Here is a 72,089-nt window from a genome sequence, read left to right on the forward strand (position 1 = left end):
TTCATTCCCATTTCTTGCATGGGACCTAAGCATGCAACCAAGGACACATATTTGATTTTTCAACCCGTTTATATGCACTGGAGCATGTGCATGTAGTTCAAATTTGAATTATGCGCATAAAATGCCTGGGAAACCCAGTTAATGTATAAAAATGACCAAACGAACCCCAAAAAATATCCAAAATTGAACACAACACTCCTGTTGTTCTATGTTGACACTCGAAATTTTTTGAAAGCAATAAGAGGCAACGGATATCGTTTCGTCCCCAAAGGTGGCACGTTCCTTACCGAAACCATCACGCTTGTTGTGAGAAGTTCTGATTTGTGAGAATCTTATACCCAAACCTACCCCAAATGGGACAAAAAATTTACCATGGCATGTTGATGCTGCTCCATGATAGCATGCCAAGATTCATGAATTTCAGACAAGTTTTGGATTTACTAGAAATAAAAGCCATATATCTCAATGTTTGCGGCCGAGTGACGGTGGCAGGGTGTTTGAAGTTCATTCCCATTTCTTGCATGGGACCTAAGCATCCAACCAAGGACACATATTTGATTTTTCAACCAGTTTATATGCACTGGAGAATGTGCATGTAGTTCAAATTTGAATTATGCGCATAAAATGCCTGGAAAACCTAGTTAATGTATAAAAATGTCCAAACGAACCCGAAAAATTCCAAAATTGAACACAACACTCCTGTTGTTCTATGTTGACACTCGAAATTTTTTGAAAACAATAAGAGGCAACGGATATCGTTTCGTCCCCAAAGGTGGCACGTTCCCTACCGAAACCATCATGCTTGTTGTGAGAAGCTCTGGTTTGTGAGAAGCTTATACCCAAACCTGCCCCAAATGGGACAATTTTTTTACCACGACATGTTGATGCCACTCCATGATAGCATGCCAAGTTTCATGAATTTCAAACGAGTTTTGTATTTACTAGACTTTAAAAACTAGGTATCTCAATGTTTGCGGCAGAGTGACGGTGGCATGGTGTGTGACATTCATTCCCATTTCTTGCATGGGACCTAAGCATGCAACCAAGGACACATATTTGATTTTTCAACCCGTTTATATGCACTGGAGCATGTGCATGTAGTTCAAATTAGAATTATGCACCTGAAATGCCTACAAAACTAAGTTAATGTATAAAAACGTCCAAACGAACCCTGAATAATTCCAATTTTTTTGACGACACACCTATAGTTGATGTTCACTGCAGATAAAAGTTCTAACAATTCAAACACCATCCTTTGTAGTTGTGACCCCATTACGTAATTCAAATCAAGATGATAAATCAAGTAGATCGCACACAGTTTATTATCACCAACCATGTGAGATGCAGGACAAAATATCTTGGAGCACCGTCGGTGTACAGTACGCCTATGGTTTACGCGAGAAGGTGCGTCGGCTACAGTCCACAGCCGGCATGTTAAGCACACTAGCTCACTCCCCAAATATCATTTCATTGCTCATTCGTCACCGGTGAAAATGGGGACGTGGACCCACGTCGTGAGGGCAACTTCGGTGGCCCACTCCAGCGAGAGCGCGGCCGCAGCCGCCTGACACGTGCTAACAAGCTTTGTGAGGGCGATCACAGTCTGCGTCCGGGCGGCCAAGGCAGCCCAAACGGCCGTTGTTGCTTCTTAGGTGGTGGCAGCAGCATCTGCCTCGGGGATAGAAACTAGCGAGAGCGGCACAACAGTTGTCCGTTCCGCAGCGGTGGCCTTAGCCCTGATGGAGGCTGCCCACTACCATGTCGAGGCCGTCGACGCCCAGCTCGTGGCGGTCACCGCACAAATCGAATGAAGCTTCTCCGACAACGGTCGGCAACCCACGGCCGAAGAGCTGGCAATTGCCGAGAGAGTTCGAGCAGCCGTCTGTTCTTGCGTGGCATACCTTGCCACGATGGAGCCCGCCAGAGCCCAGATCGCGGCAGCCCACGCCCAGCTCATGGCGGCCTATGCCAAAGATATGGCGGACGCGGATGGCGAGATGCTTGTCGAGTATGCTGCAATTGATGCCATGGAGCCCCTTCCCCTGGAGACCGTCGGGCGCGAGCTGGACATGGAGGTGGCGGCGGAGATCGATGAGCACCAGCCGTAGTAGTACTCTTTGTTTTGTTTAATTAAGAGCGCCGATCGTTAATTGTTAGAGTAATGTTTAGGTCGGCTAGCTTTGTTTAATTGCTGAACTTGCTCGATTAAGAAGTTAGTCTCCTTTGTGTACCCAAATTATGCAATGACGTGGATGACCACTGTAACCAGGGAAATTAGAACCAAAATTTTTGACGTTCAAACTCAACACACACAGGTTAAGCTATCTGAATCATTTATGATGTTCACATATCGTACACAGTTCTGAATAAGGGACCGTGTCTAATGACACTTTGCGCGCTAGTTTTTTTGCTGAAGCGATTCCAAATTTTCGGCTTCCGCAGAAATATCTACCTCCCCGCCCCCTCCCCCTTACCGAAAACCACATTTCCCCTATTTCTGCCTTCCTTTCCAAGATGAAACCTTCACTCCTTACTTGCAGCGCCACCTCCTCACCGGCGACCCTCCTTCACGTTGCTCGGCCTCGCCTATCCAGGCAGGTAATCCACACCCGACCCCCATCCTCCTCCTCCTTCCACATCCCACATGCCCTGACCGCCTGCACGAGCGCGACACCTTCCACCCAAATCACCAACCCCTCCACCAAATAAGCACCGCCCTAAGCCATGGTGCACGCAGTATAGCCAGGATCTCAAGGAGCATTTGGCAGCGGAGAAGCAAATCGCGGCCGCACGCACGGATGAGGTCGCGATGGCTGCCATTCGTGACGACCCCAGATCTTGGAGGAGCACCTCGCCGTCAAGGCCACCGTTGACGCCTCGCGCACCGACGCCGCGATGCGGTTGACTGCTTTAAATGACAATTCGTGGCATTTTCTCGAGGCCATCGTTTGCTAGCTACTGCCTTTCCATAACAAATTCTAGTGAATTGTGCTATCTACTTTTACCATGCAATCTTCTGCTATAGTGTATATGTTCTATATGTCGTGCAATGCAGTGTTCAGTTAACTGCTTGGTTCAATTCTGCAAAATGTGATGTTCAATTCTTCAGGGTGCAATATTTCCAAGTTGTTAAGCATGCTTGGTTTCGTTAACTTTCTGATCTTATATTACGAGTATGTTATATTGTGCAACGTGGTGCTCTGTTAACATTTGGTTCATTTGTTGTGGTGTTTACTTAACCGCTTGGTTCAATTCTGCAATGCGATGTTAAATTGTTGTGGCTGCATTATGTTATTGTATACCATGTGAGGAATAAATCGAATTTGGTTGTACTAAAACTTGAGAAACAAATACAATTGCTATATTTTCCAAGTTGTTAAGCATACTTGGTTTGGTTAACTATCTGATCTTCTATTAGGAGTATGTTATATTGTGCAAAGTGGTGCTCAGTTAATGTTTGGTTCATTTGTTGTGGTGTTTAGCTAACTGCTTGGTTCAACTACACTGCGATGTCCAATTGTCGTGGATAGAATTTTGTATTGTTGTGCATGTGAGGAATAAATCGAATTTGGTTGCACTTAATACATGAGAAACATATACAAGTGCTATATTTCCTAGTTCTTAATCATGCTTGGTTTGGATAAATGGGTTTTCCATGTGGCTTGAATTAATCTGATGAATCGTCAATGTGCTTATTTTTCATCAACATGTTTTACTGATAGCATGCGAACCCTTACTTAACCTGATGACTAACTACCTTATATGTGTTGTAGGGAAACAATGGGAAGCACTAAGGTTTACAATCGAGGTTAGAACGTGCATGGTCCGTTGTCTAATAGCACATTATTGTGCAATTGCAGAAACCATTCTAATATTTAGGTTCTTAACAATTTGGTCTTGCACATGTAGGTCCTGCTGTGAGAGGTTTTGACCCACTGTTTGACCCTTTTTGCATATGGGGAAATGAGTTGTCCATGAATATCAGTCAAGTCAAGAAACTCAGAAACATTGTTAGGATAAAGAAATTAGCGACAAAAAACAACAAGATCTTTGTCTGCACAATGAAGAAGACATCAGTTCACTACAGGATGGTTGTCGGTGTCAAAACCGGCGGATCTTGGGTAGGGGGTCCCGAACTGTGCGTCTAGGGTTGATAGTAACAGGAGACAGGGGACACGATGTTTACCTAGGTTCAGGCCCTCTCTATGGAGGTAATACCCTACTTCCTACTTGATTGATCTTGATGAATATGAGTATTACAAGAGTTGATCTACCACGAGATCATAATGGCTAAAACCCTAGAAGTCTAGCCTATATGATTATGATTGTCTCCACGGACTAAACCCTCCGGTTTATATAGACACCGGAGGGGACTAGGTTTATAGAAAGTCGGTTACAGAGAAAGGAATCTTCATATCCGAACACCAAACTTGCCATCCATGCCAAGGAGAGTCCCATCCGGACACGGGTGAGAGTATTCGGTCTTGTGTCTTCATAGCCCATCAGTTCGGCCCATGTCCAACAGGCCGGATGCCCGAGGACCCCTTAGTCCAGGACTCCCTCAGTAGCCCCTGAACCAGGCTTCAACGACGAGGTGTTCGCCGCGCAGATTGTCTTCGGCATTGCAAGGCGGGTTCCTCCTCCGAATACTCCAACACAGTCTTCGAATGTGTCCGGATCTGCAAAACAAGTACCACATACCACCATAAAGAGTATAATATTTCACGAGTCCAATCTGCTGACAACTTTCTGTAACGTGATATCACGTCCCTGCCCGGTTATTATTTCGAACCGTTTTTTGGTCTGCCGCTCCATATTTTGAGATGCGGCTTTATTGGTACGTCTTGTCAAAGCAGAGATCGTGTCCCCTTATTGCGGAATTCTCATCAATACGGGTATGGGTAATCCAACCATGCTGCCTGCACGGCCGCTGGGGAATAGGTGAGTTTTATGGAGAGTGGGGAAGCGCTTGATATTCATTGCCTTTATAAGGAGATAAGGATTCACCTCTTTCACCCACGCCCTCTCTCTTTCCGCCTACCCACTCTCGAGCTCCAGCGCCCAAGTTCTCGTCTTTCCTGCCCCAAGAGAGCACTCCAACCATGTCCGAGCGCAGGGCAAGTGGATGGCCTCCACCGTCAAGGAGAAGGACATCACCCAGCTCCAGGAGGCCGGATATTTGGCCAAGGAGGTCGCCCATCGGCTTCCGACCAAGGGACAGATCGTCCATACCCCAGAGCCCCATGAGAGGGTAGTTTTCATCCCCCACTTCGTCCGCGGGCTGGGATTCCCACTCCACCCCTTCGTCTATGGGCTCATGTTCTACTATGGGCTGGATTTCCATGATCTGGCCACCAATTTCTTCCTCATCATCTTGGCATTCATCATCGTGTGTGAGGCTTTCCTCTGCATCCCCCCCACTTCGGACTGTGGCTGAAGACCTTCGATGTGAAGCCGGAGGTGGTGGGCGGCGAACACGCTGAGTGCGGAGGCGCCATGGTGAGAAAAATGTCCAACGTCCCGTAGCCCAAAGGCACCTTCGTGGATACCATCAAGGGGTGGCAGAAGTTGTGGTTCTACGTCACAGAGCCCCGCGACACTACCTGGGCCGCGGTTCACGAATTCAAGTCCGGGGCCCCGATGCGGCTTACCTCCTGGCAAGAGAAGGGCTTGGATTGGTCTTCGTCGGACGAGCTGACATTGCTCCAGACACGCATCAAGAGCATGATGGACAAGAATGTCAAGCTTGTTGATGTGATTCAGGTGATGCTAGTTCGCCGGATCCTTCCATGCCAGAGCCGGGCTTGCCACCTATGGGAGTTCGATCCGGCCGAGCACAAGACCCTGCAACGGTTCTTCGAAACTACACACGAAGATATCTGGAAGGTGCTCTTCAAGGCCAACGAGACGTGGCCGAAGACAACCGAGGACCGTGGGCATGACCTGGCCCATCCCGCCAGTTCGGTAAGTTTTTCGTTGTTTCAAGGTGTATTCCTTACTTGCTTATTCAAGGAGGGTGTCCGAACTTCCCCATCTGTTTTTCATGGTTGGACGAAGAAGGCGGAGCGGATTCAGTGTCCGGCTCCGCTGCCATAGGATCCAGCCATCCCGCGTCTGACGAAGATGCTGGTTTCGGCGCCCTACAAGGCACCGGAGAAGAAGGCCAAGGGGATCAAAGGTGGCCTCCGTCCCAAGGGTACTTTGGGCATGGTGTCCGAAGACGCCGAAACTCACTCCACCGCCGAAGATGACGAGGAGGAGGAAGAGGAAGAGGAAAGCAACTCCCCCCTCCCGGAGGGGGGAATGAAGAAGAGGGCGGCATCCACAAATCTGGAGGCGCAGGCATCCAAGAAGGGGAAGGTCTCCCTCGCGGATAGCTCCGCATGGGACGTCGACAACAGCCCAGAGCGGCGCCCCCGAGATAAGCCTCAGGCCAAATCGTGAGTATTCAAAGACCCATACGCATTCATATATCAGCCTCTTTACTTCATTATTTTTACATGTGGAATCATGCACTTGCAGTCCGGCTTGTTCCGCCCTCGAGCGATCCTCGTCATCGGGGAACTCGCTGGATCCGAAGGTGATGGACAGCGGGTCCCCTCCGACGGCCTCCTCTTCCAGGGCCATGGATGACACCGAGGTGTTGTCCCAAAGGATCCCAGACTAGGGAGAGACGCAGGAGGCCGTCAGGGCGGCGCCGGAGGGTGAGACCTCGGCCGCCGGACACATGGGGGAGCAGATCCCCATGGAGACAGGTGATGGGGCCATGTCCAGTTCGGCCCACAGCCGAATACGGTCCCGGAGACCTATACGGATCCGGAGTCCAGCAAGCAGCCTCCTTCGTCAGAAGGAGGTGTGCCTATTCCGCTGGTGACCTATATCCAACCAGAGGCATCGGATACTCTACTGGAAGCGCTGCGAAGTGCTTCCATTGTTGAGGAACACCGTACCCTTATAGGTGCGGTGATTGAGAAGATTCAGTCTGCGAAGAGCGGACTGACCGAAGCCTGCACAAGCCTTTTAACAGGCTTTGAGGTAAGCAATGCAATTTTGTGAAAAGAAAGTCACAGTATGGACAATATCCCGTGAGACTCTGTCCGGTGTTCAGAAAAAAGAGCCGAACAGAGGATCAAATATTTTTTCGCAGGAGACTAACCATGTATGTCTATGTGAATAAGCAGGTGTCGTTGCTAGCCGCGACTTCTCATGTTGCCGAAGTCTTCGGACTGAAGCAGAGGATGTAGCATACCGAGGAAGTGCTTGATCATGCAAAAAAGCAGCTGAAGGACAATCAAGGTATTCAATCATTTTATGCATGTCCGGAAAGTATGAATGTTTTTGCGCTGACCGCAGTGCCGTGATATTTTCATAGGGGCGGCGACCGAGGTGGAGGCCCTCAAGAAGGCGCTGGCCGAGGACAAGGAGAGAGCGGTAAAGGAAAAAGGCGCCTGAGAAAAGCATGAGGCCATGGTTGGTGAGGTCCAGCAGGAGCTTCAGGACGCCGTGAAGAAATGCAAGTCCTTGGAGCGCCAGAATGCGGACCAAGAGTCCGAACTCGCTAAGGCCCGCCAAAGCGTACAAGAGGCCCGGGCCGAAGCCCAAGGCGCCCTCCAGGAGATCCAAGAGGCCAAGAAGATCGCGGCGGGTAAGGCTTTTATTATGCAAAGGAAGTATGTGAGCAAGAGGTATCTCTTACTGACCCGGGTTTTAAGTTCTCCAGGGCCGTTTGCGGATTTGCCGCGCAGTGTTTCTGACGCTGTAGAATTCTTCCGGGCCGAAGAGGGGAGCTCAACGAAGAAGCTGTTCTGGTCGCAATACCTTGCGCCAGAACATCCGGTGCCCTTTAGCGACCAGCTAAAACAGTTGGTCGAGCTGCATAGGGTGGCCGAACTAACCATGAAGGATTTAATAATCCGGCTATGGCCTGCAGAAGCTATACCCGGCAGCTACTTCGGCCTCGTGAAGCGGCTGGTCAATGCCTGCCCTCGGCTTGACACCATCAAGCGGTCGGTCTGCATAGAAGGTGCGCGGATGGCCTTTGCCCATGTCAAGATACAATGGGCGAAGATGGACGCCGTCAAGCTCGTGACCGAAGGACCGCCCGCGGGCAAGGAGCACCGCACGCCCGAGCGGTATTTTGAAGATGTTCTCAAGGGATCCCGCATTGTGGCGGAGCAATGTGCTAAGGACATTATTTTTGAATGAATACATTCATGTAATCCTGTCTTGTATGATGAAAACAAGGCTGATATGTAATATAATGCTTTATTGTTTACTATTTAAAAGTTTTACCTCTTGTGTGGCCATTTTATCATATCTGAGAGTTGGTCAGTCGTCGGCTTCAGCCCCCACGTAGGTAGTACGGGGGTGCTCGGGATGAATCTAAACACTCTTTATCCAAGAATTTGGTCCTTGAAGGAAGTGTTTAGCACAACAAACCAGGCAATCAGACTATGTGGCTTTACCACCCTCACTTAGCCTTAGGAGTTTGACAATAAAAATATATGCGTAGCCCCTAGTATCCATACTAGTGTGCTGTAAACACCTGATCGGATAGGAACCGATTCATCGCACAATGCAGAAAAAATCGCTAAAGATTTGAAACCTCCGAAGAGTTGACCGGCTCTCGCCGCATCATGACAGTCAGTTTTCGGCTTTCTCTACTAAGGTGCTCATCCGGATAAATCAGGACACAATCGCAGTAGTTCTCCCTTTGCTACCCTAACCGATATAGTGGAACGTAAGGTAGTAAGCACAGGAGCCGGGCAACCCAACTATTGACCAAAGACACGATTCGGAGCCAATGCATATAATGCTAAATTCGGGGTGCCAGACTATACTGTAAAAAGTGTTCGGACTTTGTTGCGGTATTATGAGGCGCAATGAAGCTCCTGGCGGATTAAAGCGTACCAAAGTGTACGGGTGTGATTTGATAAGATTATCAAAAGGGCAAACTAGTGCCGCAAAAGTTGGGCTGCAAACGGTTTCCATTATAGTTTGATTAATACGTTGAAGCGTATTTGTACAAGTAGTGCAATAAGCAACAGGGCTATTTAATATGCCACAACCAAGGTAGATCTGCGTGCGGGTCCTGAAAGCAGGTAGAGTGATCGTTATAGAGACCACCTAGAAATTCCCTTATACGTCAGTACTTTGTGCCGTCTTGGTGTATCTATCATTTCAAAGGGCCTGTGATCAGGCTGTCGGAAAAGGCCTGTGGAAAAGAAACCCCCGTTTATGCACTATTATACCTTGCCTTTTTTATTCCTTTGCCCCATTTCCAATATAGAGAAGATATTTATGCCCATCCTTGTTTTCAGGCCTTTCCAAAGCAGTTCACTGATGATTACCTCTCAAACCACTTGTATGGTCAGTAGGCGAGGAAGGTATTCATACAACACCCACAGTTCAATATTGAAGTGTTCCTGAAGAGGAGGAAGGATGGACAGTCAATCATCCACAGACACTGGCATAAAGTTACAAAGACCTTCAACATCAATGAAGGCTCAATATTCGCCATCTGCTTCAGCAGTTTTACAGATGAGATACATCTGTCTGTGTCCCGTCTATGATGCTAATTTCGAAAGGTTATAGATGTTTATGTGAAACTTGGTCCTGGTGTAGTTGTGTAATGGGGTAGCTGAGTGCTGAAACTATATGATATTGTACTCTGATGTATTTCAATTATGAAAATGAAATATATTGTGTGCTTAATATGAAATGTCAATTAGCTTAATAAATGGATTATGAATAATCATATAATTAGCCTGCTAATTGGGTTTTTCTATTGCAAACGGTTATTGAGAAAACACCGTGTGTGATTCATTCAATAACGCACACAGTTTCTAGGAATAAACCATGTTAGATTAATGAACAATCACACACGACATCCTCTTGAAAACTGTTTGCGTTAGGCCACCTGGCGCACACGTTTACCACATAAAAACTTTGTGTGATGAAAAACCCTTGACACAAGTTTCTTCTAGGCACCGTGTGTGATGAATTCAATAACGCAAACGATAAAATTGTTAATACCGTGTGTAATGGAAACGTTATCACAAACGATTTAACCGGGAAAATTGTTTGTGATGTACTTGTGAACATAAACGTTTTTCTTGGAGCGACTGTGTGGGATGTATATACGAACGGAAACGTTTAGCGCTGGTTGACTGTGTGGGATGTACTTACGACCGGAAATGATTTCACCTATATAATTGTATTTTTTAGCACTACTGTATGTATTTTTGTATTTGAGTGCTCGCCGGTCACACACGACCTCATTTTACCGAGCGTGTGTGTTAGGAGGGCATATCCCCGACGGTTTCTGGGTCGTTTGGAAAGGACCCCCCTATCGCCCACACTCACTTGGCGACAGTTTCAAAGGTCGTCGCGGAAAGGGGTTAAAAACCGTTTGTTTAGCAGCTCGTTGTACTAGTGTTTGTACTCCTACAGAAGTTTGAGATGACACTTCTACCAGTATGAACCTTCCAATTTGTCTCCTAGGACTGATTTTGAGTAATAAATCTCCCATATCAGGTTTACCCATGGCAGAGGCTGCTTATTTAAGAATTTTTGGATGTTCTTCATGAGCATAGCTTTGTTATGTGTTGTCACATCCAAAATGCCTAGTCCACCTTGACTTTTTGTCTTACATACTTTGTCCAGCATGTCCTACAATTATTTGCCCAAACTTTCTCGACAAAAAAGCCCTCAGGTACTTGTTGATTTGAGAGGAGATTGAAGCAGGTAGTGGCAGTGTACTCATAAAAAAGATTGGCAAAGCAGAGAATATTGACTTGATAAGCAATAGTTTCCCATCAACGAAATCATGGTTGAGCAACCTGTCAGTCTCCTCTCAATTTGTTGGCAGATGGGTGTAAAATCCTCAGCCCTCAGCCTGTTTGCACTAAGAAGGAGCCCTAGGTAGGTGAAAGGAAAGCTTCCTTGCTTGCAGCCTAATGCATTCAGTAGTAGTTGAACCATGGAGGTCTCCACATTGATAGGGATCATGGTTGACTTGTGGAAGTTGATTTTTAGGCATGTGTGTGCTGAGAAATGTTTAAGAAGATTATCCACTTGTTGGAGTTGTCTTGGACTTGCCGGTAGAATCAGAGTTGTATCATCTGCATACTGAATTACTGGAAAATCTTGGTTGGAGTTTCAAGGCAGTGGGTGTTGAATGAGATTTTCTACCATTGCTTTATTCAATATAGTTTGTAGGAAGTCGGCAGCTAATACACACAAAAGAGGTGAATATGGATCCCCTTGTCTCACTCCCCTCTTGTAGTGGAATTGCTTCCCAGGCACCCCATTTAGTAGAACTGAGGAGTAACCTGAGCTGAATATCATCTTGCTCCACCTTATCCAATTTTGTCCAAATCCTCTAGCTTTTAAAATGTCCAGAATTGTCTCATGTTCAATCATGTCAAATGCCTTCTCAAAGTCTAGTTTCAAAAGTATCATTGGTTTCTTAGATTGCTGACATTGATGTATGAATTCAAATGCCCAAGCAAGAGAGTCTTGTATAGACCTATTTTTAATGAAACCATATTGGCTTGTATGAACTAGCTATAGGATGATTTCTTGAAGTCTGTTGGCCAGCAATTTTATAATGATTTTAATTGAGAAATTGAGCAAAGAAATTGGCCTGAAATCTGCTAGGTTCTGAGGATTGTCTTTTTTGGGTACCAGAGTGATATAAGACCCATTGATAGGTTGAAGGTCTTTGGATCCTAAATAGAAGTCATTGATTAGCTCATAGAAATCCTCAGCAATTATGTTCCAACATGATTTTATAAATGCTCCATTAAATCCATCATGTCCTGGTGCTTTATCAGCAGGGAATTCTTTGATCGCTTCACCAATTTCTTTTTTTGTGAAAGGAGCTTCCAGCTCTGCCAGATTTTGATTGTTTGTCAGCAATTCCTCTAAGTTAAAGAAATTGCTGATTGGATTGAAAGTCCCCATCCTGTTTTTGAAAGCTCTCCATAAAATAGCAGATTTGGCCTGATGTTTTGTGTGCTCTGTTTGATTTTCATCCAGGAGGGATTTGATGCTATTCTTCCTGTACTTAATGGTGGCCTTGGCTTGGAAAATGTTTGTGTTCTCATCTCCAAATTTGATCCAACGAATTGTTGCCCTTTGTTTCCAATAAATGTTCTGGTAGGACAAGAGATTTTTTAAGTGCTACTTGATAATATTCCTTCCATTTGTTTCTGCAGTGGATAGTGCTCTATATTCTTTCAAAATGTCAAGGAGCAGAATTAGCTGGTTGGAGTTTTTAATCAGCATGGCTAATTGGGATATGCTCTTTGACCAGATCTTTAATCCCTTCCCCGGTCTCTTGAATTTAGCTGTAATTTTCTTATTACTTGAACTAGCCTGAACTTCTTGCTCCCAAATATTCTTAACTGTATCTTGGAATCCTGGGATTTTTAACCAGAAATTTTCAAACCTGAAAATAGTTGCTTTGGGGATGCTTGTTCCTATTTGGACTAACACATGGGACATGATCAGAAATTGGTTTAGCCAAACAGGAAGCACTGGTATTTGGGTAGTTGAGTGTCCAAGATTCTGAGGAAAAGCACCGGTCCAATTTTTTCAAAAGTGGGGCTTGTTGCATGTTGCTCCAGGTAAAGCTTCTACCTTTTATTGGGATTTCCACCAGTCCCAGATTATTGATTACAGCATTGAAGTTCATCATATCCTGTATATCCCGACCTGGTCTGCTTCTGTTATTGGAATATCTAATGTAGTTAAAATCCCCAACTACAAGCCAGTCCCAGTCTGTGGGCATGTCAATATTTTGAAACCAATCAAGGAATTCTGCTCTTCTCTCAGTATGACATGGCCCATATATGTTGGTTAAAAGATCCATTTGTTTCCATTACAGTTTTTGGTCAATTCTATCGACAGAGCAAAAGTATTCCGAAACATCTTATGTCCTTCAAAGATCTTATCATTCCAGGCCACCAATAATCCACCTGATGCTCCCACAGAAGGTACATATTCAAATTTATTTAATCTTTTGGGCATTGCATTTCTGAGAAATGTAGACTCAACACACGATCTTCTTCATCCACACAATAATAGTCTATGGCGGCTGCCAATCGACCTTGCCCCGCCGAAGCTCCCATTTTGCAGTTGTCGTCCCGTCCAATTCGTCGAAGATCGCTTCCGGCTGACCTTCCAGCCCACATGGGAGTAGGTCATGGAGGCACCACCGGCGCTACCAATGCCACTTCTTGTTCGCTGCCGCCGACAGCTCTTCCGGCAAGTCACAACCTAGTTCATGGTAATGTCAAGCCCATATTATTAATTATGTACTGTATTGAATTTTCACAAGTACACCAAATTGTTTTGTACAACATTCTGCAATCCATCGTCTACGAATCATTTTTTCAAAAGTCTATCAATTCCTAGTCTCGCAGTATTTTCTAATGGAAACAATAGTCCATCATTTTTTTTGCGTATCATTTCCATCTAATTTGAGTGTTGCTGAATGGGCTAGTAGGTTATTTTACCCTATACTAGTCAGCCCGTAAGACCCTGTATAACTAGTCGATTTTATTGTTAGAGCTAGTTTCTTAGAAGTATCACTAACTGAAAAACCACTGCATATGAGTAAGTCTGTAGCAACCTTGTTTTTATGAAATCAAACTAAACTCTTTTTGTATATAATCAAATTGAGTTCAGTTCAGCTCTGACAAAGAAGATGCTATATCTTGTTTAAAAATTACATTTGTTAAGCGATAAAGAAGACTATATTTTTTGCAATGAGATAGACCCCATTTTAGAAATTGGCATAGGTCCAGTGATTTCAGCGGCCCGGTCCTGAGTGTGCGTGATTCATTCGGCTTTGTAAGAGGGTCACATTATCATGTATCTTTTGGCTGTGTGCTATATTTTTTTTAACAGTATATAGGCACATGTGCTCATATACACGCGCATACACTCATATCTATGAACATACACACGCATATCCTATCCTTATGAACACCTTCAAAAGATTGAGCCGGCATATTATCTTGAAATTTACGAAGTCACCATAGACACCTCGTCCAAAAATAAATGCGAGCACCAAGACTTAAACTCTGATGGATTGGAGATATTACAGTCTATCTAACCATTCAATCACACATTGATTAGAAGAAGAAATATGCCTTTCGACGTGTCGAGGTTACGCTCCGTTGGACGTCATATCACCTTGTAGGTAGGTAGGTACGGGTTGTGGCCAGAAATGAAGCGCATAGCATACTTTATCCTCACGTTCGCTCTGGAAACTGAAAAAATAATCCGTGATCAATTCGTCTTCCCACAGCCACGTCCTAAAATGAAAGAGGCAAACCAAGGAGCCTGCGACAGAGAGTCGCGGAGGACAGTCCTCATGTACCCTGCGCCTGGCGCAGGCCATTTGATCCCCACGGTGGAGTTTGGCAGGCTGCTTGTGTCGCATGGCCTCGCGGTCATCGTCGTTCAGCGTGGCCTTCCGGCCGGCAACGCCACAGCTCCCGCGTCCTCCCTGTACGGCAACGGCGACGCTTCAGCCAGCCCCTTTCTCTCTTTCCACTACATCCCGGAGCCGCCACTCCCGCACGGGGTGCCGGAGGGCGACCATGTGGCCAAGGTTTTCGAGCTTACACGCGCTTCCAACCCTGAGCTCCGTGATTTCCTCCGCGTCACCTCCCCGGCGGCCCTCCTCCTCGACTTCTTCTGCTACAGCGCCGCCGATGTCGCGGCAGAGATCGGCATCCCGGCGTATTTCTTCTTCCTGAGTTGCACGGCCAGCCTGGCTGTATTGCTCCACCTGCCCGTCATCCACGGGCAAAACGATGTGAGCATGCGTGACCTCGGCGGCGAGCTCGTGCACGTGCCTGGCGTCACTCCTATACCGGCGCACGACCTCCCCGCTGCTTTCCTCGATCGGAGCAGCCTGAGCTATAAGCATTTCCTCGCCTTGTCCGAACAGCTGTGCAAGTCGCACGGCGTTATTGTGAACAGCTGCCGATCCCTGGAGCCGCGCGCCACCGACGCCGTCGCCTCCGGCCTCTGCACGCCCCCGGGGCGCACGACACCGCCCTTATTTTGTGTCGGCCCACTGGTACAATCTGCGGAGGTAGCCGAGAAGCAAGGCGAAGAGTGCCTTGCGTGGCTAGACACGCAGCCGAAGGCCAGCGTGCTGTTCCTCTGCTTCGGCAGTATGGGCCGGTTCAGCGCCGAGCAGATCAAGGAGATGGCGGCGGGTCTGGAGATGAGTGGCCAACGGTTCCTCTGGGTCGTACGCAGCCCGCCGGGCGGCAACGAGCAGCCGGGCGAGCCGGAGCTGGACGTGCTGCTCCCGAATGGCTTCCTGGACAGGACTAGGGACAGAGGGCTGGTGGTCACGTCGTGGGCGCCGCAGCGGGAAGTGCTGGCCCACGAAACAGTGGGCGGGTTCGTGACCCATTGCGGGTGGAACTCGGTGCTGGAGGCGGTCATGGCGGGTGTGCCGATGCTGGGGTGGCCGCTGTACGCGGAGCAGCGGATGAACAAGGTATTTTTGGTGGAGGGGATGCAGCTAGGCGTGGCGATGGAACCAGGCCCAGATGGCTTCGTGACGGCAAAGGAGATCGAGGGGAAGGTCACTTGGCTGATGAGTTCTGATGGCGGGAGGGAGCTTCGGGAGCGTACTTTGGTGGCCATGAGAGAGGCAAGGGAGGCCCTCAGCGCCGGTGGGGATTCCACGGCGGCACTTCTGCAGCTCGTGCAAAGGTGGATCATATGACAGGCCTTTTTTTTCCAGTGGTTTGCAGAGATCATATGAGACTATCCACGATGGGAGTAACATAGGTAGTAACACCACACATATCTAGATAGAATAAATGATGTGGCAAATAATAAATAAGAAAAAGAAGAAAATAGTAACATAGTTAGTTACTAGTAGTATGAGTAACATCACACATATCAAGGCAAGATGTGTCTATAGCTTAATAAATGAAGTATTGTATGTTATCACACATATGTTACTCCTCACTATAGTAACATAGTTAGTTATCCAAGGCAAGATAACATGTTTATGTTACTACTCTATGTTACTACTCATTATGGCTAGTCTGATACGCTCTGTTTGCCTGCCCCTGCATGCCAGAGCAGCCACACCTTCACTAATTTGATGTGTCGGTCATGTTCTTTATCAATATTCTCGTCAATGTAATCACACACAATTCTCTTGTATCTTCCTGAGGCAAATGGCCGGTTAATTACATTTCACGCCATTAAATTCGTGCAACCAAATGTACCGCAAGAGTTGGTCTTGTAGATGCAACTCTGAGTGCATACACTCCAGAAACCTTTCGTATTGAGGGTATCATTACAAGTAGTATCCTGCATGTCAACAAGATAATTTTGCTGGGGTGACATACCATTAAATTAACAAAGAAAAAGTTTAATATGTGTTATGCATGACAATGAATGAAGTTGTCTAAAATCTAACATATGATACTATCTGCTAGGGTATTACATGCATGATACTCCCTCCGTTCATAAATATAAAATGTGATATTTTAGTATGTACTACATGAGAGTGGCGTTTTGGTGGCCGAACACCCTGCAGGCAGGAATCTGGCGCCGTGCAGTAGAGCGCTGCGATGCGTGCACACTTATTTTGTCAGATGTATACGGTAGCTGCTAATTTGAAATACATCGGTGCCCTGGGCTGGTGTGCCAGGCTTGTACGTGGGCCTCGGGTGCGCCTTGGATACACAGGCACTTCCTGTGCTTGCTGGGCTCGTTAGAAAACAGCTCATGTAGGTGATGGGTGGCAGGTGCGATATTAATCCTGGGCCCAACTGGCGACGCAGGTGACTTAACGCCCCAGAGCGGTGCTTCTTCCTACCCTCGTCAGTCATTCATCCCCTTCCAGTTCGTGGCTGTGCGGAGCGGCGTTTCGCCATGGATGGCCTCGAGTTCTTCTTTGAGGAAGCAGAATCAGGGTGAGCTCGAATTTCGCTCCCTTTTCCTCGTTGCGTTGCTTGCCCAAGAGAAGGGTGTGTTTATTTGATTTTGGCCTTCAAAATCTTGAAATCGTCTCTGATCTGTCCTTCAGTAATTCTTTCTACGTGATGATGTTTTGGATCTAACTAGGTGAGGATTTTATATCTGCTACAGATTGGTATCCAGGGCTGATGCGGGTGATTTGTTGGGTGGAGGAATCGATGTTGTGGAGTCTGTGGTTGCTTCCATCCATGAAGGGCGCGGGCGCTCCTCTGATGTGATTTCTTCCGAGCCGATGGATGACAGCAGTGCCAAAGAGCAGTTGAGAGTGGTGGGGGCGAATCTCGGGTCATACAACAACGGTGTGAGCGAGGTCGTTGGCGACTCGAACGATGTGAAGGCTCAGAACACTTCCTCTGCATCAATAGGAGAGGAGGGAGATGCAGAAGGCGTCGTTGTCAACAAAACAAAGGCTTCATGTTGGACTCGACGGTAAGAAACACACACTCATATGGTATTGATTTGCTGCTGGAACAGAAATTGTACCTCCAGGACATCGTTTTTTGCTGTAGGGCCAGAAATTTGGAACTCCATCAAATTGCCTGTAGCAAGAGAAAAAACATATACAGAGTTCACCGCCGTGTAGACACAAAAATCATTTTATTTTCAACTCGTTTTGATCATTTTTGCTAGCTGGGGCAACATAATGCTTGCATTCAGTTTTCGTTAAGCTATATCATCTTTTGCTGATTTTCCGTATCAACTGAGAACACATTATTTTGTCAGAAAAACCACTGTTAGAATCGGTCTGTACAAGTAGGAAGTACATGTAACAACGTTTTTTTGGAGGGTATGCAGAGTCAGGATTGGCAACGCACCAGAAGAGAGGGATGCCAACCCAAGCAGAGTCCCTGCCCTCGAGGCTTCGATGAGAGCTTATGCAGAAAACAAGGGTGGCACAGTTGTTAACCCGTCGCTCGGAACTAGCTTTGACACGGTTGAAGAAGCGTATGAATTTTACAACCTATATTCCTGGGAGATGGGGTTTGGCGTTCGGTATGCCAAAAGCAGGTTGAACGTCCATCGAAAAAAGTGCATGCAGGAGTTTGTATGCGCGTGCGCGGTGGGCATGATTCTAGGAAACAAAATGAGGCTTACACTGTCGATCGGGCACTTGTAGAAACGCTTGCCCTCGTTTTCGCCTTCTTTCCGACTGATGTTGGTCTCCACCTGAACCTCGCCGCAGTCCGGGCACATGATGAGCGGCAAGTGCTGGTGCCTTTGCGTGGAACGAACTGAGGATGAAGACGAAGCCATGTCGAGCTTGTTTGGGCAGGGTGCGGCTGCGACGGAGAACCATCTCTCCTATAAATAGCCGGCCAGGCAAAGGCAACGGCAGTATACTTAACGTTCGACTCAAACGGCTCCCTGCCGTAGCCCATGTTGACGGGTCAACTCCGGTGCCGTGTACGTGAGTGCCTGTCTAGATGCTGTGCTGCATTGATGTACCTGACAGTGTACGTGTGCCCGCAATATTTACTTAAAAAGCAAATACGAAGGCTCGGCAACGGTCTCTGGCACGAATACGCTGGAAATACGGTCGCGTATTAATGGCTTGCACCGATCGCCACGAGCAGAGACGGCACTGATTCCGGCCTGCACGGTGCTCGGCCACCAAAGGCCATTTTCTGTACTACATACAAAATAAAATAAATGAACAAACACATCAGAATGTGTCTACGTACATCCGATTTAGAAGAAGAAAATTAAATCATCTTATATTTATGAAAGGGGAGTACTAGACTACTAGTACACGACACTCGTCACTGCGAGCACGAGCAGCTAGTTTATCGTCGGTTCGACGTGGCGCTGTCAGCTGGTCCGACAGCCGTTAGACGGCGCCGTTCGTTCTGTTTCCTCTCGCAACCTAAAAACCCGCTCGGGCGACTAGGGTTTCGCGGTGGACTCGACGGCGGCCGCCAGATTGGATCGGCGGGCCGCACCCAATACTCCGGCGAGGGATGGAGACGGCGTCCGCAAGCGCAAGTAAGGGGGCGACGCCCGAATCCCCTCGGACGGCTAGGGCAAAGCTGGAAGAAGCACTCGGAAAGATGGGTATCACCGAGGAAGAGGCTACACCTCTGATCATCGATGATGCAGATGAGGGCCAACCGAGGAAGTGGTTGATCGCAGGCAAGGTCCTTCACCGCCAGATGCTCCATATTCATACGATCACCAACGCTCTTCGGCCGGCATGGGGTAACCCTAAAGGACTACAGTTCAGATCCACGGGAGATAACACTTTCGCGGCGGAGCTTGATTCCCAGAGAGATCGAGACAGAATTTGGATGGGGTCGCCATGGCACATTAGCAAGCATGCTATCATATTGGCAGATTTTGAGGATCACATGAGGCCCGATGATGTCTCGTTTGACCGCCTCCACATGTGGATTAGAGTGCCCAATTTGCCATATAATCTCAGGAACGAGGCATGGGGCAAGCTGATTGCGCAACAGATTGACAAGGAAGCTTCACTGGTCCAGTTTGATCACGTGGGTGGATTCCTGAGAGCAAGGGTCTCGATAGATGTCAATAAACCTCTTCGGAGGTGGATCTTGATCAACTCGGCCAAGAGGAAGAAGGAGGAGGCTTATGATATTCAGTATGAACATGTGCCCCACTTCTGTTTCTCTTGTGGCCGCCTGGGGCACAATGATGCCTTCTGCCCCACTCTGGGGCCTAGAGACAAGAATGGTGAACTTCCTTTTGGAGTGAAGCTGCGGGCACCGGAGGAAAGGAAGAAACCTTCATCCGGAGAGTATGAACAATCCTCGGGCCCGAGCAGCAGGCGTGAATCAAAGAACTCGAGCAACGCGGCGGACCCCCCCCCCCCCCCCCAGAGGTGACCTCCCCTGTCAAAAATCGGTCACGAGTAAAACGCAAAGAGGCACCTCAAAAGGTGTATCGCTCGGTTGTGCGGGCCCTCCTCCTCACCAATGGCGACAATAATGTGCTTGGGACAAAAGGTGCAGCCTTTGGAGAGGTAGACCGTGAAGAGGAAGGTGAGGAGGGTGTGGGGGAGAGGGAAACCAAGAAGAAGAAACCAACACCTGAAAATTCGGCAGCCTCTGCAGGACAGAGCTGCCCGTCCCAATGAGTATCCTTAGTTGGAATTGCCGGGGGCTTGGGAACCCTGAGGCAATTTGTGAGCTTCGCAATGTGGTGAAGCAAGAAGGGCCCATCCTCGTCTTTGTCATGGAAACAAAGGTGAGGGCTGCAAGGGTGGAAAACCTGAAGTTCAGTTTAGGTTTTGATGGATGTTTTGCGGTGGACAGTGTGGGGTTGAGTGGTGGCATCGGACTTTTTTGGTCCAAGGATGTATCGGTCAGCCTAACAAATTATAGTACTGGCCACATAGATGTTGTGGTGCAGAAACGGAATCAAGGTGCAACGGAGTGGAGATTCACCAGCTTCTATGGTGCTCCAAGAGCTAGTGATCGTCACAACAGTTGGCGACTTTTACGTACCCTGCTCATGTCCCCTCATGGAGCATGGGTTTGCATGGGAGACTTTAATGAAACACTGTATGGGGATGAACACTTCAGCTGGGCAGCCCGGCCAGAATGGCAGATGAGAGCGTTTTGTGAAGTAATCGAAGAGTGTGCCTTCCAAGATTTGGGATGGACAGGGGTTCCCTACACTTGGGATAATCGACAGGCGGGAGATGCTAATGTTAAAGCCCGCATCGACCGCGCCTTTGCCAATGAGGCTTTCCGGCAAATGTACGGACACACACAGGTTCGGCACATTAGTGCAGCGGAATCAGACCACTGCTTTGTGAATCTAGTGTTCTCGGAGCAGCGGGGGAATGGGAGTTCTATAGGGACCCGACCCTTTCGTTATGAAAACGTTTGGCAAACGCACCGCGAGTATGAAACAGTGGTGGCGGAGTGTTGGAAAGGCCAGCACCGTGCACCTGATCTGCAAGGAGTTCTTGACTCCTTGAACACAATGCAAGACAGGCTTGCACCTTCGGGGCAGAAAGAGTTTGGATGCCTTGCAAGGACAGTTCGAAAGCTCCGACAACGGTTGGAGAAACTACGGAAACAATCTGTAGGGCGAGGACCCTCTGATGAGGAGAAGAGTACCATGCTGAAATTAGGGGAAGCCTTACGGCAGGAGGAGATTTGGCAGCGGCAGCGGTCACGCGTGCTGTGGTTGAGAGATGGCGACCGTAACTCCGCATATTTTCAAGCCCAAGCAAAGCGGAGGCAGAGGATGAATAAGATCATGGGTCTTCGGAGAGCAGACGGATCGGTTTGTGTGAATGCACAAGAGGATAAGCCGAAAATTATGGGTTTCTACCAACAGCTTTATACATCGCAGGGTATCTCTGATCCCAGCGAGTTATTATCACATGTACCTGCCCGCGTCACGCCAGGCATGGATTTGGCTATGGAAAAGCCTTTCGAACCAGCCGAGGTGCGTAAGGCTCTGTTTCAGATGCATCCATCAAAGGCACCAGGAGTCGATGGATTCACAGTGGGTTTTTTCCAGAAGCATTGGAAACTTCTTGGCGATGAGGTGACCACTGCGGTTCTGGGATTTTTGAATGGTGGGGAGCTACCAGTGGGCTTGAACGACACCTCGATCACACTCATCCCCAAGGTGCGTAACCCACAAACCATCTCACAGTATCGACCTATCTCGTTATGCCCGGTTCTGTACAAGTTGGCTGTCAAGGTCATCATCAACAGGATGCGGAATTTCATGGATGAACTCATCAGCGAGGAGCAAAGCTCTTTCGTCCCCGGACGCCTCATTACTGACAATGTTCTAGTTGCATTCGAAAGCATTCATGCCATGCGGCGAAGGAGGAAGGGGAAGAATTACTCTTGCGCAATCAAACTTGATATGATGAAAGCTTACGACAGAGTTGAATGGAGTTATTTGGAAGCTATCCTATCCAAGATTGGTTTTGGCGCAGACCTTGTCAGACTTGTTATGAAGTGTGTGACATCAGTGCGCTTCTCAGTATGAGTTAATGGAGAACTATTGCCTTTCTTCAACCCATCTCGGGGTTTGCGGCAGGGCTGCCCGATGTCGCCGTTTCTTTTTCTACTCTGTGCAGAAGGATTTTCTTCCTTGCTCAAACATTATGGCACAGTGGATAGAGGGATTTGAGTCAACTATCACGCCCCTTGGGTAAATCATCTGCTCTTCACAGATGATAGCCTCATGTTCATGAAGGCTGATACTAAGAGTGCGAACAGATTGAATGCGATTTTGCGCATCTATGGTAGTGCCTCTGGTCAGCGTGTGAATAGAGAGAAGAGTGCCATCTTCTTCAGTCCAAACACCCCACTTGATCAGCGACAGCTTATCAAAACCACCATTGATGTACATGCTGAAACTTTCAGCGAGCGTTACCTTGGTCTCCCAACAGCCGTGGGCAGGGTCACCAGCGGCACATTTGAACATATAAGGGAAAGATCAAGAAGTTGCATGCAGGGATGGTCAGAGAGATTGTTTGCGTGTGCGGGAAGGGAAACTCTGATTAAATCCATCGCGCAAGCCATCCCCACATTTAGCATGAGTGTGTTTCTGTTGACAAAGAAGGTATGCAAGAGCTTAACGACTTGCATGGCCAAGTTCTAGTGGAGTAGCTCCATTGATAAACGTGCTTTACACTGGATATCATGGAAGAAGCTTGCAACACCTAAGTGCAAAGGAGGAATGGGTTTTCGGGACCTTCATCTTTTCAACTTAGCAATGCTTGGCAAACAAGGCTGGCGGCTTATGACAAATCCTAACACCTTGTGTGGCCGAGTTCTGAAAGGAAAATATTACCCCAATTCTGATTTCATGCAGGCTTCAGCACCGGGCTCCTCCTCGGCGACTTGGAGGGCGATTATCGCCGGGCAGGACGCTGCGAACGGGGCTCATTATGAGGGTCGGCGACGGATCTTCTATATCCGCGTGGTCTGACCCATGGGTGCCCGGCATAGCCAACTTTATTCCCACTCCCAGGATAGCAGATTTGGTGTCAAAGGTCAGTGATCTTATTGATACGGATAACTGGACATGGCAGCGGGATCTTATTCAAGAGACATTCCAGCCATCCGATGCGGCAGCAATATTGAACATTCCTTTGAGAACCGGTGGTGGCGAGGACTTTTTAGCATGGGCACATGATGTTTCAGGCAACTATACCATTAAATAGGCGTACCGAGCTCTAGTGACTCGCGACGAGCGTCAAGCTCAAGAGGAAGGGCAGGATACCGGAACTCCAATCGATGAGCAACATGTATGGGACAAGCTGTGGAAACTTAAGGTGCTGCCCAAGGTCAGGGTATTTTTTTGGCGGGCGCTGAGAGGCATTTTACCTGATGAATGCACTTTGCTACATCGACACGTGCGAGAACAAGGAACTTGCAAGCTTTGCTTGGCTTATGATGAGGACTTGGAACATGCTCTACTTAGATGCAGCCATGCAAAGCAGTTTTGGGAAGAGGCCGAGCAGCTGTTCGACTTCGACATGCCCACACTCCAACCCCTCACCTGGGCAAAGGATGTCATCTGCAGCGACACACTCACCACCAGGGATCGCTCGATACTAGTCTCGGTGATGTGGTCTATATGGCACTCAAGGAACAAGCTGACTCATGGCGAGGACAAGCTTGATCCGGTGACCTCGGTCCGCTGCACGAGGGAGACACTAGCGCTCCTGGACATTCCCTGGCAGCAGGCGCTAATGTTGCCGGGACACGGTTGGCGCCCTCCAGACCCCGGATTCATCAAGATCAACACGGACGCAGCCATACATCTTGATGGCGGCAAGGGTAGTGCATGAGGCGTCGCTCGCTCCCCGACCGCCTTCCAAGGAGCGTGGAGCAAGCCCTATCCTGGGGTAACAAATCCCCTCATAGCTGAAGCTTTGGCGGTGAGGGACGGCATGATCTTCGCTAAACTAAGGGGCTTCTCAAACGTCATCATGGAGACGGACTCTCTGGAGGTTGTAAACCTTTGGGCAACTCGTCACGACTCCCGTTCGGTCGTGGCTCCTATTTTGTTAGATATTGGAGAGCTTACCACTTGTTTTTCATCTTTTGATATTTGTCATGTTGTAAGATCAGCTAATGGGCCTGCTCACATCTGTGCTAAGCATGCTTGCACGATTGACAGGACCGATAGTTGGCTCGATAACACTCCCGGTTTCCTGGTCAGTGCCATGTTGGCGGAATGCCCAGCGAATACCTTCAATCAATAAAGCTCTCTATTAGCCTGCAAAAAAAAGTTTATCGTCGGTTCATGTCATTTCGTAGCCGGCAAAAATTCACAGGGAAACCAGGTGCGGGAGCACACACCTGCCCGGCCCTACCAAGTCGTCCGATTGCTTTGCGATCCGTAAAGTGGTTGGATCCCGCAAAAGAGCACAATAAGGTTTAAGTTCTAACTTTTGAAATTTACGATTTTGTCGGTCACTTCATGGTTGAAACTAAGCTTATGTTTTTGTCGGTCGCAGGTACTACAATTTATGATTTTGTCGGTCGCTCGTAGTAAGTTTCAACTTTTGAAACTTAACAAAAAATTAAAAATTCATCAAAATGTATTCAAAATGAATCTCATTCGGAATCCTTTCTCACGAGAAACACAAATATGGAAACATAATTAATTTTATTTTTTTTGTTCAAGATATAAATTTTATGAAAATCAGGAGCCAAAACAAAAATCAAGCGTGAGGGGCTCGGTGCCCCCGCACCTGCGTGCCACAAATCCTCTCCCTCATGAGGGCAAGTACAGTAAGGTACAGTCAGCAGACTGTAAGGAGTAAAATAACATTTCTATGCTTAGTTGGAGGGGAGAGGATAAGAGAGAGCACGTAAGCGGGCTCTCATGCAAGAGCCAGCTACGTGCTCCTAGTCACTATGTGAGAGTGAAAGATGAGTCATGTATTAATAAAGTAGCACATATCTATAGCTAATTGTTATACATGTTTGACATGACATTTTCTTATAGCCAACAGTTGGCTAACTATTAACAATGCTCTGTTTCTCAAAAAAAAAAAACAATGCTCTGACCGGGCCATGAGTAGGTAGCATTCTTAAAGTGCAACGTGGACACAATTAAGGACCTTACAGTTTCGAATGCCCACTTGCCCGTGGATCCATCCCATCGTTCTTTTTAATGCGGAACATTGCCGGTCGACTCCATTACCAAACACGCCAGCAATCGTAAAAAGAGAGGTGGGTGAGTGCTCGTTTTTAAACCATAACATGGACACGTTCTACTGTTTTCGCCGTGGCCAAACGATGGTTCTACGTGTTCCGTTTTCAAAACCAAGCAAAGTAATAATTCATGGGGCGATCGGGCACGCGCGTGACCCAATGGGACGACGAGAGCTCCATTGTCCCAACTTGCGCGATGAGGCGGCCGGGGTCTGGACCAGTGGGGCAACATTAACACTTGCAAGGATGGTCGGATCGAGCACGCTACCTCGATCGAGATCCCAGCTCGCCGCCACTAGCTAGCTGCGAGCATTCATGCGTGTGTGCATGTTTGACTGTTCCCCCACGTCCGCCTGTTCGGTATAGCGCCCTCCACCACTCTGGAGTCTGGATCCGGCATGGCCGTGGATACTACCTGCACCCGTCCACTAGGGATTTATATCGTATGCAGACCCGATCTAAAGACTTGCCTACCTAGTGTGCTGTTCATGCGTGCATGTCATGGGCCGCTTTATTATTTTGGATCTACAAGGTGGCACCATTTCTCCGATAGACTGTTCCTCTCTTTTCTCCCTCTCTTGTTTATCAAACGTTCTTCTCCTCCGTTGTTTTATGAAACGCAAGAAATATTATCGCCTCCTTATTTTCATATAAGTTGGACTTAATTAGTGAGCCATCTTACGTATATCCATACAGCGCGATGTACACGGGGCAGTGAGAGCATGTGTGGGTCGTCCGTGAAAAGCTATATCGCACAAAAAGACATCCCTTCCAATTCATGCTACTATTCATCGGTGTTTTGTTAAGGTTTGCGTCCTGCTGAAAAAGACGAAACGACGGCGGCCCCTGAAGATGGATTAGGGTTCTCCTCATCTAGGTCTCGTCCCTACGGTGTGACTAGCATCATCGGTGGGCGTGTGGATGTGTGTCTCCGACGGATCTGTCCTTGATGGATTTGCTCGGAGCTGGTCGTTGTCCGTCTACGTTCATGTGTTTTCAGTTTGGATCGTTCCGATCTACGTTACTCTTCATCGACGGCGGTTGCTGTTCGCTGTGCTGGTTCTATGTGGCCTTAGCACGACGACTTTACGACTCTCTACTACAACAAGTTTTGCCGTGCTCCGGCGAGGGAGGGACAATGACGGTGGCGCGTCTTCGACTCACTTCAGTCCTTATAGTCGTCGCCACTGGCGGAGCTACGTGTTACAAAAAGAGGCTACGGCCCGCCCAGCCGGTAGCAAATGCACTGGAGGATTGAGGGTAGGCTGAGCTGTGAGAGAGAAAAATAGTGGATTCCTTTGTACTGCCACGCCCACCTTTGACAGCGTAGCTCCGCCACTGGTCGCCGCTAGGTGGTCTACGGATCTATCTGTAATTTTTATTATTTTTGTTGTTTGTTGTACGGCCATGATTGAACATGAATAGATTGAAAGTTTCTCGTAAAAAAAAGTTTTGCCCGATCCGGCGAGGGAAGAACGACGACGGCGGCATGCCTTCTACTCCATTCGGTGCGATGTATTGCCATGATTAAAAAGGAATAGATCAGAAGTTTTCGCGTAGAAAAAAACATCTCTTGAAATCTGAGAGCATTCCTAGTGGCTTGTCTAAATTTGAGGCCTCCCTTGGTTTGAAGAAATTTCATAGGAATTTTAGAGGATAGGATTTTTATAGGATTTTTTTCCTTTAGAGCCCTTTGGTTCATAGGAATAGATTCATATTCCTCCGTAGGATTGGTTCCTATCCTCCACATTTCATAGGAAAATAAAAATGAGCCTAGACTCAATGGAAAATTTTCTTTGGTGTCAACCAAATGACATCTCGTTTCCTATTCCTACTCATAGGATTTGAGATACATGACATTTCATTTCCTACAAAATTCATATTCCTATGGTAATCCTATCCTATGAACCAAAAGAGGCCTAATAGTCTATATCTACATATACACACAATGGTGTAAAAAGATTTTCTTTTAGACAACCTAAGTTTTCCAGCGGATTGTCTATATACATGATGTCTATATTCTCTTTCATATATTTTAATAGTATCTTATAGCAGCTATATTTTCTAAAAATCTTATGTTGGTCATTTATGAGTTGTTCTCATTTATTTTTTTCATCCGCAAGACATATAAAGGAGAAAATAAACCAGCCGCGAAATTATTTTAGGTTCAACACTAACAACACCCTATATAATTTACGAGAAATAAACAATAGCAACAGGTTCAACCCTGATGAGGCGACGGTCCAGGCGCAACGACCTCCGTGTCCAGCGCCGGCGCGGCCGCCTCCCTGCCGACGTCCTCCAATTGCTCCGAGTTGGTGAATGGCTGAGCTCATGAGCCAACATTTTTGGTTTAGACATTGTGGCTTGGTTGTCCAAATGTGGACGGCGGGTAGCTAGTTTGGACATTGTCTAAATTTTAGATGACGCAATAGACAAGTCACTGAAGACGTTTTTTGGCATGTGGTAGTCTAAATTTGATATAGACCACCATTTACACAAGCCACTAGAGATGCTTTTAAAGATATACTTTCAAATTGAGTATTAGCCTGCTTCTACAACATTGCAACATAGGATGCCATAACCAACACTTTATTAAATAAGTGCAGTACAACAATGCCGTGAGCAGCGCATGCACGCCGAGCGAGTTTTCAAACAAAGGTGTACTGCCTTCGCCGACACTCGTTGCTCCATACTTTAACAGTTGAAGCCAGTGTTATCCTGCTGGAAGACACGACCGAATGCAAAAACTTAACCATATATCCACAATTCCACACACGTGCTGCACAAACATATTTTAAATTTTTTTATTCGCAAAAATAACAGTTATTTTAGTATCTTGAAACAATAATGCTACACGCACGGACTAATACGGGCGTTTACGGGGCGTGACGTTTTTTTTGCTAGCGTCGCGCCCCGTAAACGCCCGTATTAGTCCGTGCGTGTAGCATTATTGATCTTGAAATTACAAAGTTGTAGTCGGTGAGCCGTGTACACGTACAGAACGGACTTCAATATTGTGGGATTCAATCAATAATTAATACAAATACATCAAATCAACATCATTGGCCTGTACTTTTAGCCTACTGGTACTAAGTAAGGTATGAAGCTAGGATTCCTTAAACCCTTCCCCATGCGACATGATCCAAATCTAGACAGGTATACAATGCACGTAAATTAAGTGCAGCAGAGAGCTCCCCCTCACATGTCCTTGTCGATTTCGGGCAGCTGCACGGGGTAGCGGGCGACGCACTCGGCCCACGGCCCGTCGGCGTCGCCGGCCGGCTTGACGCACTCCCACGAGACACTGTTGCAGTCGAATCCGGCGCCGAAGGAGATCATCCACACCCTGTCGTCCTTCTTCATCCGCCCCTTGGCCTCCAGGTACGCCAGCTCGTACAGGACCGAGCTGCTGGACGTGTTGCCGAACCTGTGCAGCGTCATCCGCGACGCCTCCACGTCGTCGTCGGAGAGGCCGAGGCCGTCCTGAACCTCGTCGATCACTCCACGCCCGCCCGCGTGGATGCAGATGTGCTCGAACGCAGTGCGGAAGTCCGGGCGATACAGCCTCACCTTGGCGCGCCCTCTTAGGAGCCTCCGCTTGAGCAGGGACAGCGCGACGAGGAGCTGCTCCGTGGCCGGCAGGACGAGGGGCCCGAAAGCCGCGATGTTGTTCTTGAGCGCGTAGCCGGCGGTGGTGGCGAGGTCCTTGGAGAGGCGGATGCCGGTGTTCCCCTTGTCGTCCTCCTCCTGGAACACGCAGCGGTAGTCCGCGTCCCGTGCGGCGGTGACGGTGCGCACCACGCGCCGGAGACGAAACCGCGCCTCACTCGCGGAGTTGGAGAGGATCATGGCCGCGGCGCCCATGCGGAAGAGGCAGTTGGGCAGCAGCATCGCACGCTCCGTGCCCACGTAGTACTGCGACGAGAGGATCTCCGTGGACACTATCAGCACGCGCGTGCCTGGCGGCGCCACCTGGAGGATTTTCCTGGCGAGGCCGACGGAGACGAGCCCAGCGCTGCAACCCATCCCCGACAGGTTCATGATCTTCACGTCGGAGCGGAGCTTGTACTTGTTGACGACCATGTCAGCAAACACCGGAACCGGCGTGAAGATGCTGCAGTTGACGATGAGCACGTCGATGTCGGCTGGCTTGATGACGGCCGTCTTGGCGAACACGTCGTCGACGGCGGCGAAGATGACCAGCTCGGCCTCGTCCCGGGACGCCTTGAGGCTGCGGTCCGGGGGCATGTAGTGGTACGCGTCCGGCACGCATGTCTCCTCGCCGAGCCCGGAGCGCTCGAGCAGCCGCATCGCGAAGGCGACGCTCTCCTCGTCGACGAGGTACGGCATGAGGTGCGCATGCTCCAGACACGTGGCGAACGGCGTGCGGTAGCAGGGCTTGGGCCGGAAGCAGCCGTACTCCACGAGGTACACATCCCGCAGCCGCCGCATGCGCCGCATCTTCTCCATGGCCGCCGCCAGGATCGCCGCCATGAAGACGTAGACACGCGGCAAGGCGAGCATCTGGTCTAGGATCTCTTCGGGGCGAATGGGCCACGCCCTCCCGACCACGGCGGCAGCGACGGCCACCGCCAAGACCCCCAAGAAGTTGTCCACGACAAGTCGGCTCACCATCATGAGGAATTTGACGTGAGGTGACGAGCCCATCGCGTGTATGTCCTCTTCCTCGTAGTTGGACTAACTGGACAAATGTGATGTGAGAGCGGGGAGAGGCCATGGTGTGGTTTAAAAGGCGCGCGAGACGTGGGCATTTCCGGAAGTGAGGATAAGTTCTATGGTAGAAGAGTGTACTACTAAAATCCTGGTGCTTGTATTTATTCTGAATTTATTCTAAGATTTCCGACGATGCGCATTCAGTGGGAGGAGACGTTTCCGTCGACGATGAGGTGTCTACGGTGACTTCATAAATTTCAAAATGATATGTCGGTTCAGGGGGTGTTTGTTTCCAGAGACTTTTTTGTGTAGGGACTAGAAAAAGTCCCACTTAGAGACTTTTTTACCAAACAGGAGGGACTTTTTAGGGACTAAATTAGGCATTTGGAACTAAATGAAGAAGACTCTCAAGGAGAATCTTTTTTGGGACTTTTTAGAACTTTTCCAACAATGCCCCTCCATGCATTTAATGGCCCGCCATCCCATGGTGTTGTTTGATTGTTATTTTTCTATATACTAGGGGCAATATGGTCATTTAATAACCTCTAGGAAGGGATTAGGAACTTTGTAGTCTCTGCAAACAAACAGGGAAGGACTTTTTAAGGACTAGAGACTTTTTAGTTGGGACTAGAAAAAGTCCTAGGACTTATGAACCAAACAGGGCCTCAGTCTTTCAAAGATACTCATAGAAATAGGATGTGCGTGCAAAAATGCTAGATCAACGGACAATTAGGGGAATCAACAGACCCTCCTAACCAACTAAACTTGCCCCCCCCCCCTCCCCCTGATTTTCAGGGTGGGGTGGGGCCTCTCCCTCCCCCTTGATCCAATTACAGATTGCCAACTAATCCTCACCCTGTAAAATGCCCGTAATTGTCTGTTGATATAGTATTGCCGGATGTGCATGTCTGTTTATAAGGATAAGTGTACGCTTATGTACACGAATGTTTGTATTTGTACTGATGTTAAAAAAAAAAAGAGTGTTCTACTAAAATGGGGCCGGAGCAGCAGCCGCAATCGGCAACCATGCCAGCGAATAGTTTAAATGTGTTGCCCAACACACATAAGAAAAGAACCGGCCTGCCGTCACACAGGTCCGCTTTTCTCCGAGTGACTTGTGATTTCAGGATTTACATTACATCGTCAGCTGCTTCTGCTTGCCTATACGGGCTGGCCATGACGATGGTCATTAAAGAGCACCATTGTCATTCATGCATGATTGTCTCTACTACCACCTCTCTCTCAATTTACAGAGCGTGCGTGTGTCCCTAAGTCATTAATTTGACCAACCTAATACAAGTCATATATTACAAAAAATATATCAATATAAACTTCAGATGTTCTATTTTCAAACCGTATAATTTTTATATTATATAGTTTATATTAAGGTGATAAAATTAACAACCTAGGTATACGCGTAGTAATTCACTTGAGCTATATGTAAGTACCCTGAATTTAAATTTGGGCCAGTCAATTTTTTGGCCGATGATTCTTAATCTAAGATTTGTGATTTTTTTCTCGGCTGTTCTTTGAGTTGGGTTTCTTTTAGACAACTTTGAGTTGGGTTTTGCTATATTTTTGACTGGCAACATATATTTGGTCAGTCAAGTTGCTATTGGGCTGAAGCCCATTACCTGTACCTCCTAGCACATCCCTCTTTCCCTTTGTTTTTTTCTCTGTTTTTCAGTTTTTATGTGTTTGTCCTTTTTTTGCTTTATTAGTTGGTTTTATTTCTTTTTTCCTTTGTAGGTATTTATGGAATCTTGGGTGTGTGTAAATATATACACAATCTATGTATGTGCAAAATCACACTATTATATGATTGTTGTTTGCATTCTACAAAAGTACAATTTTGGTGCAAAGTTGTGTGTAAGTTTTTTTCCCTTTTCTTAGTATCTTTATTCTTAAAGAGTAATACCAATGGCACTAGTCATTGTTCCGTATACAATTTTATTATTTTGATTTTTTATTATTTCATATTTTTTCTTTTTAAGGTAATACCAATGCCACTACTTCATTCCTTTTCTTAGGATTTTTTTGGCCAAATTTCAACTATTATATGCTTATTCTTTCAAAAACGCAAGTTTTGTGTATATTGTGTGTAAATTTTGTCATTCTTTGTTTTAGATTTGTTTTCATTTTCTTTCGGGTCATACCAATGTCACCAATTCATTCTTCATTTGAAATCTCATTATTTTAATTTTGCTTTAGTTGTTATTTTGTTGTATTTCTTATTAAAGGGCAATACCAATACCACTAATTTATTTTTTCTTATAATACTTCATTATTTTGTTTTTTGTTATTGTTTTATTTATTTCTTCTTTCAGACTAAAATCAATGCCACTAATTCATTCCTTCTAGTGTTTTTTGTGTGAAAATTCCACTTTCATATGCTTATTCTTGCACATTATAGAAAAGTGCAATTTTTGTGTATATCATGTGCAATTGTTTCATTTGTTTTCTTTTTTAATTTTTCTCCTCTAAAGGGCAATACAATGTCATTAATTCATTCTTCCTTAGAAAACTTCATTGTTTTGATTTTTTTAATTTCATTTGCCTTGTTCTTAAAGGGTAATAATAATGCCACTAATTCATTATTCCTTAGAAAACCTCATTATTTTGCTTTTATATCATTTTCTTTCTTCTTTAAGCATACGATTAATTCTTTCCTTCTAAGGACACTTCTTTTTGCGAAAAATCCACCATTATATGCTTATTCTTGCATATTATATAAAAAAGCACAATTTCTATGTAAGTCATGCACAAATTTTGCCATTCCTTCTTTTTGTTATTTTCTTTCTTCTTAAAGGGTAAAATCAATGCTACTAATTCATTCTTCCATAGAAAACTTCATTATTTTGTTTCTTTTTAAAAGGTAAAATCAATGCTACTAATTCATTCTTTCATAGCAAACTTCATTATTCCAGTGTATGCAGTGGATTCGCCGAACTGGGACACATGGTTCGCCACCGTGCACGAACAGTGATACCGGTTGAGCTTCAAGGGACCGCCCCGTGCATCACGCCCTCGCCACTCCACCACCACCACCAGTCGTGGTGAAGGAGGGGGATGAGGAGGCCGATGGGGCCTACATTGCGGACGTCGAGGAGGCCACAAGGAGGGCCATCAAGGAGTCCGAGCTCGACGAGCTCCCTAGGTGGCCTGGCCTTGCGCAGGCGCTGGCTAAATCGGCGGCTGGTGTGTCGGCCAACGTGCCCCCACTGCCACCAGCACCGTCCGCGCCTGAGCATGCACAGACATTGGTCGCGGATGAGCAGAGTGCCTATGTACGTGTCGCGTATGCCTGTGTAGGTGGGCATGACCGACAAGAAGGCCGAGCACCAGGCGGCGAAGCATGAGATAGAGGCCAGGCGGTAGGTGAAGCAGTAGCAGACGGCGTTGGCGGCCTTCCAATAGGCATTCCCTTGGATGGAGGCGTCGGCCTACGTCGACCTGACCAAGAGGACGCCGCCACCGCCAAGATTTACGCCCTACCGTTGGATGCTTTTTATTTTAATATTTTTTGTCTTAATTAATATAAACTAGACTTCTGGTGGCTAGTTTTGTTTCTTTATAATACCGAAGTTTGGCGCAAATGTGAAATGCGCCCGTCCACGTTTGCGCACCTAAGGTTCGATGGACAAAAATAGATATTGACGTCCGTCTAGCCAGACCAAGCGGACAAAATCTGTGTTTGAGCCGCCGCGTTGGAGTTGGCCTAAGACCATGGACCCAGGTGGGCTAGCCATTCCCACAACACATACCTTTCTTTCAAGAGGCAAATACACCCGTGGTGCATGAAGTTGCACAGGATTATCACTTTGGTGCCTAAAGTTCAAAAATACATAAACTTGATCAATAAACTTGTGTCATGGTGTAAATACGGTGCAATTTTTCTATTCGTAGACATCAATGAGCCAACGGGCCCTGCCAACATGTCCCCTGGGCCACTGGCAGTAGTTGAAATATCAAATTTTGCGAATACACCCTGAATTGGTATCAAATCTGGCCGGAGGATCGTGTTTTCACACGCGGCATAAATCCATCGTGCTAAGAAACTCCACCGCTTGATGTATGACGGAAACATAAGACAACCATGTGCATAACTTTTTAAGATGGACATGCTCGTGAATCTAAAATAGCCTGTGCTCAGAGCGGCCACTTTTCGCATGCTAGCTTTTTTATTACTTTTTCAGAAATATGTAAAAATAATAATACGAATTAGAAACCACAGTAAAAAGATAAAACTAGAATATTCATGTGTTATGAATAATATAGATACAAATAACATGACTTACTTTAAAAAATCTTCAAGTAATTTAAAATATATTCACGTATTACTTTAAAGAAATACTCATATGATAAAATATATATTTATGATTTATAATTTTTTGGTATAATTTTTAAAAAACCACATAGCTAATAAACATGCCGACCTAATTTTAAAAATGTTTATATATTTACATACATGGTGTTGACGTTTTCATATATTAAAATAATACTTGAATATATTCCAAATGAAAATAAAATATTATTTTAAAAATTATTCATACAGAAAAATAACATATCTGCAGTCTGAGCCACACTAGAGTATTTAGTTTTCCATACATCTTTTCCTATTTAGTTTTGTTTAAGCATAAATCTGAAAAGAATTGCCGTTTGTTTGAGAGGTAAAAAAAGAATTGGCGAACAGACAAACTTTATTAAAAACATGTGAACACTTTTCAAGAAGGAATGCACATTTTCTTTAACATTTTAGAAATTACCTGCACATATATTTTTATAATTTAACAAATTACGTTAATACTTTAATTAAATATGTAAACATGTATTAAAATTGTAAAAGATTTTGATAACTGAAATATCATTTTTAATGCGAGTTTTATCATGTAACATTTTGAAGCGTATATTACTAAGTTATTATTTTTAAATCGCCCATTTTAATTATTATGAAAACATACATTTTTGAACTCTATCTTTGGAAATGATAATTTAAAAATAGTTTTTGTAGATCCGGTGCCATATTTTTGTAATAGTTTTATCGGATTCCTAGATCAAAATTCCAAGTTACATGCTCAAACAAAAAAAAAACTCCAAGTGACACACAATTTATTGTTTGCTCTTAAAAATATATGTCACTCAGTTAGTAATGTATAATAATTTCCCATGACACATCAACTTACTTCTTCTTCTTCTTTTTTTGCGGGGATCAACTTACTTCTTCTTCAACATTAAAACTAATCATTTAACCTCGATCACTATATTCAACTTAGTAAGACATATGATAGTTTTATGTTATAAAAAATGGTCAAAGTTCCACACATGTAGAGGTCACATATGACATACATATGTGAAGTTTGGTAAGATAATGTGACAACTTTTAACTCAAAGAAAATAATATGTCAATTTTTAACTCAACAAAAAAAACTAGCATGTAAAATGGGCCGCTACGACGGCAGACCATTCTAAGCTGACGAGTGTGTCATCTTCCATATAAAAACTTCCCTCGAATAAACGAAGAGGTGGGTTGTCCAATTTACTCGTCAAATATGGGTTGGTGCAGTGCCTAGATTACTTTATTTTTGAACCACTGCGTGGGTTTGATCCCCAGCTGCTGCTATTTTTCAAATCGTTTTGGGTTCCTTTTTCCACGATTTGACACTAATTCATGGTGTTTTCCAAAAAAAGCACCACCCTACGGCGAGATTCAATGCCAATTCGATGGGTTTTCTGTAAAATGCCATATTCTAGTTACTGGCAGTGGCTCAGGGGCCACGCTGGCATGCCATGTAGGCACCGTTGATGTCTACGGACAGAAGTTGCACCGTATTTGTATCACGACACATGTTTATGCACTTGTTTTATGTATTTTTCAACTTTAGACACCAAGTGGTCATCCTGTGCAACTTCATGCACCACGGGTGTATTTGTCTCTTCTTTCAATTTGCCCAAAGAATAATGGGTATTTTTTTGCATGATATTCACCTATTAAACCTTCTTGGAGATGGTGTAAAATAAAAATCATGGCTTGATGCTTTATTTTTTTTCTATTACAGTTCACCAAGCATATTGGCATCCAAGTGAATTTCAACATCTAGGCATATAGTCATAGATGAGAGGACTGATTAAACGAAAGGTTGCAATAATTTATGATTGAAGAGTTATACTAGTATTGACGCCAATATACAATAGAGTCACTACTTTGATGAAAAGGATGTTACAAAACATCGTATAAGAGCACTTATTTGGTAATTATTCCATGACATATGTTTCATTGCCCCGCAAAAGAAACATATGTTTCACAGTTTTCACTCAACAGTCACATACCACCTCCATTTCACATTTCCACTACACGAAAGAAAAGCAAATTACCAGTGTTACCTCCGTCCCAAATTAACATGTCTACATATTTTCGTGTCTCTAGACAAATCTAGAACAAATAATTTAGGACGGAGAGAGTCGTATTTGTTTTTCAATAATAATAATAAAGTTGTTAAAAAGGCTCTTTGCAATCCTTGATGCCTTGAACGATTCAGTCGTTTGTCGAAATCTTCAGACTATCCAGCAAGTCAATGATTGCTGCCGCCGAGGATCCACCGATCTCCAGTGCATTGGCAGCAATCTCTTGCGCCTTCGTCATCCTCTGCCTGATCTCGTTCCCTTGCTCGGACTCCATGACCAGTCTCACCTTCGCCTCTACCTCCTCCGCTTTCACCATCGCCTCGTCGTAGCCGTTCAAGGCCACCCCAAGTTTCATCTCCTCCACGACGAACACCTTGTTCATCCTCTGCTCCGCGTACATCGGCCAGCACAGCATCGGCACCCCCGCCATGACCGCCTCCAGCGTGGAGTTCCACCCGCAGTGCGTCACAAACGCTCCAGTCGCCGGGTGCCGGAGCACCTCCACCTGCGGCGCCCAGGACGACAGCTCCATTCCGCGTCCCCGTGTTCTGTCCAAGAATCCATCCGGCAGCAGCGCATCCACCGCCGCGTCACCCCGCCCCTCGAACCGCTTCGTCGAGTCGGCGTCCGGCGCGACAGGCGCGCGCACGGCCCAGAGGAACGCGTGACCGCTCTTCTCCAGCCCCACGGCTATCTCATTTAGCTGCTCCGCCGGCACCGAGCTCGCGCTCCCGAAGCAGACGAACACCACGCTCCCCGCCGGCTGCTTGTCCAGCCACACAAGGCATTCGTGATTCGCGTTGCTCCCTCTCTCCTCGCCGACCAATGGGCCGACGCAGAACAGTTTCGGCAGTGACTCGCCGGGGCGGGGAATTCCCTCCTTTATCGCCTTCACGGCGCGGGGCTCCAGCCACTCGAACGTGTTCGACAGAATGCCCTTCGCTCTGGGAAGCTGCTTGAAGAGACCAAGAGTGGTACTGTACTGCCTGTTGTCACGATCGAGCAGGACCTCCGGCAAGTCGGACGCCGGAATTGGGTGAACTCCAGGGAAGTGCAGCAAGGAGCGCCCCATCTCCCCGAAGGAGACGGCGGAGCGCATGACGGGGATATGCAGGAAGGTGGCAAGAGCCGACACGCAAAGGGTGAAGAACACGTAGGCTGGGACACCGAGCTCTGCGGCTGCGTCAAGCCCGTACGCGCAGAAAAAGTCGGTGATGAGAGCCTTCACAGACGGGAGAGACCTCAGAAAGGCGAGGAGGGCGGCGTTGGTGGCGCGGATGTCGGCGATGAGGGTGATGAAAGGGTCGGCGTTGGGATCGGCCGCGTCCTCGGAGCGGGTTGTTGCCGGCGGGAGCAGGTGGAAGGATACAGCAGGGTAGGAGGCAGAGAGGCGGGCAATAGTTTGTGAGGAGTCACCTGTGGACGGAACATCGGCGACGGCGACGGTGACGGGAGCGCCATGTCCGGCGAGGTGATTCGCGAGCTGCGTCATGGGGTGGAGGTGACCCCTGACCATCCATGTGTAGAGCACGACGGTGCTTCCCATAGGTGGTTGTGTTCCTTGCCTACTTTGCAAATTGTGTCACGCAACTGAAGGAGAGAGACTGAGTGGAACTGGCAAACTGAAAAAGAGACTTATAGTGGCTAGCAGGCTAGATATGCTTATCGTGAATTCAGAATCAACCGAGCAGGCCAAGTACTTAATTGATGATACTCATGACAGGCGGCTAGTTTGCTAAATAAAAAGGGAGACAGGCGGCCACAACGAAAATTAAAATTGGTAGTAGTAATGTTTCGCTCTCGCAGGGGACTTAGCACTAGTTTTCATAAGAAAAAAAAAGGAGAGCATCTTCAACAACAACTCTTCCCCCAATAAATTTTTTCAGTATTGAGAGAGTAGAGAACTCGTTTTGCTTCAACCGCTTTCCTTTCACCAATAAATTAGGGTCTAGCTATATGTAAGTCGCGTGAAAATTTATTTTGGATAAGTTTAGATTAAAATCCAATCATCGTATTTCTTTCTTTTTCCTTAGGCTTCTTCCTCCTACAACCATTTCTTCTCTCAAAAAATTAACTTATCGAAATTACAAATTCAACTTGTTAGAATAAATTCAAAGCACTCCGTCGATCATCCGAGGACCAAGCAATCACACGAGCACGACACCGAGATTTGTTAACGAGATTCACCGATATGGCTACATCCCCACGGCTTGACTACGGATGCTCCTCCCCGTGACACCGTCACAATACCGCACCCGCCCCCCGGGCGCCGACACACGCCGCCGGCTCCCCCTTGCGCGCCTGTGCTATTATGTTGGCATAGGTTACATCGTGTGTCTATCCCCGCTATATATAAAAGGCTTAGGATACAAGTGTCCTATTAGGACACAACTCCACATCCTATGTAAACACAATACAACTCCTAGTCTAACTGTAACCTACCTTATACACAATATTCGGCACAAATCTAACAAACTCCAACTTGACGAATATTCTCCACCACCTTGAATTCGTCAATGCGTCAAACTTCCATGTACATTGGACTTGAGTTATCCCATGAGTACCGCTGCTACTCCAAAGACTCCATACTGCTCCATATGACTCCATATGCGTCAAAACATTTTTCTAGACTCAACAACGTCAGCGATTCGATCAAGCAGGGGGCTCCTAAGTCGGGGAAGACTCTGATTACCAACTTGTAACACCCATGATGTGGCTATATCTCCCACGTGTCGGAGCACGACTTAGAGGCATAACCGCATAGTAGGCATGTCGCAAGAGGGGTAATCTTTACACATCCCATGTACTGAATAAGATAGGGATAAAGAGTTGGCTTACAATCGCCACTTCACACAATACATAAATATAGCATTACATCATCCAGAATACAATCAAGGTCCGACTACGGAACCAAATAAAGAAAGACAACCCCTAATGCAATAGATCCCCGATCGCCCCGACTGGGCTCCACTACTGATCGACTGGAAACGAAACAACACAACGAACACGATCTTCATCGAGCTCCTCCTTGAGCTCGGTTGCGTCACCTGCACGGTTATCATCGGCACCTGCAACTGTTTGAAGTAATCTGTGAGTCACGGGGACTCAGCAATCTTACACCCTCGCGATCAAGACTATTTAAGCTTATGGGTAGGAAAGGTAGTGAGGTGGAGCTGCAGCAAGCACTAGCATATATGGTGGCTAACTTACGCAAATGAGAGCGAGAAGAGAAGCAAAGCACGGTCGTGAACTAGAAGTGATCAAGAAGTGATCCTGAAACTACTTACGATCAAGCATAACACAAGAACCGTGTTCACTTCCCGGACTCCGCCGGAAAGAGACCATCACGGCTACACACGCGGTTGATTCATTTTAATTAAGTTAAGTGTCAGGTTTTCTACAACCGGATATTAACAAATTCCCATCTGCCCATAACCGCGGGCACGACTTTCAAAAGTTCAAAACCCTGCAGGGGTGTCCCAACTTAGCCCATCACAAGCTCTCACGGTCAACGAAGGATATTCCTTCTCCCAGGAAGACCCGATCAGACTCGGAATCCCGGTTACAAGACATTTCGACAATGGTAAAACAAGACCAGCAAAGCCGCCCGATGTGCCGACAATCCTGATAGGAGCTGCACATATCTCGTTCTCAGGGCAACACCGGATGAGACATCCTACGAGTAAAACCAAACCTCAAGTTTGCCCGAGGTGGCCCCGCAGTCTACTCGGTTCAGACCAACACTTAGAGAAGCACTGGCCTGGGGGGTTAAAATAAAGATGACCCTTGAGTCTGCAGAACCCAAGGGAAGGTGATAGGTTGTTAGTGCAAATGTAAAACCAAGGTTGGGCCTTGTGAAAGAACATGCGGTGCCCCCATGTTTGGCTTTGTTCCTTGCATGTGTTTGTATATGTTGTGCTTCCAACTTGATTATCTTGAGCAATCAAGTATGTGTGTGTTGGTTTGCACATCATGTACGTGTGTGTCACGCGTTGAGCCTTTTGCATCTTGTTTATTTCTTAGTTGGCTCTTGTGAGAGATTAATGGAATATCCATTATGGGGGAGTGATGTGCTTTGTGCACTTCACAATTCTATAAAGGTGGGTACATGGGAAATACCACTTAGAATTGATATTGCAAGCTTATCTAGTCACTATGTGGTATGTCTTCTCATGAGAAATTCAAATTCTAAATAGTCCATTAATTATCTCTTGTTGGATCCTCCTTTTGCCTCTTGTATATCCTTTATTGGTATCACATTATGGGGGAGTAATATGCTATGTTTATATTACTAGCCTAGAAAATGTGTACATTTGAGATATTGTCACCTAGAGTTGATATTGTAAATTATCTTGTTCCTAGGTGGCATGTTAGCTCTACAAGTTGCAATTTGCTTGTGTTTGGTGTGAAGATGATGTTGGATATCCTTGCAATCTACCACCGGGAATTATTTCCAAATACTTCTTGTCTTTTGACAATTGGTACTCACTTGTGTGGTAGAAATTATTGATCATCTTTACATTAGCCTTCGCTTTTGTTTGCCTTATCTCTTGCCTAGTTTGTGCCAACTCCCATTGTATTCCATACTTCTTGTGGATCTTGTCTATTTCTTGATCTTGTCTAGTGTTTTCTAGATATAGTGAAAGTGGTGATCCCACCTTGTGCATTTTGTATTCAAATGCAAATTCTCTACAATGCACAATGCTTGGGGGAGCTATCCTATTTTTCTTAGAGCGCTCACCTTGTGATCCTTTTCAAGTGTGTGTTGGTGGAATGCAAATCGTTTCTTTTGGTACTTTGTGCCATCATGAAACTTTGTAGAGCACTTGCTTTGTTTGAAACCATTCTCTCTTTTGGGAGTTGTACATCTTTCTTTTTGTGTATCAATGGATATCTCATTCCTTGATGTATCATTTAATGATATCCTCCAAGTGATGATTTATTCATTTGGTATCCTTTCTTATCTTGGCATTTCTTTGTCATTTGGTATCGGTTCTTGAAAGTCTTGAGCATGCATATTTTCTTCGTGTAGTATCTTTGGCATGCTTTCTTTCCTTGACCCAATATATAAGGGAAACTCCACCAAGTCTCAAATTGGATGAGATGTGCATGAAATTCTACTTCATTTCTATATGCACATATTTATGTGGAGTTTGTCCTATGTATTGTTGGTTCTCTAACTCTTTGGTCCCAATGAGTTTGTGTACCATTTTGTTTGTGTTGTTGTTCTAGGAACAATTGAAGATGCATTGGATGCTCGGCTCACTCACAAGGAAGGTGGTGTCACCATGTACTTACTGGAGTCAAGCTAGGATGATCAATGAACTACTATCTACCTTTAATTGGTATCTACTACATCCTTCCAATGATATCTCGGTAACAAGTATCTATTCATGCATTCTTTTCTTGCATTCAACCTTGTGTAGGTTGCATCTTGGCATGATATTCATTCCATCGTGTGATACTTGTTTTCTTTCTCAAAGCATCTCAACAATGATCTCATGTTGCTAGTTGTGATGTCTTTGATGGGGGTGTGGTAGGAATTCATTTATATACAATAAGACCATATCTAGCCAAGTGCTATGCTTCCAAGCAAATATCTTATTGGTATATGTATGACTTCCTTTTGGATATCTTGTTCCTTCGTGTTATAACTATTTTGGGTGTACATCCTTCTTTGTAGATATATATCATCATGATTTCGTCTACCTAGAACCTTATACACTTGAGAGAAATTATATCTCTAGATGATATCCTTTCTTTCACATCCACCTTGTCTTTCTTATGTTATTTCTTTGGTGGCTCCGTGAAAGCTTTTGCCTTGAGTGCGTGTCTTCTTTCGTTGCATCTTGATGCACTCTTGTGTGGTGGAGATTATTTTCCTCAGGCACCCCAGGCTTTACACTTTATGCTTCCGGCTCGTATGTTGTGTGGAATTGTGAGCGGATAACAATTTCACACAGGAAACAGCTATGACCATGATTACGCCAAGCTATTTAGGTGAGACTATAGAATACTCAAGCTTGTGAACCCATTTGCTAGTGGTGTGTTGGAATGATAGGTCTTGCACCATATGCCTCATTCTTTCAAGACTTTATTGATGCTTAATGCTCATCCGTACATTAGTCTTCTCAAGTGCATTGCCTTGACTCACACACATCTTTTTGGTTGAGCCCATTCTTAAGTTACCTCTTTTATTTGTTGCTCAACCATGTGTTTGTTGCAAGTTCTAGGCTTTGTTTCCTATATGCTCACTTGCACTTGTTATAAGTTTCTATTGATTCTGGGGGAGCTATGATCCTATTTTGTGCACTTTGTATCCAAATACAAATATTCTTATGCGTGCACAAATCATGGGGAGCTTCTCTAGTTTCTCTAGAACACTCCTTTATTCATGTGGCACGTAGGATCATTGGTCTAGTTGGTTCAATTGGTATCTTTTGATAGCTTGCTTCAATCGGTATCTTTTGATTGCTTGATTGCTTGTGTCTCTCTCGGTTATGTCTTTGTGGCATATCCTCCTTTAGCAATCTTGGTGCCTCAATGTAGTTGGTCTTCCTCCAAGTATTACCTTTGGATATGTGTATGGCATTCCACTCTCTTGTTGAGAAATACACACCTTTTGGAGGAACACCTTTTATATTGGTCTTCTTAGCTTTTCGCCCATTTTGGCAATCGATGCCAATGGGGGAGAAGTTTCAGAGAGTTTTGTGGAGAAGTCTTTAGAGTTTTCTCCTTGCTTTGGTTTTGTTCCTAAGCATTTGTATCTCATTCACATGCATTATTGGTTGTTGCATTGCATGGTGATGCATAATTCCTTATATAAACTCTCTTGAAAGTGATTGTCATCAATTACCAAAATGGGGGAGATTGAAAGAACATGCGGTGCCCCCATGTTTGGTTTTGGTAATTGATGACAATCTCTATGGACTAATGGTTGCCTTGAGTTATACTTTAAGGTTTTGTCCATAGGATTTTCTTGGAGTACATGTGTTGGTTTCAAGGAGAGTTGGTGTCGACCAAGGCGCTATCCAAGGAATTATCCAAAGATTGGTCATGTGAGTGTTGAGCTTATTGCAAGCATGTCTTGAAGAAGAAGATTGTGTGATCATTCATGTCTACCTTCAAAACATCATCCAAATGAGGAGAATTGGAAAGATTAAAGGTTGATCAAGATTAAGTCAAGAATGAATCAAGTTGATCAACACACAAAGCATACAAGATGTACTGAGGGATCAAGTGATCCCATGGTATGGTAAGCATTGTCCATTACGCTTTGCTTGCTAACCCATGGTTTTCGTGAGAGTTCTTTGTGGGGTTAGGTGGCGATGTGCAAGTTCAAGTGGAGCATCATGAAGAGATCAAATGCTTGAAGCTTGCCGTCCATTATGGTAACAATGGATTTATGAAGATGTGCCGAAGAGTGGCTCACCCATAGTGGAGTATGGGGAGCAATCAACTAGTCTTCACCGAGCCAACACAATCAAGAAAGGTGGTCCAACTTGAGGAAGTCAAGATCGTCATCATCTAGCTCAAGTGGACTATGTGCAAGACAAAGGTCTGCCCTTGATAGGTTTTCTATTTTACCGGTCTCATAGTGGTAGTTGCGAGACCGGGTTATAGGATCGATTGTCGTACTATCAAGGGGGGCTCTCGATGAGTAGCTTGATCGCATCGTTCGTAGAGAGCTCAAACCATTGCATCCTTGCATCATCTTTATTGGTTCTTGTTTGGTTCTTCTCTTTGTGAGTTTTGGAGCTTATGGTCATCTTGGTGACAAGCTCGAGTTCATCAAAAACGGAGCCCACTCGCATCTTCTATGATGTTTTCGATGTTGGAGGTTTTGCCGGTTCTTCTCGGTTGGAGGTTTCACTACTCTATTTGTTAGGCATACCTCCCCTGCCTCTTCTTACTATAAGCTACCCTGCCTCTTCTCGGTTGGAGATTTCGCTGTTTTGATGCTAATCGTCGTCTTGTTTCCAACAAGCTTGAGTTTGCTCAATTCGGAGCTCATATGCAGAAGTTATGGCAGTTCTTGTTTTCTTGAGAGTGGCTTTTGTCTGGTCCCAGCGGTGGTACCGCTTGGTGCTCTCAGCCGTAGTACCGCTGCAGTACCGCTCTACTACCGCCTCGATTTTGGGTCCTTCTCTTTTCGTGTCGGGTTTAGCAGTAGTTGCACGGTAGTAAGGCATGGTAGTACCGCCTAAGCGGTAGTACCACTCCGGTCGGGCGGTAGTACCGCTACTGCATTACTGCCGTCATACCCTGCTCTGCCCTGCCTTGTTTGGTCCCATGTTCTGCTCCTCCAGCGGTAGTACCGCTGGGGTGAGCGGTAGTACCGCTCATATGCGGTACTACCGCCCCAAGGTTCATGTGTTGTTGCTCAATTTCCCTGTTTTTTCCGCCCGAGCGGTAGTACCGCTCGTGGAGCGGTAGTACCGCTCGTGTGCGGGCTGAGCACATAACGGTTGGATTTTCCCCCTCCTATAAAAGGGGGTCTTCTTCCCCAATGAACCTTATCCTTTGAGCTCATGTTCTTCCCCCATTGTTGACCTTCTTAGAGCTTGCTAACTCTCAATCCCTCCATGGATTCTTGCTAGTTTTTGAGGGAAAAGAGAGAGGAGATCTAGATCCACATTTCGACCAATCACTTTCTCCTCTATGTGAGGGGAACCTCTTGGATCTAGATCTTGGAGTTCTTGGTGTTCTCCTTTTCGTTCTTCATCTCATTTTCCTCCCTAGCATTTGTTGCTTTGGTGGGATTTGGGAGAGAAGGACTTGGGCACTCTGTGTGCCCTTGCCATTGCATTTGGTGCATCGGTTTGAGTTCTCCACGGTGATACGTGGAAGTTACAAGTTGAGAAGCTTATTACTCTTGGGTGCTTGGTACCCTTGAGCTTGTTACTCTTGGGTGTTTGGACACCCTAGAGCTTGTTCCTCTTGGGTGCTTGGGCACCCTAGACGGTTGGTGGTGTCTGGAGCTCAATCATTGTGGTGTAAAGCTCCAGGAAAGCGTCGGGTTCTCCAATTAGGTTGTGGAGATCGCCTCGAGCAATTTGACAGGTACCAGTGACCGCCTCCAACGGTTGCCAAAGTGTACGGGTTCGGTGACCGCCCTCAAGGGTCCCTTAGTGGAATCACGACATCTTGCATTGTGCGAGGGCGTGAGGAGATTACGGTGGCCCTAGTGGCTTCTTTTGGAGCATTGTGCTTCCACACCACTCCAAACGGAGATTAGCATCCGCAAGGGTATGAACTTCGGGATACATCGTCGTCTCCGCGTGCCTCGGTTATCTCTTACCCGAGCCCCTTTACTTATGCACTTTGCTTTGTGATAGCCATATTGTTTCTTGTCATATATCTTGCTATCACATAGTTGCTTATCTTGCTTAGCTTAAGTTGTTGGTGCACATAGGTGAGCCTAGTTGTTTTAGGTTTTGTGCTTGATAAATTAACCGCTAGGTTTATTCCGCATTTGTTCAAGCCTAAACCATAATTATTTTAAAACGCCTATTCACCCCCCTCTAGGTGACATCCACGATCTTTCACCTTGCTGGAGGAGTTTTATTCAAAGCGAACCATCAAGGGGTTCCCATAACACCCAACCACGTAAGGAACGAAAAATCAAGGAACATAACACCGGTATGACGGAAACTAGGGCGGCAAGAGTGGAACAAAACACCAGGCATAAGGCCGAGCCTTCCACCCTTTACCAAGTATATAGATTCATTAATTAAATAAGAGATATTATGATATCCCAACATATCCATGTTCCAAATATGGAACAAACTCCATCTTCACCTGCAACTAGCAACGCTATAAGAGGGGCTGAGCAAAGCGGTAACATAGCCAAACAATGGTTTGCTAGGACAAGGTGGGTTAGAGGTTTGACATGGCAATATGGGAGGCATGATATAGCAAGTGGTAGGTATCACATGATAGCAAAATAGCGAGCAACTAGCAAGCAAAGATAGAAGTGATTTCGAGGGTATGGTCATCTTGCCTGCAAAGTTCTCCGAGTTGACGAAAGCTTGAACCTCGTAAGCATACTCAACGGGTTCCTCGATCACGTACTCGTCTCCCGGCTCTACCCAAGGCAAGAACACAAACAAAGTACCAACAATCAATCATGGTGCAATACGCAAGCAACATGATGCAAAACACGGCATGATATGCGGGATGCGATATGCAATGCATATGCATGCTCCGGAAGGAAAAGATTGAACCATGACTCAACTTTGCAAACCAAGAGTGCCGCTGGAAAGATGAGATGATTTCGGTCGAAATCGATCTAAAGATCACCGGAATCGGATGCACGATTTGCAAACGGCAAGCAAAACAAGAATGACACAATTCTGCGATTAACAGCACGATGCCATCTAGAATGCAACAAGAAACTAAGCTACTGCACTCCAACATAGCAACAAAGCACATGGCAGTGATCTACTCAAGATGCTTGACAAAATATGCACACTGAGCTACGGCTAAATCACACAAGAGAAGGTTCAAACATGCATGACAAAAGTGCAAAAGATAACAGCATGACAGACTTAGTGAAAATACTAACATGTCAGGAACTAACATCAGGAAGCAATGTTTAGAGCAAGATAACAACATGCTACAGGAACAGAACATAGCAAACAAAGGCATGGCATGAATCTACTTAAAGCATATAACAAAAGTCCCTTACTGACCATAAGCCAAAAGGGCACAGAAAATATGATGGCACCCATGTAAACATAGAAAGTTTCGTTAATAGATTCAGATTTAGCAGAAAACTGGACATGGCATAAACAAAGTTATGATGGCATGTTTGCAAGCTCGATGCACTCAACACAAGGCATTGCATGACAAACTAAGCATACTACCAGCAAGAATACATGTTCAAGAAGCTAACCATGGCAAGAACCATCTCATAGCATGCATGGATCAACTACAACAACCTTGGAAAATTGATTAACACGTAAACAATCTGCCAGGAACATTTTATAGCAAAAGTAAAGCAAGATTGAGTCATGCTAGGTTACTCCATAAATGCAAACAGTAGCATGGATGGATAGAGCACAACCATATGTCCAAATCATCCTTACTGAACATACTCAAAAGAAGCATGAAACTCTCTGTAGCAACATGAATACATGGCATTAAAATAACAGCAGGGAAATGACTTAGTGAAATTCTAAGTCTGTGAAATCAGCAATATCACGAGAGCTACTTTGCATGCTTGTGCTACTCACCACATTGATCAAAAAAATACATGGCATACACCCCTGTAAAGATGGCATGACATAGCCCAAAACACATGTAGAGCTCATGCCCATATGCAGCACACAATAATCATGGCAAAAAAGACAAATGCTCATAAACTGATAAGAATGAGGAACTAACATTTTATATCACTCTTGCATCAACGATTAGGGCATCAATATGGACTCAAACAAGCATGGTACAATGGAACAAAATGAAGAGCACATCCAGATGAACATTTTGATATATCATGCATGCAAAACGGATCTACGAATGAGGAGTTATGGCATGATGATCAGGGGCATATAATGTTACAAATCCAAGGACTTAGAAGAAAAATCACCTCGAGGGGGAAAAGTCAACGACGGCGGTTCTCGCCGGAGATGGCCGGAGGAGGTCGGGGCAGCCGGATCCGGGGCTCTCTTGGCCGAATCTGAGCCGGGGAGCCATGACAGCGGAGGACGAGCGCATTGGGGCGCACTCCGGCGCGGCGGACGACGCGGTGGCGGGGCCGGCGAGCTCGCGCGGTGGCGGCGGCCGGAGGAGGTGCGGGCGGCGCGGCGTTGGCAAGGCGGCGGAGGGCGGCGACTAGAGCAGCGCGAAGGAGCAGGGCGGCGGCGACGCTAGGGCGGTGCCGTCGGGCCGGGCGGCGGCGCCGGGCGGAGTAAGGCGGCGGTGGCGCGCGGCGGAGCAGGTCGCCGGCAGCGAGCGGGCGGTGGCGCGAAGGAGGCGGAGGCGGCGGGCGGCGGGGCGCGGGCGCGCGCGGGCCGGGCGGTGGCGCGAAGGAGGCGGAGACGGCGGGCGGCGGGGCGCGGGCGCGCGCGGGCCGGGCGGCGGCGCGGACGGGCTCGCGCGGGCCCCGGATGGGCTTCGCAGGCCGCGGCGGCGTGTCGACGTGGCGCGATCCGATTGGACGAGAGGGGCGGAGGCGGACATGTCCGGCGGCAAAGTGGACATGTCCGGCGCGCGGAGGAGGAAGATGTAGGGTTTCGTCCGCGAAAATTCGGGGGAGACACAAATATATAGGTAGAGGGAGCTAGGACAGTCCAAATGGAGTGCGGTTTTCGGCCACGCGATCGTGATCGAACGGCCGAGAGGATGGAGGGGGTTTGGATGGGTTTAATGGGCCACTTTGGAGGGGTGTTGGGCTGCAACACACACGAGGCCTTTACGGTTCCTCGGTTAACCGTTGGAGTACCAAACGAACTCCAAATGGCACAGAACTTGACAGGCGGTCTATCGGTGGTGTACCAAGGCCGCTTGGCAAATCTCGGTCCATTCCGAGAATGTTTAACACCCGCTGACGAAAAGAGGCAAAAGGGGACGCCGGAGGACGTAGGAGCGCCGGATTGCAAAATGGACAACAGGGAAAATGCTCGGATGCGTGAGACGAACACGTATGCAAATGAGATGCACATGATTACATGATATGAAATGCATGACACGCAAAAAAATGACAAGGGAACAACAGCGAATAACTGGAAGACACCTGGCGCAACGGTCTCGGGGCGTCACAACACTCCACCACTATGAGAGGATCTCGTCCCGAGATCTAGGATGGCACCGGAGGGAAAATAGAAGAGGAAGAGAAGAGGTAAAAACTAAGTTGCTTCTTTGACAAACGAGTGAAACCAAAGAACCCTGAAAGGTTGAACAAATAGAAATAAAGAATACAACGGAGATGAACGGAGTTGAAAGCACTACGTTAGGAAAGAGGAACAAGGAAGAACAAATTCGGGCAGCACTCTGGTTGAAAAGTGATATGAAAATTGATAAGATGAAAAGAACTAGAGCAGAGGGCACAACACTCCGGTTAAATGGATAAGCATGAAAAGAACACCATTCGATATGATGAGAGAAAAAGCAACATCACAATGCCTCCGGAACGAAAGAATAGAAGATAGATAATTGAAATAAAAGAATGGAGAAGAAAATGCCAATTTCTGCCACAAAAGAGCTTGAAAAGGCATCCTTAGGAGAAGGGTCGAATGGAGTTGTTGGAAAACCAACAAAGAAAAGAGTAAGCTTGTTGTGGGCTTATGGAAAACATCTCAAAACTGAGGTGAAATTACGCCACTGACAAAAATGCTAGATTGGATTGATATCAACAAGGAGACGAGAAACTTATTTCCCCGGGAGGATAAATGAAGAACTTGGATCATTTATAAGCACCATAAATAGCAACAATCCTTAGGGAAAGCTTTAGGTGAAATATAACCAAGATAATTCCAATGACGAGGTTGATTGGTTGAAAATATGTCTTTAGCGAAGAGAAAATGATGGATTTAGATATGTCACTCTTGAAAACTTGTGAATCATGAAACACGAAGGGAAATTATCAACAATGACATAACACCACCTCAAAAGATAAGATAGAACGAATTGGACTTCGGAACACAAGATGAAGAATACTTGAAGTCTAGCTTGACGGATCATAGCTTCGAGAGGTATCTTGAAGAACAATTGAAGAGTGAAAAGGATCCTTGACGAACCACCATGCAGCCTCCATGAACAACTCCGGTAACCAAAAGGACGATCAAACAAAAGGAAAGAGAAGTTGAAAACACAAGGTGAAGCCTTCCGATGATTTAGATGAAGCTTCGCGACGAGATAATTGAGAGAGCTTGGAACTCCGGGAAAAGAAAAGATAAAGCATCTCGAACCGAGAATGTGATATGATGAACCACTCCGGAAAGCAGGAATTGAATTTACTCGATGAAACAAGAATAAGAATTACATTATGCTTATCCTTCACCAATTTAAATTGATGACAAGCAACAGATTTGGCACACTACTTATTCTCGTGGCAAGGATGAAGATAGATATAGCGCAACTTGAGAAAGTCTTCAACGATCCACCGGTAGAATTTGGAAAGCACGAATGCATTGATATGACAAACGAAGGAAGAAGAATCTTGGAAGAACCACCGTAAGAATTAAAAATGAACAAAGAAAAGATAAGGAAAACACCGGGAAGAATTAGAGAACGAATGAAAATACTTGAGGGAATTTGGTACAAGAGAACGAAGAGATCACGAGCTGATTAGAGAACACTTGAACGATGCAACGGTAAGATTTGGAGAACGAGAGTTGAAAGGTGGAATGCATAATTCTGAGATGATGGGATCCGGAGAATCAAACTGAAAAGAATCTTGAATTGCTCCGGATAGGTGGAAAGAATTCTCACAATCGAAAATAATTATGAGAGGATGGCAACAAGTTAGAATCACGAATCTTTGAAAGAATGGGTAAAATTTGGAGGAAAACTCTTCTTCGGTCTTCAAAATCTGAGAGTGACGACGACAAACACCACCATGAATTGGTGAGATACTCCGGGATGACGAATTTAAAGTTCGAGCCAATGGTGATAAGAATTTGACAGATCTTGGAGAAATACATATGACTGATGATAATTCCTTCTTACGTCAAACTTAGAAATGAATTTGAGAATAACTCCGGGAAAATTAGAAGAGCCAGGTAAGATCCTGGGAAAAGACCTGTGGGTTAGGGCCCATTCAAAAGAAACACCGTTGAAGAGATTGCTTGAAAAGGAGATTGCACCGGTTGAGTTAAATAGCTTGTATGAGATAACATCCTCGAAAGAGGTTGAACGGATTAGTAGTGAAAACATGAATCTTCTGAGATATCTTCAGCACTCCGGAACAAATGAATAGCGAGAGGTGAATAAATAAGAGAGTCTTCGATAAGCACTTCCAACATGGAAAGCATGTGAACCAATGAAAAACATATGATCAACACCGAAAGCTTGCATTGAATCCACTGGAGAAGGAAAAAAACGAAGAATGATGAACTTGAAGCTCCGTTAGAATCTTCATGAGAATCACCGGATAAGACTATTGACAGAAAAGAATGGAGAGACTTCACATGAATAAAATGGATACTTGATTCAGAAATCCAAGTCCTTAAAAAAAAGGGGGGGAGGGGGGGAAAATAAAGACAATTTGGGACGAATGAAACAAACAACGTCGGGAAAAACTGAGAGGTAATCTTGCGAATGTTGAAATGATCGGATCCTCTTGAAGAGAAACATGCCGGTTGAAAAGGGTTGGCATGAAAATCTCGATGATCATGAAGGATTAGTATTCACATAGAAGTATGAGAACACCACTTAGGAAAAGGCATGGAATCAACACTTGACATTGAAGCAACTCGAATACCACAAACCAAAACAAAACAAAGGATTGGCTTGCAAAGTAAGCTGAAACAAACGTATGATAGATCCCATATCGTATCATGTGTCTGTTGGAAAGATATCATACGATATACTTGAATTCCCACCTATAAACTCCCGAAACTTTCCGGTTATGCAATCAGGTATTAGGGATACAGGGGAAGCATAATATCTCACCCAAAACTAGCAAATCCTACATCCAACTGTATCCATCCTTCAACACATAACCAAGAAACCTTCGGAAATCATTTACCTCAACCTTCGAAAAGCATCCATTATACGAGTTATGGCAATACTCCCGAACTCCCGCCCCAGTACTGGGTGGCGTCGAGGTTATGTCACCAACAACTGCATAAAAGAGATTTTCGATGTCGGCGAACTCAGGTATTCCAGAACTGCAACGATAAAATTGTGACGACAACACCTCGGAGCTCAACTCCCCGGGACACTGCCACAACCCCTAAATGTCAGGAGGCACCAAGAATAATGTTCTCGTCACAAAACCATCAGAACGATTCCAAGATACCCGTGTGATCCTAATTTTTTTTTGTGAAATTTGAGAAGAGAAGAGTCAAAACTCTATGTCAGGAGGCCTCACCAGAGCGACGAAGGGAATGAGGAGTAAAAAGAATCCTACTCTCCGATATATATAATCCTATAAGACTCAAAACATTTTTCTAGACTCAACAACGCCAGCGATTCGATCAAGCAGGGGGCTCCTAAGTCGGGGAAGGCTCTGATTACCAACTTGTAACACCCACGATGCGGCTATATCTCCCACGTGTCGGAGCATGACTTAGAGGCATAACCGCATAGTAGGCATGTCGCAAGAGGGGTAATCTTTACACATCCCATGTACTGAATAAGATAGGGATAAAGAGTTGGCTTACAATCGCCACTTCACACAATACATAAATATAGCATTACATCATCCAGAATACAATCAAGGTCCGACTACAGAACCAAATAAAGAAAGACAACCCCTAATGCAATAGATCCCCGATCGCCCTGACTGGGCTCCACTACTAATCGACTGGAAATGAAACAACACAACAAACACGATCTTCATCGAGCTCCTCCTTGAGCTCGGTTGCGTCACCTGCACGGTTATCATCCGCACCTGCAACCGTTTGAAGTAATCTACGAGTCACGGGGACTCAGCAATCTCACACCCTCGCGATCAAGACTATTTAAGCTTATGGGTAGGAAAGGGTAGTAAGGTGGAGCGGCAGCAAGCACTAGCATATATGGTGGCTAACTTACGCAAATGAGAGCGAGAAGAAAAGCAAAGCACGGTCGTGAACTAGAAGTGATCAAGAAGTGATCCTGAAACTACTTACGATCAAGCATAACACAAGAACCGTGTTCACTTCCCGGACTCCGCCGGAAAGAGACCATCACGGCTACACACGCGGTTGATTCATTTTAATTAAGTTAAGTGTCAGGTTTTTGACAACCAGATATTAACAAATTCCCATCTGCCCATAACCGCGGGCACGGCTTTCGAAAGTTCAAAACCCTGCAGGGGTGTCCCAACTTAGCCCATCACAAGCTCTCACGGTCAACGAATGATATTCCTTCTCCCAGGAAGACCCGATCAGACTCGGAATCCCGGTTACAAGACATTTCGACAATGGTAAAACAAGACCAGCAAAGCCGCCCGATGTGCCGACAATCTCGATAGGAGCTGCACATATCTCGTTCTCAGGGCAACACCGGATGAGACATCCTACGAGTAAAACCAAACCTCAAGTTTGCCCGAGGTGGCCCCGCAGTCTACTCGGTTCAGACCAACACTTAGAGAAGCACTGGCCTGGGGGGTTAAAATAAAGATGACCCTTGAGTCTGCAGAACCCAAGGGAAGGTGATAGGTTGTTAGTGCAAATGTAAAACCAAGGTTGGGCCTTGCTTGAGAAGTTTTATTCAAAGCGAACTGTCAAGGGGTTCCCATAACACCCAACCGCGTAAGGAACGCAAAATCCAGGAACATAAACCAGTATGAAGGAAACTAGGGCGACAAGAGTGGAACAAAACACCAGGCATAAGGCCGAGCCTTCCACCCTTTACCAAGTATATAGATGCATTAATTAAATAAGAGATATTATGATATCCCAACATATCCATGTTCCAAACATGGAACAAACTCCATCTTCACCTGCAACTAGCAACGCTATAAGAGGGGCTGAGCAAAGCAGTAACATAGCCAAACAATGGTTTGCTAGGACAAGGTGGGTTAGAGGTTTGACATGGAAATATGGGAGGCATGATATAGCAAGTGGTAGGTATCGCAGCATAGCAAAAGAGCGAGCAACTAGCAAGCAAAGGTAGAAGTGATTTCGAGGGTATGGTCATCTTGCCTGCAAAGTTCTCCGAGTTGACGAAAGCTTGAACCTTGTAAGCGTACTCAACGGGTTCCTCGATCACGTACTCGTCTCCCGGCTCTACCCAAGGCAAGAACACAAACAAAGGACCAACAATCAATCACGGTGCAATACGCAAGCAACATGATGCAAAACACAGCATGATATGCGGGATGTGATATGTAATACATATGCATGCTCCGGAAGGAAAAGATTAAACCAGGACTCAACTTGGCAAACCAAGCGTGCCGCTGGAAAGATGAGATGATTTTGGCCGAAATCGATATAAAGATCACCGGAATCGGATGCACGGTTTGCGAACGGCAAGCAAAACAAGAATGGCACAATTCTGCGATTAACAGCACGATGCCATCTAGAATGCAACAAGAAACTAATCTACTGCACTCCAACATAGCAACAAAGCACATGGCAGTGATCTACTCAAGATGCTTGACAAAATATGCACACTGAGCTACGGCTAAATCACACAAGAGCAGGTTCAAATAGGCATGGCAAAAGTGCAAAAGATAACATCATCACAGACTTAGTGAAAATACTAATATGTCAGGAACTAACATTAGGAAGCAATGTTTAGAGCAAGATAACAACATGCTATAGGAACAGAACATAGCAAACAAAGGCATGGCATGAATCTACTGAAAGCATATAACAAGAGTCCCTTACTGACCATAAGCCAAAAGGGCACAGAAAATATGATGGCACCCATGTAAACATAGCAAGTTTCGTTAACAGATTCAGACTTAGCAGAAAACTGGACATGGCATAAACAGAGTTATGAAGGCATGTTTGCGAGCTAGATGCACTCAACACAAGGCATTGCATGACAAACTAAGCATACTACCGGCAAGAATACATGTTCAAGAAGCTAACCATGGCAAGAACCATCTCAGAGCATGCATGGATCAACTACAAAAACCTTGGCAAAATTGATTAACACGTAAACAATCTGCCAGGAACATTTTATAATAAAAGTAGAGCAAGATTGAGTCATGCTTGGGTACTCCATAAATGCAAACAGTAGCATGGATGGATAGAGCACAACCATATGTCCAAATCATCCTTACTGAATATACTCAAAAGAAGTATGAAACTCTCTGTAGCAACATGAATACATGCATTAAAATAACAACAGGGAAATGACTTAGTGAAATTCTAAGTCTCTGAAATCAGCAATATCCCGAGAGCTACTTTGCATGCTTGTGCTAGTCACCACATTGATCACAAAAATACATGGCATACACCCCTGTGCAGATGGAATGACATAGCCCAAAACACATGTAGAGCTCATGCCCATATGCAGCACACAATAATGATGGCAAAAATGACAAATGCTCATAAACTGATAAGAATCAGGAACTAACATTTTATAGCACTCTTGCATCAATGATTAGGGCATCAAGATGGACTCAAACAAGCATGGCACAATGGAACAAAATGAAGAGCACATCCAGATGAACATTTTGATATATCATGCATGCAAAACAGATCTACGGATGAGGAGTTATGGCATGATGAACAGGGGCATATAATGTTACAGATCCAAGGACTTAGAAGAAAAATCACCTCGAGGGGGAAAAGTCAACGGCGGCGGTTCTCGCCGGAATTTCGCCGGAGATGGCCGGAGGAGGTCGGGGCAGCCGGATCCGGGGCTCTCTCGGCCGGATCTCGCCGGATCTGAGCCGGGGAGCCACGGCAGCGGAGGACGAGGGCATCGGGGTGCGCTCCGGCGCGGCGGACGATGTGGTGGCGGGGCCGGCGAGCGGCGGGGCCGGCGAGCTCGCGCGGTGGCGGCGGCCGGAGGAGGTGTGGGCAGCGCGGCGTTGTCAAGGCGGCGGAGGGCGGCGGCCAGAGCAACGCAAAGGAGCAGGGCGGCGACGGCGCTAGGGCGGTGCGGTCAGGCTGGGCGGCGGCACGGGGCGGAGCAAGGCGGCGGTGGCGCGAAGGAGGCGGAGACGGCGGGCGGCGGGGCGCAGGCACGCGCGGGCCGGGCTGCGGCGCGGACGGGCTCGCGCGGGCCCAAGATGGGCTCCGCAGGCCGCAGCGGCGGTGGGACGGCGGCGTGTCGACGTGGCGTGATCCGATTGGACGAGAGGAGCGGAGGCGGACATGCCGGCGGTGGAGTGGACATGTCCGGCACGCGGAGAAGGAAGATCTAGGGTTTCGTCCGCGAAAATCCGGGGGGGGGACACAAATATATAGGTAGAGGGAGCTAGGATAGTCCAAATGGAGTGCGGTTTTCGGCCACGCGATCGTGATCGAACGGCCGAGAGGATGGAGGGGGTTTGGATGGGTTTAATGGGCCACTTTGGAGGGGTGTTGGGATGCAACACACACGAGGCCTTTACGGTTCCCCGGTTAACCGTTGGAGTACCAAACGGACTCCAAATGGCACGAAACTTGACAGACGGTCTACCGGTGGTATACCAAGGCCGCTTGGCAAATCTCGGTCCATTCCGAGAATGTTTAACACCTACTCACGAAAAGAGGCAAAAGGGGACGCCAGAGGACGTAGGAGCGCCGGATTGCAAAACGGACAACGGGGAAAATGCTCGGATGCCTGAGACGAACACGTATGCAAATGAGATGCACATGATGATATGATAAGAAATGCATGACACGCAAACAAATGACAAGGCAACAACGGCAAATAACTGGAAGACACCTGGCGCAACAGTCTCGGGGCATCACAACACATAAGAGTTACCTGAACTCAACATCACCGCTCCTTTCTTGACCGCCTGTCTGAAACTTGAAGGAATTTCACCATTGCTTGTAGTCATCCCGAGTCAAATTCGCAGTTGTCTCACCACATGTATGACCACTAGAGCCCTGGCCCGTCTCCATGTCCCGTGCTAGCCGCACGCCTCGCCGCTATTACCGCGTCGAGCCTCCGTTGTCCCGGTCGAGTCTCAAGGGTCGCGAACCCACACCACTCAACCCCCACTGCAGAGTACCACCGACCATCACCGACCGATGACGATTTTCACGCTTCCATCAGACCACTGGGGCTCCAGTCCGAACTGCATGCCACTTGCTTTTCCCGCTGAATAGGCTTTGACTCTCTGAGCTATTACGCCGTAGCCCCTCAATCAGCACTAAGTGAAATCTTCCAGACTCCAGCTGCACCTTCAACATGACTTCATGGTAGATGATCAGTCCATCCTCGCGCCCCATCGACTTCAAGCTCACATGTGCACCATCTTGAATCAACCCCGCACCATAGTCTTGTCGAAGCCGCACAAGCCCTCAGACCCGCGCCACGTGTTTCCACGCCCCAGAAGTCGGTCACCATTAGCATCACGCTCTTATGTCGTCATCGCCAATCCCATCATCATCTTCTGTACCAACCGACTTAGGTCGATCTGCCAGACTGCCTAGTCCGACCCTACGACATGCTCGAGGCTTCCAAATCGTCTTCCGCGAATTTCCATCCATCACATGATAATTCCATCTTAGCTGACATGACTTCCCACAACACCTTCAAGCATACATGTTGTGCCAACAAAATTTCCATCCTTGTCTGCCATAAACCAAGGTTTTCAGTTTTCTCAAACTTCTTCACCTCAAACCTGGTACCCGTTGGTGCCCTAGTTCTTCCTACAGCTGACCCTGTGAAAAAATTATGCAAGCTTTCCACGCAACGCCCCAAGTACACGAACAAAACTTCCGCGTGCTACTAGCAATCAAACCAGTTGGTTTCACGTGAATCGCTCCTTTGGCTCAACTCCCTTGATGCTAGCAATTGCCTTGTCTATGCCCTTGCTAATTCCGATGGATCACGACGTGATGGATTTTTCCCATCGCCAAATTGATCTGGCTACCTTTGTCCACATCGCACACAAGGACTCGGTCCTCCTTTTGGTCCAAAACAAATCTCGTACGTAGCTCACAGCGCTGAGCCCTGCAACAGTCTCCAGCTTTGCATGCCCTTGGCCCATGGCCCAATCGGCCAGCTCAACAACATCTGCTGCTACTTGGCCTTCGTCTGACCGCAGCCGCCTGTAGCCACACCAGGCACGTTGCCAGGTCGCTCGCAGTTTGCCCTAGCAGCCCCGCGTAGCTCGTTGCCTGCCGCCGAGTCATGTGCGCTACTGCCTGAACGCTCGCCGGGCCGATCTAATTTCGATCGCCGCACATCACTGCTGCCACAACGGGCACGCGTAGCCTTCCGCTGATCCAATCTCGTCGAATATGCTTTGGATTGCTTTTTTCAATCTCGTCGAGAACCATGCCGTAGTAGGCTGCATCTCAACTCAATCCTTCCTCTAAATCAATGATCTGTATCCTCAAGTCGAACCTTCCTCTGATACCATTTGTTAGAATAAATCCGAGGCACTTCGTCGATCATCCGAGGACAAAGCAATCACACGAGCACGACACCGAGATTTGTTAACGAGGTTCACCGATATGTCTACATCCCCGGGGCTTGACTACGAGCGCTCCTCCCCGTGACACCGTCACAATACCGCACCCGGCCACCCGGGCGCCAGCGCACGCCGCCGACTCCCCCTTGCGCGCCTATGCTATTATGTTGGCATAGGTTACATCATGTGTCTATCCCCGCTATATATGAGAGGCCTAGGATACAAGTGTCCTATTAGGGCAAAACTCCACATGCTATGTAAACACAATACAACTCCTAGTCCAACTGTAACCTAACTTGTACACAATATTCGACACAACTCTAATACAACTAACTTACATATAGCTATTGCGAATTCATTATTAGTGACAAAGCAAACAGTTCGTCTTCCCATATGCCACCTCCATCTCGATCGTGGCTTTAGCTGTGTTGTCGAGGGATCTTGGGCCATGGTCTTCCGACGCTCCTCGGTGGCGGCAGATTTGTGTTGCCTTGGTGTCGCCAGCATGGTGGCGGTGGCGGCAACACTTGGGCTTTTTGTTTCCCGGCTCGGATCCCGCTTCATCGACGACTCCGACATTGGTGACGAGATCTGGCGATGGTACGCAAGTGCTAGATCGACGGCGGGCATCTAGGGCGGCGTTGTCGATGTTGGCGTGGTGTCTGGATCTGTGTGGTTTGCTCCGGCGACCCCTTCTCTTTTGAGGTGCTGGTCCGTCAGGACCAAAGTCTTCTTGACTTCCCGACTGCGTAGAACAATGTCCTACTGGCTCTGGATGAGCGGTAGCGGTGGCGCGCCAAGGTGGAAGGCATTTGGCAACCCGAGAAGCTATTTGTATTTTCTTTCTTTGTCAGGTATGTATGTTGATGTTGGCTCAATAGATCTGGGGTCATTTTTGCAAAAAAGGAAAACAGGTCCTCTTCCCCTCATATGAAAGGGGGTTGTCCTTTCCCAATACTATTTTTAGGAAGGGTGACCGAAAAAGCACCCACCACGTCAGCAAAATCACTTGAAAAGTCACTCGCGCCACCACACCCGTCCACACGTATTCGTCCCTCGCTTGTCACGCGCGCCTTCATAACCCACAAGTATAGGGGATCGCAACAGTTTTTGAGGATAAAGTATGCGGCCCAAATTTATTGATTCGACAAAGAGGAGCCAAAGAATATTTGCAAGTATTAGCAGTTGAGTTGTCAATTCAACCACATCTGGAGAACTAGATATCTGCAGTAGAGTGATTAGTAGCACAATAGTATGATAATTTGGTAGCAACAGTCATGATAGCAATAGTAGCGGTAACAGTAACAGTAGTAGTTTTCTAGCAATTGTAACAGTAGCAGCAACAATAATAACTTGGCAAAAGCAATATGTGAAAAGCTCGTAAGCATTGGATCGGTGATGATAATTATGTTGGATGACATTCATCATGTAATAGCTAAAACCCAGGGTGACACAGAACTAGCTCCATTTCATCAATATAATGTAGGCATGTATTCCGTATGTAGTCATACTCCCTCCGTTCCAAAATAGATGACCCAACTTTGTACTAACTTTGTACTAAAGTTAGTAAAAAGTTGAGTCATCTATTTTGGAACAGAGGGAGTACATGCTTATGGAAAAGAACTTGCATGACATCTTTTGTCCCACCCTCCTGTGGTAGCTGGGTCCATAAGAAAACTAAGGGATATTAAGGCCTCTTTTTAATAGAGAACCAAAACAAAACATTAACACATAGTGAATACATGAACTCCTAAACTACGGTAATCACCGGAAAGAATCCCAATTATTGTCACCTTGGGGTATGCGGACCATAACACGTAATTGGTGCATACAACTTGCATGGTAGGATCAAGAACACAAATATATTGGTGAAAACATAAATGGTTCAGATCTGAAATCATGGCACTCGGGCCCTAGTTACAAGCATTAAGCATATCAAAGTCATAACAACATTAGTCTCGGAACATAGTGGATACTAGGGATCAAGCCCTAACAAAACTAACTCAATTGCATGATAAATCTCATCCAACCCATCACTGTCCAGCAAGCCTACAAAGGAATTACTCACTCACGGTGGTGAGCATCATGAAATTGGTGGTGGTGGATGGTTGATGATGACAAAGACGGAAGATCCCCCTCTCCGGAGCCGCGAATGTACTCTAGATCTGGGCTCCCAATGAAGAACAGGAGGCTGCGGCGGCTCTGAATCGTAAAACGTAATGAAACTTCCTCTGCTATCTTTTCTCGGGAAATAGGAATTTATAGTGTCCAGATTAGGGTTAGCGGAGCCTCGTGGGCCCCACTATGCACCAGGGCGCGTCCCAGGGGGGTGGCGTGCCCTGGTGCCTAGTGGGTAGTAGGGACCCCCTCTAGTGGGTTTTTCCTCCGGTATTTTTCGTTTATTCCAAAATAATTCTCCAAAGGTTTTTTCCAATTCCGAGAACTTTTGTTTCTGCACAAAAATGACACCATAGTAGTTCTGCTGAAAACAGTGTAAGCCTGGGTACAAAACATGAGCAAAAGCGTTAAGAAAAGTAGATATGACGGAGGCGTATCATGTTGGGGAACGTAGTAATAATTCAAAATTTTCCTACGTGTCACCAAGATCAATCTAGGAGATGCTAGCAACGGGAGAGAGGGTGTGCATCTTCATACCCTTGAAGATCGCTAAGAGGAAGCGTTACAAGGAAGGCGGATGATGGAGTCGTACTCGCGGCGATTCAAATCACGGAAGATCAGATCCAGCGCCGAACGGACGGCGCCTCCGCGTTCAACACACATACAAAACGGGGACGTCTCCTCCTTCTTGATCCAGCAAGGGGAGAGGAGAAGTTGAGGGAGAGCTCCGGCAGCACAACGACATGGTGGTGGAGCTTGCAATTCTTCGGCAGTGCTTCACCAAACACACATACTATTTCCCATAACAACTCTAGCGTCACCGAACCTTAAGTCTGTAGACCCTACGGGTTCGGGAACAATGCAAACATGACCGAGACATCTCTCCAGCCAATAACCAACAGCGGGATCTGGATACCCATGTTGGCTCCCACATGTTCCACGATGATCTCATCGGATGAACCACGATGTCGGGGATTCAATCAATCCCGTACACAATTCCCTTTGTCCATCGGTATGTTACTTGCCCGAGATTCGATCATCGGTATCTCTATACCTCATTCAATCCCGTTATTGACAAGTCTCTTTACTCATTCCGTAACGCATGATCCCGTGGCTAACTCCTTAGTCACACTGAGATCGTTATGATGATGCATTACCGAGTGGGCCTAGAGATAATTCTCCGTCATACGGAGTGACAAATCCCAGTCTCAATTCGTGCCAACACAACAGATACTTTCAGAGATACCTGTAGTGCACCTTTATAGCCACCCAGTTATGTTATGACGTTTGGCACACCCAAAGCATTCGTACGGTATCTGGGAGTTACACAATCTCATGGTCTAAGGAAATGATACTTGACATTAGAAAAGCTTTAGCAAACGAACTACACGATCTTGTGCTATGCTTAGGATTGGGTCTTGTCCATCACATCATTCTCCTAATGATGTGATCCCGTTATCAATGACATCCAATGTCCATGGTCAGGAAACCATGACCATTGATCAACGAGCTAGTTAACTAGAGGCTTACTAGGGACATATTGCGATCTATGTATTCACACATGTATTACGGTTTCCAGTTAATAGAATTATAGCATGAACAATAGACAATTATCATGAACAAGGAAATATAATAATAACCACTTTATTATTGCCTCTAGGGCATATTTCCAACAGTCTCCCACCTGCACTAGAGTCAATAATCTAGTTACATTGTGATGAATCGAACACCCATAGAGTTCTGGTGTTGATCATGTTTTGCTCGCGGAAGAGGTTTAGTCAATGGATCTGCGACATTCAGATCCGCATGCACTTTACAAATATCTATGTCTCCATCTTGAATATATTCACGAATGGAGTTGAAGCGAAGCTTGATATGCTTGGTCTTCCTGTGAAACCTGGGCTCCTTGGCAAGGGCAATAGCTCTAGTGTTGTCACAGAAGAGAGTCATTGGGACCGACGCATTGGGAATAACTCCTAGGTCGGTGATGAACTCCTTCATCCAGACTGCTTCCTGTGCTGCCTCCGAGGCTGCTATGTACTCCGCTTCACATGTAGATCCCGCGATGACGCTTTGCTTGCAACTGCACCAGCTGACTGCCCCACCATTCAAAATGTACATGTATCCGGTTTGTGACTTGGAGTCATGCAGATCTGTGTCGAAGCTAGCATCGATGTAACCCCTTACGACGAGCTCTTCGTCACCTCCATAAATGAGAAACATATCCTTAGTCCTTTTCAAGTACTTTAGGATATTCTTTACTGCTGTATAGTGTTCCGTGCCGGGATTACTTTGGTACCTTCCTACCAAACTTACGGCAAGGTTCACATCAGGTCTGGTACACAGCATGGAATACATAATAGACCCTATGGCTGAGGCATAGGGGATGACACTCATCTTTTCTCTATCTTCTACCGAGGTCTGGCATTGAGTCATGGTCAATTTCACACCTTGCAATACAGGCAAGAACCCCTTCTTGGACTGATCCATATTGAACTTCTTCAATATCTTATCAAGGTATGTGCTTTGTGAAAGACCAATGAGGCGTCTCGATCTATCTCTATAGATCTTGATGCCTAATATGTAAGCAGCTTCTCCAAGGTCCTTCATTGAAAAACACTTATTCAAGTAGGCCTTTGTGCTTTCCAAAAGTTCTATATCATTTCCCATCAATAGTATGTCATCCACATATAATATGAGAAATGCTACAGAGCTCCCACTCACTTTCCTGTAAACACAGGCTTCTCCATAAGTCTGCGTAAACCCAAACTCTTTGATCATCTCATCAAAGCGAATGTTCCAACTCTGAGATGCTTGCACCAGCCCATAGATTGAGCGCTGGAGCTTGCATACCTTGTCAGCATTCTTAGGATCAAAAAAACCTTTCGGCTACATCGTATACAATTCTTCCTTAAGGAAGCCATTAAGGAATGCCGTTTTGACGTCCATTTGCCATATCTCATAATCATAGAATGCGGCAATTGCTAACATGATTCAGACGGACTTCAGCTTCGCTACGGGTGAGAAGGTCTCATCGTAGTCAACCCCTTGAACTTGTCAATAACCCTTAGTGACAAGCCGAGCCTTATAGATGGTCACATTACCATCCGCGTCAGTCTTCTTCTTAAAGATCCATTTATTCTCTATGGCTTGCCGATCAATGGGCAAGTCTGTCAAAGTCCATACTTCGTTTTCATACATGGATCCTATCTCGGATTTCATGGCTTCAAGCCATTTGTTGTATTCCGAGCCCGCCATCGCTTCTTCATAGTTTGAAGGTTCACTTTTGTCTAAGAGGTAGTACCTCATCAAGTTCTACTTTCCTCCCACTTACTTATTTCGAGAGAAACTCTTTCTCTAGAAAGGATCCATTCTTGGCAACAAAGATCTTGCCTTCGGATCTGAGGTAGAAGGTATACCCAATAGTTTCCTTAGGGTATCCTAGGAAGACACATTTTTCCGACTTGGGTTCGAGCTTTTCAGGTTGAAGTTTCTTGACATAAGCATCGCATCCCCAGACTTTCAGAAATGACAGCTTAGGTTTCTTTCCAAACCATAATTCATACGGTGTAATCTCAACGGATTTCGACGGAGCCCTATTTAAAGTTAATGCGGTAGTCTCTAAATCATAACCCCAAAATGATAGTGGTAGATCAGTAAGAGACATCATAGATCGCACCATATCCAATAGAGTGCGATTACGATGTTCAGACACACCATTACGCTAAGGTGTTCCAGGCGGCGTGAGTTGTGAAACAATTCCAAATTTCCTTAAGTGCGTGCCAAACTCGTGACTCAAATATTCCCCTCCACGATCTGATCGTAAGAACTTTATTTTTCTTTCACGTTGATTCTCTACCTCACTCTGAAATCCCTTGAACTTTTCAAAGGTCTCAGACTTGTGTTTCATTAAGTAGACGTATGTCTACTTAATGTATCTATAATTTTTGTATCAAAGGTCTACTTGATGTATCTACTTGATGTATCAAAGGTCTCAGACTTGTGTTCCATATCTACTTACGTCATTGATACGTCTCCAACGTATCTATAATTTTTTATTGTTCCATGCTATTATATTATCTGTTTTGGATGTTAATGGGCTTTATTTTACACTTTCATATTATTTTTGGGACTAACCTATTAACCGGAGGCCCAGCCCAAATTGTTTTTTTTTCCTATTTCAGTGTTTCATAGAAAAGGATTATCAAACGGAGTCCAAACGGAATGAAACCTTCGGGAGCATGATTTTTGGAACAAACGTGATCCAGGGGACTTGGAGTGGATGTCAAGAAACAATCGAGGAGGCCACGAAGGAGGGGGGCGCGCCTACCCCCCTAGGCATGCCCTCCACCCTCGTGGGCCCCTCGTTGCTCCACCGACCTACTTCTTCCTCCTATATATACTGACATACCCCGGAAACATCCAGGAGCACCACAAAACCCTATTTCCACCGCCGCAACCTTCTGTGCCCAAGAGATCCTATCTTGGGGCCTTTTCCGGAGCTCCGCCAGAGGGGGCATTGATCACAGAGGGCCTCTACATCAACTCCATGGCCCCTCCGATGATGTGTGAGTAGTTTACCTCGGACCTTCGGGTCCATAGCTAGTAGCTATATGGATTCTTCTCTCTCTTTGGATCTCAATACAAAGTTCTCCTCGATTCTCTTGGAGATCTATTCGATGTAATCTTCTTTTGCAGTGTGTTTGTCGAGACCCGATGAATTATGGGTTTATGATCAAGTTTATCTATGAACAATATTTGAATCTTCTCTGAATTCTTTTATGTATGATTGGTTAATCTTTGCAAGTCTCTTCGAATTATCAGTTTGGTTTGGCCTACTAGATTGATCTTTCTTGCAATGGGAGAAGTGCTTAGCTTTGGTTCAATCTTGCGGTGCTCGATCCCAATGACAGAAATGGAAACGACACGTATTGTATTGTTGCCATCGAGGATAAAAAGATGGGGTTTATATCATATTGCATGAGTTTATCCCTCTACATCATGTCATCTTGCTTAAGGCGTTACTCTGTTCTTATGAACTTAATACTCTAGATGCATGCTGGATAGCGGTCGATGAGTGGAGTAATAGTAGTAGATGCAGGTAGGAGTCGGTCTACTTGTCAAGGACATGATGCCTATATACATGATCATACCTAGATATTCTCATAATTATTCACTTTTCTATCAATTGCTCGACAGTAATTTGTTCACCCACCGTAATACTTATGCTATCTTGGGAGAAGCCACTAGTGAAACCTATGGCCTCCGGGTCTATTTTCCATCATACAAGTTTACAATCTATTTTATTCTGCAATCTTTACTTTCAATCTATATCATAAAAATACCAAAAATATTTATCTTATTATTATCATCTCTATCAGATCTCACTCTTGCAAGTGGCCGTGAAGGGATTGACAACCCCTTTATCGCGTTGGTCGCGAGGTTCTTATTTGTTTGTGTAGGTACGAGGTGACTCGCGTGTGGTCTCCTACTGGATTGATACATTGGTTCTAAAAAACTGAGGGAATACTTACGCTGCTTTACTGCATCACCCTTTCCTCTTCAAGGGAAAACCAAGGCTGTGCTCAAGAGGTAGCAAGAAGGATTTCTGGCGCCGTTGCCAGGGAGATCTACGCCAAGTCAAGACATACCAAGTACCCACCACAACTCTTATCCTTCGCATTACATTATTTGCCATTTGCCTCTCGTTTTCCTCTCCCCCACTTAACCCTTGCCGTTTTATTCGCCCTTTCTTTCCGTTCGCCCCTTTTCCGCTTGCTTCCTCGTTATGGCCAGTCCTTTATCTACTCCTTTGTCTCCCGAAAATGAAGTTCTTAATTTTAAACAAAGGGAGGGAGAAAATCTAAAAGATGCTTGGTACAGAATTTGCAATGCGCAAAATAGATCTACTAGGAAGCAGTCCACTTCCATTCTTCTTCACAATTTTTATGTACGCATCACTCCTTGGAATAGATATATTCTTGATGCCATTACTGGAGGAAATTTCTTGGGTAGCCACACTTTTGATTCTTATAATGCTATGATAGATTTGTTTGGCCCACCACCTCTTTTGGTTAATGGAACTATTTTAACTTTGGAACACGTGATGCAATGGCTTGAAATTATTGAAAATAAAGTTGCCACCGTAGAGTTAATTGAAAATTTGGATAGAAAGATTCATAACCAAATTACCCAATACGGATCTAAGGTAGGAGTTGCTCTTAATTTTTTTAAATAAAAGGGACCTATGGTTAATGAAAAGATAGATCAAGATTCCACTAGAATTGATAAAATTGAGGATATTATTACCAACCTAGGGTATGCATTTTCTTTCGTGAAAAATACTCCTTCTAATGCTAAGACTGCCAAATTGATGTATGTTCCTAAAAATAAGGGTGAAACTTCTAGTAAGGAAAATGCGGACCTCAAATCCATAAGTGTTCAGCCCAACTTTCTCTCTATCCTTAAGGAACCTTTTGCTACAAATGATTTTCTCTATTTCATGCCTAGGAGTTTGATAATTAATAAAAATAAATAAATTCCTAGGAGTTATAGGTGTCTTATCGAAGAATTGCCTACCAAAGATGGCAATACCTAGATCTATCCTCGCTTTTATGCCTAGCTAGGGGCATTAAACGATAGCGCTTGTTGGGAGGCAACCCAATTTTATTTTTATTACTTGCTTTTTGCTCCTGTTTAGTAATAAATAATTTATCTAGCCTCTGTTTTGGTTGTGTTTTTTGTGTTTAATTAGTGTTAGGGCCAAGTAGAACCGTTGGGAAGACTTGGGGAAAGTCTTTTTGATCTTGCTGTAAAAAACAGAAATTTTAGCGCTCATGAGAATTGCTGCCATTTTTTATTGGAGAGTGATATCTAGTTAATTATTTTTGAAGATGATTAATAGATAAATTCCTCACGTCCAGAAGTTTATTTTAGAATCTTTTGGGTTCCAGAAGTTTGACAGATTCTGTTTTTCCTGTGTTGTTTGCTTATTTTGATGAATCTATGGCTAGTAATAGAGTTTATAAACCATAGATAAGTTGGAATACAGTAGATTTAACACCAATATAAATAAATAATGAGTTCATTACAGTACCTTGAAGTGGTGTTTCGTTTTCTTTCGCTAATGGAGCTCACAAGATTTTCTGTTAAGTTTTGTGTTGTGAAGTTTTCAAGTTTTGGGTAAAGATTTGATGGATTATGGAACAAGGAGTGGAAAGAGCCTAAGATTGGGGATTCCCAAGGCACCCCAAGGTAAAATCCAAGGACACCAAAAAGCCTAAGCTTGGGGATTCCCCGGAAGGCATCCCCTCTTTCGTCTTCGTTCATCGGTAACTTTACTTGGAGCTATATTTTTATTTGCCACATGATATGTGTTTTGCTTGGAGTGTCTTGTATGATTTGAGTCTTTTCTTTTTAGTTTACCACAATCATCCTTGCTGTACACACCTTTTGAGAGAGACACACATGAACTGGAATTTATTAGAATACTCTATGTGCTTCACTTATATCTTTTGAGCTATATAGTTTTTGCTCTAGTGCTTCACTTATATCTTTTAGAGAACGATGGTGGTTTCATTTTATAGAAATAATTGATCTCTCATGCTTGAATTATATTATTTTGAGAGTCCTTTAGAACAACATGGCAATTTTATTTTAGGCATAATAAGAAGCTTTCATTTAAGTGCATTGAATACTAAGAGAAGTTTGATACTTGATGCTTGTTTTGAGATATGGAGATAGTGATATCAAAGTTGTGCTAGTTGAGTAGTTGTGAATTTGAGAAATACTTGTGTTGAAGTTTGCAAGTCCCATAGCATGCACGTATTGTAAACGTTGTGTAACAAATTTTAAACATGAGGTGTTATTTGGTTGTCTTCCTTATGAGTGGCGGTCGGGGACGAGCGATGGTCTTTTCCTACCAATCTATCCCCCTAGGAGCATGCACGTAATACTTGGTTTTTGATGACTTGTAGATTTTTGCAATAAGTATGTGAGTTCTTTATGACTAATGTTGAGTCCATGAATTATACGCACTCTCACCCTTCCATCATTGCTAGCCTCTTCGGTACCGAGCATTGCCCTTTCTCACCTTGAGAGTTGGTGAAAACTTCGCCAGTGCATCCAAACCCCGTGATACGATAAGCTCTATCACACATAAACCTCCTTATATCTTCCTCAAAATAGCCACCATACCTGCCTATTATGGCATTTCCATAGCCATTCCGAGATATATTGCCATGCAACTTTCCACCATTCCGTTTATTATGACACGCATCATCATTGTCATATTGCCTTGCATGATCATGTAGTTGACATCGTATTTGTGGCAAAGCCACCGTTCATAATTCTTTCATACATGTCACTCATGAGTCATTGCACATCCCGGTACACCACCGGAGGCATTCATATAGAGTCATATCTTGTTCTAGTATCGAGTTGTAATCATTGAGTTGTAAATAAATAGAAGTGTGATGATCATCATTAATAGAGCATTGTCCCAAAAAAAGAGAAAGGCCAAATAAAAAAAGAAGGCCCAAAAAAATAAAAAAAATAAAAGGGGCAATGCTACTATCCTTTTTCCACACTTGTGCTTCAAAGTAGCACCATGATCTTTATAATAGAGAATCTCTTGTTTTGTCATTTGCATATACTAGTGGGAATTTTTCATTATAGAAATTGGCTTGTATATTCCAACAATGGGCCTCCTCAAGTGCCCTAGGTCTTCGTGAGCAAGCAAGTTGGATGCAGACCCACTTAGTTTCTTTTGTTGAGCTTTCATACATTTATAGCTTTTGTGCTTCCGTTGCATGGCAATCCCTACTCCTTGCATTGATATCAATTGATGGGCATCTCCGTAGCCCATTGATTAGCCGCGTCAATGTGAGACTTTCTCCTTTTTGTCTTCTCCACATAACCCCCTTCATTATATTCTATTCCACCCATAGTGCTATATCCATGGCCCACGCTCATGTATTGCTTGAAAGTTCAAAAAAGTTTGAGATTACTAAAGTGTGAAACAATTGCTTGGCTTTTCATCGGGGTTGAGCATGATGAGAGCATTCTTGTGTGACGAAAATGGAGCATGACCAAACTATATGATTTTGTAGGGATGAACTTTCTTTGGCCATGTTATTTTGAGAAGACATGATTGCTTAGTTAGTATGTTTGAAGTATTATTATTTTTATGTCAATATTAAACTTTTATCTTGAATCTTTCGGATCTGAACATTCATGCCACAATAAAGAAAAATTACATTGAGAAATATGTTAGGAAGCATTCCACATCAAAAATTCTGTTTTTACCATTTACCTACTCGAGGACGAGCAGGAATTAAGCTTGGGGATGCTTGATACGTCTCCAACATACCTATAATTTTTGATTGTTCCATGCTATTATATTATCTGTTTTGGATGTTAATGGGATTTATTTTACACTTTTATATTATTTTTGGCACTAACCTATTAACCGGAGGCCCAACCCAAATTGTTGTTTTTTGCCTATTTCAGTGTTTCGTAGAAAAGGAATATCAAATGGAGTCCAAACGGAAGGAAACCTTCGGGAGAGTGATTTTTGGAACAAACGTGATCCAGGGGACTTGGAGTGGACGTCAAGAAACAATCGAGGAGACCACGAGGCAGGGGGGCGCGCCTACCCCCTGGGCACGCCCTCCACCCTCGTGGGCCCCTCGTTGCTCCACCGACCTACTTCTTCCTCCTATATATATTGACATACCCCGAAAACATCCAGGAGCACCACAAAACCCTATTTCCACCGCCGCAACCTTCTGTACCCAAGGGATCCCATCTTGGGGCCTTTCCGGAGCTCCGCCGGAGGGGGCATTGATCACGGAGGGCCTCTACATCAACTCCATGGCCCCTCCGATGATGTGTGAGTAGTTTACCTCGGACCTTCGGGTCCATAGCTAGTAGCTAGATGGCTTCTTTTCTCTCTTTGGATCTCAATACAAAGTTCTCCTCGATTCTCTTGGAGATCTATTCGATGTAATCTTCTTTTGCGGTGTGTTTGTCGAGATCCGATGAATTGTGGGTTTATGATTAAGTTTATCTATGAACAATATTTGAATATTCTCTGAATTATTTTATGTATGATTGGTTTATATTTGCAAGTCTCTTCTAATTATCAGTTTGGTTTGGCCTACTAGATTGATCTTTCTTGCAATAGGAGAAGTGCTTAGCTTTGGGTTCAATCTTGCGGTGCTCGATCCCAATGACAGAAAGGGAAACGACACGTATTGTATTGTTGCCATCGAGGATAAAAAGATGGGGTTTATATCATATTGCATGAGTTTATCCCTCTACATCATGTCATCTTGCTTAAGGCGTTACTCTGTTCTTGTGAACTTAATACTCTAGATGCATGTTGGATAGCGGTCGATGTGTGGAGTAATAGTAGTAGATGCAGGCAGGAGTCGGTCTACTTGTCACGGACATGATACCTATATACATGATCATACCTAGATATTCTCATAATTATTCGCTTTTCTATCAATTGCTCGACAGTAATTTGTTCACCCACCGTAATACTTATGCTATCTTGGGAGAAGCCACTAGTGAAACCTATGGCCCCCGGGTCTATTTTCCATCATACAAGTTTCCAATCTATTTTATTCTGAAATCTTTAGTTTCAATCTATATCATAAAAATACCAAAAATATTTATCTTATTATTATCATCTCTACCAGATCTCACTCTTGCAAGTGGCTGTGAAGGGATTGACAACCCCTTTATCGCGTTGGTTGCGAGGTTCTTATTTGTTTGTGTAGGTACAAGGTGACTCGCGCGTGGTCTCCTACTGGGTTGATACCTTGGTTCTCAAAAACTAAGGGAAATACTTACGCAGCTTTACTGCATCACCCTTTCCTCTTCAAGGTAAAACCAACACAATGCTCAAGAGGTAGCAGTCATCAGTGAGGGTGAGAACATAACAATAGCCACCGCGAGCCTCAACGCTCATTGGACCGCACACATCAGTATGTATGATTTCCAATAAGTTGGTTGCTCGCTCCATTGTTCCGGAGAACAGTGTCTTGGTCATTTTGCCCATGAGGCATGGTTCGCATGTGTCAAATGATTCATAATCAAGAGACTCCAAAAGTCCATCTGCATGGAGCTTCTTCATGCATTTGACACCATTGTGACCAAGGTGGCAGTGCCACAAGTATGTGGGACTATCATTATCAACCTTACATCTTTTGGCATTCACACTATGAATATGTGTAACATCATGTTCAAGATTAAACAAAAATAAACCATTGACCAGCGGGGCATGACCATAAAACACATCTCTCATATAAATGGAACAACCATTATTCTCAGATTTAAATGAGTAGCCATCTCGCAATAAACGAGATACAGATACAATGTTCATGCTCAAATCTGGTGCTAAATAACAATTATTGAGGTTTAAAACTAATCCCGTAGTAGATGTAGAGGTAGCGTGCCGATGGCGATCACATCAACCTTGGAACCATTGCCGACGCGCATTG

The 72,089-nt window shown here is 45.5% G+C and overlaps 3 protein-coding genes and 1 long non-coding RNA gene across 6 annotated transcripts; 1 reads left to right on the forward strand and 3 right to left on the reverse strand.

Moving 5' to 3' along the window:
* Positions 1-14,224: 14,224 nt before the first annotated feature.
* Positions 14,225-18,539, forward strand: LOC125544670 (anthocyanidin 5,3-O-glucosyltransferase-like). Of its 3 annotated transcripts, none has more exons than XR_007299596.1 (3): positions 14,225-15,750; positions 16,803-16,970; positions 17,146-17,423. XR_007299596.1 is itself a non-coding variant. In XM_048708417.1 (3 exons), exons 1-3 carry the CDS (start codon positions 14,240-14,242, stop codon positions 18,149-18,151), a joined length of 2,151 nt encoding a protein of 716 aa, XP_048564374.1. In that variant the 5' UTR covers positions 14,225-14,239; the 3' UTR covers positions 18,152-18,539. The 3 variants fall into 3 exon arrangements, 1 of the variants encoding a protein (XP_048564374.1); XR_007299597.1 differs by having other exon boundaries at positions 16,839-16,970; XM_048708417.1 differs by lacking the exon at positions 16,803-16,970 and adding an exon at positions 17,830-18,539 and having other exon boundaries at positions 17,146-17,463.
* LOC125544671 lies at positions 17,320-18,119 on the reverse strand. The gene is made up of 2 exons (XR_007299598.1): positions 17,850-18,119; positions 17,320-17,573 (listed from the first exon to the last, which is right to left on the reverse strand). It is a non-coding gene; the product is annotated as an uncharacterized LOC125544671 (long non-coding RNA).
* Positions 18,540-28,197: 9,658 nt separating the features above from the next.
* On the reverse strand, positions 28,198-29,923 carry LOC125548576 (3-ketoacyl-CoA synthase 6-like). The gene has a single exon (XM_048712146.1). The coding sequence runs from the start codon at positions 29,868-29,870 to the stop codon at positions 28,401-28,403; it is 1,470 nt and encodes a 489-aa protein (XP_048568103.1). The 5' UTR covers positions 29,871-29,923; the 3' UTR covers positions 28,198-28,400.
* Positions 29,924-36,048: 6,125 nt separating this feature from the next.
* On the reverse strand, positions 36,049-37,910 carry LOC125544672 (anthocyanidin 5,3-O-glucosyltransferase-like). The gene has a single exon (XM_048708418.1). It carries the CDS (start codon positions 37,822-37,824, stop codon positions 36,409-36,411), a length of 1,416 nt encoding a protein of 471 aa, XP_048564375.1. The 5' UTR covers positions 37,825-37,910; the 3' UTR covers positions 36,049-36,408.
* Between the last annotated feature and the right edge of the window lie 34,179 nt (positions 37,911-72,089).

This window comes from Triticum urartu, chromosome 3 (genome assembly GCF_003073215.2).
Source record: "Triticum urartu cultivar G1812 chromosome 3, Tu2.1, whole genome shotgun sequence".
In the NCBI taxonomy this organism is placed as follows: Eukaryota; Viridiplantae; Streptophyta; class Magnoliopsida; order Poales; family Poaceae; genus Triticum; species Triticum urartu.

Excerpts from the sequence above, each read along its gene's own strand:
- LOC125544672 (XM_048708418.1), bottom strand. The coding sequence starts at position 37,824 with ATGGGAAGCACCGTCGTGCTCTACACATGGATGGTCAGGGGTCACCTC.
- LOC125548576 (XM_048712146.1), bottom strand. The coding sequence starts at position 29,870 with ATGGGCTCGTCACCTCACGTCAAATTCCTCATGATGGTGAGCCGACTT.
- LOC125544670 (XM_048708417.1), top strand. The coding sequence starts at position 14,240 with ATGAAGCGCATAGCATACTTTATCCTCACGTTCGCTCTGGAAACTGAA. Across the intron at positions 15,751-17,145 it reads CTTCTGCAGCTCGTGCAAAG|ATTGGTATCCAGGGCTGATG; the intron begins GTGGATCATATG and ends TATCTGCTACAG. Across the intron at positions 17,464-17,829 it reads GCTTCATGTTGGACTCGACG|AGTCAGGATTGGCAACGCAC; the intron begins GTAAGAAACACA and ends GAGGGTATGCAG.